Source organism: Vicia villosa, linkage group LG2 (genome assembly GCF_029867415.1).
Source record: "Vicia villosa cultivar HV-30 ecotype Madison, WI linkage group LG2, Vvil1.0, whole genome shotgun sequence".
Taxonomy (NCBI): domain Eukaryota; kingdom Viridiplantae; phylum Streptophyta; class Magnoliopsida; order Fabales; family Fabaceae; genus Vicia; species Vicia villosa.
In genome coordinates this window covers 47045693-47117781 of record NC_081181.1, presented here as the reverse complement: position 1 = coordinate 47117781, position 72089 = coordinate 47045693, and the positions used below count along the sequence as shown (strand labels likewise).

Genomic DNA, 72089 nt, shown 5'->3' with positions numbered 1-72089 from the left:
AGAGGAACCGATGGTGGCCGGCGGTGGTGGCTGGGTCGTAGTGCCGGAGGAGATCGAACCTCCTTCTATTTTGATTTTTTTTCATCTCCCTTTTTTGTTTCTAGGATAAAAACAAACTGAACATGGTAATCGTGAACTTAACATAGCATAGTATTCAATTTCAGATTTGTTAGCAATGATAATCAACTTCCCTGTTGTTGATGCTGAGCGCAAATTACCGGTTGTTGTGCAAATCGATTTGAAACTGTGCAGAACTGAACTAATGCAGGTGAGTTCGGGTTGGTGATGATGTTCAAGGCTGTCGCGTCAGAGTTGTATTCTCAAGGTGACGTTGAAGGCCGCTTCGAGTAGGTGCAATCACACATGTTATGACGCGTCGATTTCGTGTCGGTGTTGGTCGGGATTGAAGGCGGTGTGGTTCGATGGATTCTATACCTATGTCCCTGTACCTCCATGGCCAAGATGTTGGCTTCACACTTGTTCATCTTCTTTGTTTCGAAAAAACTGTGCCAGGCATAGTAAGATTGCACGGTGATATAGTTTTTTGTCTTCCTGCACAAAACAAAAAAACAACAATCAAATACTATTTTTTTTAGCTTTCATCTGCGTTGTCTGCTTGCTTTCTTGGGATGTCTTCTTCTTTATTTCTCTGCAATAAAAAAACAAATCAGTATAATTACAATGGTTATTTGTTACTAGTTTTGGTTAGTGTATGGGATATGGTTATGATTTCGAAAGGCTGAAGGTTTTGTAGTGAAACAAATATTGACGATGATAATAATATGTGAGAGGTTTTGTGGATTATGAGTTATTCATAAGGTTGACTCTCAAAAGTAAGTTTATGTACAAAAAAATGGTGGAGCAGAGTATGTATGTACTTAAGGATGTTAGAAAAAAACAAGGATTTGTTGTGGTTGGTACGTGAGAGTTTGAAAAAATAGGGTTGATTTCCTCCTCCTTTTGTTAGTAAAATAGGGTTTATTTATTATGAAAATTAGGTTAAATTAAAAAAGGGCTTTGTAAGATGGGCTTGGATCAATTTAAGCTCAATGGACCTCATCTTTATTTGCACCTAAAAAATAAAAAGAAATAGAACAAATCCAAATAACAATATAATAAAATGATTTACTAATTTCAATTAAAATTCAACTTAAATCTAAATTGAATTAAAATTAGAATTGTAAGCCTAAAAAGGATTAGTAAACCAAAAATATTGTTAAATCGTAAAAATGAACAAAATGCGCAAAGATGAACATGTAATGCATATTTTCAATTTTCTGAATAAATGCAAAATTAAGTTAATAACTTAGTGACAAGATGCAAATGATATGCAAAGCCTACGCTAAAAAAAAATTGTAGGGCAAATTTTGGGGTATGACAGCTCCCCCTGTTCAATCTTCTTAAACCTGAGGATGCAGATTGGCTTGTTAATCTGAAGATGGAAGAGGATTGAACACTAGAATACCCAGAAATTTGCCCTTGCTGATGCAGGAACTTATGTCGGAGATGGGCTTAAAGATGCCATCCAGGTGTTGATAGAATTTTATCAGGGATAGGCTTAAAGATGCCATCTGGTTTTTATAATATGAAAGTCAAAATGAGTCGTACGTTAGACTATATCTGAGCTCGAGGTATTGAGAGGTGCTTGTTAGAGATGGGCTTGTAGATGCCATCCATTTTTGGGAGTAAGATAGTGATAAGAATGAGTCGTACGCTGGACTGTATCTGAGGACATAAACCAGGATGAGTCTGTGTTGGACTGTTCCCAATAAATGTATTGAAGAACATCATATGAGTATCAGAAGGAACCGTATGTTAGATTGTATCTGAGGAAATATCATATGGTTTCCATAAGTAGTCGTACATTAGGCTACGTCTGAAGGGATATACTTAGGATGAGTCGTACGATAGAATGGATCCAGTGTATTGATGAGTATGAGAATGAATCTTTGTGTGGATTGTATCTGAGAAGAATGCTTGTCAAAATCCTGGGGGGTCATGCTTCCCAGGGTGTGCTTATGACAGAATTTCAAGATGTTTGGGGTTCAAGCTTCCAAAATGTATACCTGACGTAGAGATTCAAAATATTCGGGGTTCAAGCTTCCGAAGTACAACTAATGTAGAGATTCAGAATATCCGGGGTTCAGGCTTCCAAAATGTATATTTGATAGAGAGTGCGGAATATCTGGGGGTCATGCTTCCTGAATGTATATCCATTAGAGTATTTCAGAATATGTGGGGGTCAAGTTTCCAAAATGTATATCTGATGGAGGATTTCAGAATATCCGGGGTTTAAGCTTCCGGAATGTATATCTGATAGAGAGTTTCAGAAGTCTGGGGTCAAGCTTCCAGAATGTGCATCTGATGGGGATTTCAGAATATCCGAGGCTCATGCTTCCGGAATGTATATTTGATGTAGAGTGCGGAATATTTGGGGGTCATGTTTCCATAATGTATATCCGTTAGAGTATTTCAGAATATCTGGGGGTCAAGCTTCAAGAATGTATATCTGACGGAGGATTTCAGAATATCCTGGGTTCATGCTTCCGGAATGTATATCTAATAGTTTCAAAAGTCAGGGGGTCAAGCTTCCAGAATGTGCATCTGATGGGGATTTCAGAATATCTAGGGTTCATGCTTCCGAAATGTATATCTGATGTAGAGTGCGGAATATCTGGGGTCATGCTTCCAGAATGTATATCCGTTAGAGTATTTCAGAATATCTGGGGGTCAAGCTTCCATAATGTATATCTGATGGAGGATTTCAGAATATTCGGGGTTCATGCTTCAGGAATGTATATCTGATAGAGAGTTTCAGAAATTTTGGGGTGAAGCTTCCAGAATATGCATCTGATGGAGGATTTCAGAATATCCGGGGTTCATGCTTCTGCAATGTATATCTGATGTAGGTGTCATCAGAATGTCTGGAGGGATGTGCTTTCCAGAATGTGTATCTGATGTCGGTGTCTTCAGAATGTCTGGAGGGATATGCTTTCCAGAATGTATATATGATGTCGGTGTCCTCAGAATGTCTAGAGGGATATGCTTTCCAGAATGTGTATCTGATGTCGGTGTCTTCAGAATGTCTGGAGGGATATGCTTTCCAGAATGTATATCTGATAGAGATTGATTTGTTGATGATATTTGTCTGACCGGTTGGTCGACCTGAAAGGCAAAGTCAATTTTATGCAATGTCATGATGCATGTAATGCATGATGGTTGTTTTTAAAATGAATAACAATATTATGCATATGATATGAGGTATATGATGTATGAATGCAAAATGTTGTTAATGATGACAGTAAATTGTAGCAATGTTTTGCGGGGAAAATAAATCCCTGGCTGTTCAGCGCCTTTGAGAGATTATTTGAATCTCGACTTGACTGCCCCAGATGAATTGGACAATAACATGTCATGCCCCTTGTACATATTGGCGATTTAGCCAACTGAGTTAGTCGTAGGAGATATTTATGCTTTTCAGAGCAGTTCTGAAGCGACTCTGTCTGTCGGGAGGAACTTCTGAGTCTTGTGCTATCATAAGCAACATGCCCCAGTATCATGAGCTTAGGAGCAATGCCCTTGATTGATCAACACTTCTGAGTGAGTCTTCGAGTCTTGATCTGATTTCCCCAGATATAGGAGCGCTTACTCAACGGAGTATTTCGACCGCTTTTGTACCCCTAAGGGTAATCAAAATTTGAGATATTCTTGCTCGAATTTAACGGAGTTCTGAAGACAACTTGTCCCTTGAGAGGATTAAACTTTTCATCTGCAGCTCATGATAGAAGCTTTCCTGGTGTCCAGTACTTGTTCATATGCAAAGAATGTTTATCATGAGAAATATAATTCTAATGCAAAGTTCATGTTTGTCTTGAAGTTTAAAGAGGAAAATTTTGAAAGGATGTCGAGACATCGATTTTTTGTGAAAGGTGGCGTGATACAAACTCAAACGTTTTAGCAAAACTCCTAGGAGTCGGTTTACCGTATTCTCGTTACAGTATGCTTTCGAATTAACCCTGCTTCAATTAGGACTTTTGAGAGTTGTAACGTGGCTAGGTTCACGATGTAGCAACCTGCCCTAAAATTAACCTTTAGAGTCGCCACCTATTCTACCAAGGCGAATAGGAAACCTTTACACAATTACAGAGGTTCAGGATAAGATACTATATTCAGGTCGAGGGAAGGTGTTAGACACCCTAAACCATTTCCTAAGGTTTGCATTATAAGATTGAGGTTTATGGCAAAAAATATAAAGAAAGGTAACAGACAATTAACAGGGTTAAAGGCTAATTATTGACATGATTAGAGTTTGGAGGAGGGGGGACTCGTCTTGTAACCAAGTGCCTACGTACCTCCTTATGGAGGATCAGAGTCTACGTAGTTCGGGGAAGGGTTGTACGCCCTTAGAGTTATAATTTGATTTGATATGGTTTTTTGATATGGTTTTAGAGGCTTTTTGAATGGCCTATCGTAGTTGTGATAATTCGTAGTTTGAAAAGGTTTGGGAAATGTTTTAAGGTTTGGGCGTACAACCCTGATTTTTATTTGTTACTATTAACCGCAATGATCGATAGATTCGATCACCATAGTTAAAAGATTAATGTATATTATTACCAATTTTAATTGATGGATTCAATTATCACTAATAATAAATAAGAATATTTTTTAGGAATTTTAATTATTTAATTTGTATCATTATCCCTCGTAATCGATTGATTCGATTAAAAATAATAATGAATTAAAATGAAGAAAATAGGCTAATCATCGCAACCAATAAAAATGGTTGAAACCTTTTAGCCAAATAGAATTTATTATTTAATTAAACAAATATTTTAAGAAAATCGATTATTGCCCATCACGATTAATGGATTTAATCGGAACGAATCAATAAATTATAATTTAACATTTATAATATATATTAATTTGTTTAAGAGAATTATAAATAAATATTAAAAGAATTAGCCAAAAAAATTTAAATTAATTAAAATATATAAGTTAATTTAGGATTTGGATTCGGTGTGGTTATTACTAAGGCTCATGGTATAGGGATTACATTCTGGGTGTTAGATCTAAGTTAGTGATAGATTAAAGGTCAGATCTAAAGGGCTTATAATGCGTCCTATGATGATGCACACACTGGATCCAGAGTTAGAAATTTCTAAAAAATAATATGTGGGAGTGAGGGATCGAACCCACACCCCCATACTCACGTAAACGCTTCGCTACCACCCCAACCAAACAACGCATGCGTTTAAGACACGCACCCAACGCATTACATACGAAACAATAAAAGTAAAAAGGATTCAGCGCGCGAAATTTAAACAAACGAATCAGGGCGTGACAACTCGTCATCTTCCCCAAACATACCTGAGGATTCCTGCAAATTTCGCTACGAATTTGCCAGGTTTTTATTCGTAGCAAGCATACCTGCAAAATAGCGATTAGCTCATACACACACATAAATATTTCGCGCCACCCCAGATCTACTCGTCCTAACCATACGAACCTGACTATGCCCTCAATTTGACCTAATTTCACCTCTAACAGAAAAGCCCCAAATTTGAACCCTAAAGCTTAACTCGGACGTTAATGGCAAAGTGAGATTTAACCACGCAAACTTTAGTCTAATGATCCATAAACGTTCACATCAATCATATGAATCATAATACGCAAGCAAATTAACATGAGGATGCATAAATTATGCCAATCGATACAAAGTTCAGAGTGACTTACTTTGACTAAGTGGAGGATGTTCTGGGGGTGTTGATGCAGAGTAATGATCCAGACACCTTCAGAATGCTTCAAGGAATCTTTTGCAACCTTTAAATCTTGTTGAAACTTCTTAATTCTCGGAAACTGAATTCACGTTCTTAGTGAATTTTTTGAGTTCTTGCAAGTGTGCTTCTGCTCAGAATTTTCGTCCCCTAGTCCCTTGCCTTGCCCCCACTACTTACAGGGAATGAATTAGGTCAATAAAAATTAACCAAAACTCTCTTGAATCCAATCTTGCATCTTTTGGAAATTTGTTTTAAAAATTGAATGGAATCTTTCTATATTTGTCCAATTTTGTATCAATCTTTTTCCAATTAATATACCACGAAATTACCTTGCTAATTTGTCATAAATAAGATTAGAATTTGATCAATGTGAATCTCTTAACACAATATTTGATTTTTCCTTTAATTATATCATTTTAAATCACCTTTTAAATGAAATAAAATCATATGAAATTGATAATTTTGTGGCACATGGTTTGGATAACATAAATGGCTTGTGGACCAAGATTGAGTCATAAAAATATAGGCCCATTTGCAAAAAAATTCAATTTGAACCTCTTTTATTTCACATTTTGCCTCCAAAATTACCCAACTTTAGCAAGGCATATCTCTCTCAAGTTTTAAGCTATGAATGAGTTCTAGGACTTTTTGGAAACCTCAAGATGTCCTCTATAAGCCACTTTGGAACATATTTTTCATTTGGAGATTTTATCTTGATCATATGCTCTTTGACAAAAAACTGCTATTGACTGATGTTTGAAAAGGACCTGTAATCTTTTGTGCTATATCTTCCAAATGAAGCATTTCTGGCCTTGGCTTGTGAGAGACAGAGTTGTAGAGAATCCAATTTCCTCCCAAATAGGCTTTTGAGTGAGGAATTTTTGATATTCTATGTGAAAGTTATGGCCAGTCAAAGTTGAGTTGACTTTCTCCTAAAGAAACCCTAATTTGAACCTTTTTGCATTTGTTCATTTCTATTGATGGATCATGATCAACCTTTGATCAAATGATGGATATATTCTCATACACTTGATGTTGACCAAAATTGAGAGATTTTGATTGTGCTTTGATTATGGTTGACTTTTAGGTCAAACTAGTTGACTGTGAATCTTTTGAGCTGTTTGAACAAGTAACCTTTGGAGTTGGGTCTTGACTTTTGGCATAGAGGTATCTTGGATCATACTAGGCCATGGAGAACTTCATTAGAGGCCTTGTTTTGCTAATTCCCTCAGGAGAGTACCAAACCTTAGCTTTAGGAGACTTTTGCTCAAGAGAATGACTTGATGAATCTCTTGAGCTTTTGAACAATTATGACTGAAATATGGAAGGCAAATTTTAGGCTCAAAATTTTATTGGTGCCACCCAAATTTTTATGTTCTCCAACCTAAATTCAGCTAACTCGATGCGAGCATTCATTTTTCAAAAGGAGTTTGGGACGATTGAAGAATCGATGAGGTGGCTGTCACTCTACCTTTTGTATTTGGTGTCTGATCACACGACTTTGTTCTTTTCTTCACAATCCTTTCATTTTCCCTAACTTTTGCCTGGACAAATTCTTTTGAATTCCGAGTTTCAAATCAAGCAGGAGGCCCTAACTTTTTCCTAAGTCAATTGTTTTCAAGTTTGTTGACTTAGCGGGCTTTCTTTTCTCTAATTTTCTTTTTTGATTCATTTTTTCTTTTTTGACCAAGTCATATGACTGTTTACGGTGATTTTCGGTAAACAACCGCTAGTCTTCCAAACTATAATAAATACGATTTAGTTACTCGCAGGATCGACTAGATTGATCCTAGGACATAGTCAAAAAGGTTGTTATTCATGATAGTTCGAATCATATCTATGGTTGGTTGTCTCGAAATAAGAAATGCTTAATCAAAGAAATAAAGATTAACAATCACCTTGTTATACACGTAAATACAACATCAGCGAAAGATAAGATAAAGATAAAATATAAGACAAAACTGTAAAGTGCAAGAATCTTAAAGTGTAAAGACTTAAATGCTTCGAAACTAAATAGAACGAAAATAAAGAGTGCAGGAATGTAAATGACAGAAAGTAAACGAAATGCAATAATATCAAAAGATGCTTGAATAACGAAAGATACAAAGGTATTTAAAATGGTGTTGGTGTCATACGTACATTTCTCAGCGAAAACTCGTTCTCTTAACACTTGATACTTGAGCAATATGTGAGTGATTTGTACAAAATGAACACACGTAATCCTAATACTAAGACCCTTATTTATACTAAATTCGACCCTAACGGTCCTATACTAATCTGATGCCACGTTACTCCCGAGAATCCTTGGGATGCCATCTGTCTTTGTGCAGTTATAAAAACTACTTCGAAATTCAAATCCTCCCGCCTGAATCCTCTTTCGACACGTGGCAACGTAATCAGAATCGAGAATGCCATGAAGATACGTTAAGCTTCAGTACTTTACGTATTTTGTAAAAACGTCTAAGTCTCCAAAGACGATTCCTTTCGAATTTAACTTTAGTGCTAACTGTCTCCGCTCCAACTTAAACCATCATTCTCGAACATGGCCATCAGTAGCCATTTTTGACCTAAAAAGATGGTCATCAGTAACCATCTTCCTTCGAATTTCAAACCTTCGAAGAATATTTTTCCCAAACAAAATCTTCAGCTAACAATGACCCTGAGACGTCTTCGATTCGTTGAAAAGATTGTGACTACCTCATTTCTTTGTTGATGAGGGATAACCATTGTGGTATTAACTTTCCTCAACCTTTTGAAGGATAACCCTTGTTGTATCCTCAGGTGCGTGCTCCTGGCGAATTTTGAACGCTCAATCAGGTTAACTGAACACTACCCTGCCCCTGGGTTAAATGTGAGGGTTTTTCGTATAGAAAAGAAACTCCTACTTCAGGGCTCAAAGGGGTTGACAAGGGATTAACTTCCTTATATCTTCACTGTTTAGGAATTGAAACAATGCCTGTATATCATCAACAGGGTTTTACTCGAAAGCACGCCAATTGAGGTTATAGGTATCATGTGTTCGTCATTCTCTCTTCAGAGTTATCATGCTTTATCACCGTGAGTTTGGCATCACAAGCAAAGAAAAACATGTTAGAGCGAGAGCGAATGAATTTTTTCAAGACAAACATATCCAATGCATCATTATTATAATTCGAAAACAAACAAGTATTTCCTATAAACAGTATTGAACAAAAACAAGAAAGATTACGCATGAACATGCACGAGGAATTACGAATTGCCAATGTTGAGGAGATTTTCTCCGTATGGACTTATTGCTTCAGAAGATCCACTGAGTCGAAGGAGAACTTCAAATCTGGCTTGTAGGTGTGAACGTGATAACCTTTGCATCAATTAGGCGTTAGTGTCCCAAAGTGGAAAACAAACCAGGCGTTAGTGTCTGAGCCTGCAGGACACTTTAGATTACTTCTAGGAAGAAGATTCCGGCAAATTCACACAAGAGTTGTAAGTGTCCAGCTTCACGGATAATAAGAATGAGAAGCTTGTCCTTTGGAAACTTTGGTTGCAGCTTCGTCTGAAGGATTTTGACCTTCGTCTTCGAACGTCCTTCTATAAGAATCAAGCTCACCAAATCCAGTGGGTTATAGCCTTTGATTCGAGGTATGGTACTTTTGAGTTTAAAGGCATATGGATAAAGGAAAATAAATCCTCTTGCCCCTTGATAGGAACTGTACCTTTGAGTTTGAAGGCATCTGGCTAGAGTAAAATAAATCCTCTTGCCCCTTGACGGAAGTTTATTGTACTTTTGAGTTTGAAAAGCATCTGGCTAGAGGAAAATAAATCCTCTTACCCCTCAATAGAAGTTTAGGCTCTTGATAGTCCCTTCATAATAGTACTTGGGAATTATGCGCCATAAATCCCTAAAATCCTTGAAAAAGGTTAGTCAACATGTTATGTAAAAGCATAAAGTACTATGGACAAGCAAGTCCTACAAACAAGACCTGCAAGGAAATCAAATGGTTAGATAACAATCAAGTCACACAAAAGTCCTTAGGTTTAAAGGCTTGCATGAAGTATGACGAGGTGACTACCCTTCCCCAATAGGTACTTCTAAGGATAAGAGTGAATTTAGTAACGGGTTCTAAAAAGTAACTCAGAATGGTCAGTCCCTCTAAAGCATCATCGGACATGATATATACATACCATGAAATGATACTTTAAGAAAGAACCTATCTGAGTTGTAGTATCGGGTAGCGACTGTGTCCCTCAACATACATCAAGGATAGTCCCCCCCACTACGTTCCTAAAGGCCTAGATGGGTTAATGGGTAACTAAAGGTCCTTAAGCTCAGACTCACCCAAGGTACATACATAAACCTCTCTCATGCAAGAGAAGTACATACATAGCCATGGAGGCCTAACTTAAGCGTGAACTCTCATATTGACCAATCCCAAGCATGCACAAGGGAGGTCACCATGACTATGCCTAACTTTAAGAATAAATCAAGCAAGACAAACAAATATTAAAGTGAACTAAGCTCTAAGGTAACCCCTCTTTTAAGTTTCCCCAGCAGAGTCATCAGTTCTGTAATACGGTGGGAGAACTGACTTTTTAATGTGCAGATACCAAGATTCGCCACCCACTTTTATTTTATCCAATTAGGAATGGCAAAAAGAACAGGAAAGACCTTTTTGAAAGAGATTGAGTTTGGGGGGTAGGTTATACAAAGGGAAGGTGTAAGCACCTTTTGTATCCATGGTTATCCATGGGCTCTTAATTGCTTAGCTCACTTGTTTTTGTTTGAAATGTTTGAAAGACTGTAGTGTGTGTTTAGAAAAACAATTTACTTTTGAAAATGTCTGAAAAGACAATGTTAAAAAACAGGGTGTGAAAAGCATTTGATTTGTTGTGAGCAAGCACTTAAGAGTTACTTACCCTAAGTTCGTGAGGTCTTTCCTATTCTAAAGATTATCCTTGAGCGATAGTACTATCCATACCATATAAGGGCAGGTAGTCCTATACATTGGATGTAAAGGGACATCGAAGAGTCATCGAATGATCATAGTGGCTATCCATACCATATGTGGGTAGGAAGTCCTATGCATTTGACGTGAAGGCAACATGTAAGGATACCTTAGCAATCCGAAGGGACTATCATCATTAATCGTAGGCAACTCGAGGGACGATATCATTTTATCATAGGCAACTCGAAGGGACTATGATCTTTATTCCGAAGGGACGATGATAATTTTGAATCGAAGGAAACAGAAGAGGGGAAACCCTAAAGGTGGGTGTGTGAATAAGAGTGTGTTAATTACAGTTATGTTAAACTTGTAGTCAGCGATCTAGCAATTGTTTTTAAATCTTGCCATACAATCCTAAGCATACATTTAGCAGTTATATCAGCAGAATAAAAATGCGGAAAAATAAACCTAAGCTATTAAATGGCTTTGGGGCAGTTACATAATAGTGGAAGAAACGAGCGCGAAAATTAAAAACCTACAACTATTACAAGGCTTCGGGGATTAGGGAAGTACATAACCAAAAAAACCGGGGATGAAAAATTATTACAACACCCGAATGAAAAACGATTAAGTGTAAAAATTAAGTAATTTGTAACTATCCATGAAGATAATCGGAAAGCCTCAAGTGTAGTACCTCGCAAAACAAGAAAGTGTTATGATTGATATAAGAACATGATACATGAATAATGATAAGGAAATATTAAGATTTAATCAAGAAATGTCAAAAGATATTGAGAGAATATTAAATTCGAAAGGGAGAATTAACTAAAATATTTTTTTGGGATTTTCTCGATGAAGAAATAAAAATAATTCTAAACATACTAAAGTTACCTAAATAAATTACAAACTCAACGAACAAAAACTAAGGATAAGCCAAATCAGTAGAGAGGGTGTGCACAAGAAATAAAATGTATTGGCCCAAGGCCCATGCAAAAATCTCTAAAACCATAAACTATTTATAAATAAAATAAATAAAAAACACAATTAAAAGCAATCACTTACTGTAGGCAAAGAGGCGCCGATGTTCTTTCTAAAGAGGACTCATTTGACTTTTCAAAATTAACCATTAACCACTTGTTCAGTGACACATGGCAATATTAATTATAAGAACAAAACAAAGAAAGAACAAAGCGTGTTAAAACATCAGAATATAGAAACACAGGAATAAATCCCTTTCTTCCTTACAATCCCCTTTCTCAACTTCTCTTACTCAGCAAATCAATCAAACAAAAAATAATACTATTGGAAACAAACAACACAAAATCGGATTCGACATAGGAAGAAGAAAAAAAACAGCTACCAGATGGGAAAAAATTGATGTAGAGTGGTAAAAGGTGGAGGTGGAGTGATCGCGACTTTGCATGTCTATTAGTCGGGATAACTGCAAGTGCACAATCGTGTCGTGTAGTTTTAAAAGATATCGAATCCACAGGGACTATAAATCGACCTACCGTTATCTAAAGTTACTATGTAAAGCTAAGGCTAATGATACTTGGGTTATTTATAAATGGGGAAACTAAAATCCTAAATCTAAATAAAATATAAATGCGCGGATATCGGTATGTAGTTCGTCTAACTTAGATGATCTGAAGTTACATTGGCCAGATTCTAATTAAATCAAAAATCTTTACTAACTATGTTATTTAAAAGTCCTCCTCTCGAACTCTCGCTCTATTGATTCAGACTACGAACCTAACTCATAATGTACGCTCTCGCCATCCCACCAGATTTAGAAACGCTTTTTGAAAACATCATATTTAATAAAATGCTCGGTTCATGAAGACGTTACCTACTTAAATCTCCTAGTCTCAAACTCTCGCTCTGTTGACTCGGATCATGCTAGTATTCCCTAACGTACGCTCTCGCCATCCCGCGTCGGGTTTAAAAACACTTTTTGAAAGTAAATAAATTCTAATCAGTTTTAATACGCTTTCGCCATCCTTAAAACTAATGTCCTATGTCTACTATCCAGTTAAGAATATCAAACTCTCGCTCTGTTGACCTTAACCTTTATTAGTTCTAAAACCTCAAACTCTCGCTCTGTTGGTTTTATAACTTTATCAAATTAAATTAGACACGAAACCAGAAACGAGTGATTTTTAATAAAACGTAATTAAGCCAATTTATTTCGGATCCATACGGTTAAATTACTTTACATACCGATATCTAAATAAATTAGCCAGACATATTAATACGGTTAAACATTCATAAATCAGTTCGGTTCATAATAAAAGGCATATTAAATGGCATACAATATATCATGCAAATAAATATAAATAAAGGCGGTAAATAATAAACCTGAATAATATAAATCTGAAATAAAACTTGAATCTTGGAGTACTTGAACTTCCACCACAGGTTGGTTGGATTGTTCTTCAGAAATTATTTGGCGTAAATTAAACAAGGAAATAAAAACAAAACCTAACGTAAGGTTAGATCCGTTAAAGGTTCACAACAATTTCCGGTGTAGAAATTGTTCTGAGAAAATATGAACGAAAGTAGAAATAAAAGCTGGAATTAAAAATGCTGGAATGAAAGGAAAATAATACTGAACTAAAAACAGTGGCTGGGACTAAGCATGGTCCAACCCCCTTTCACACAAGTATTCCCCTCTTTATATAGTGCTTGGTTCCTAACTTCCATCTCCTGAATCGTGGCCTTACTCCCTAAAATATAGCAACTAAATTGACTGATCGTGCTAAGAGAATAGGTCATTGAGACGTGGGTCTCAATTTGCGCCTCAAGGATAGGAAACGGGCGTCTTGGGTGAGAAAGAAGTGGAGAAAATAGTGGAGAGGTAGAGACGAGCGTCTCCATTTGTGACGTGGCCACTTGGGTTGGGCTTTGGGCCTTTGGAGACGGGCATCTCAACTTTGGAGACGGGGGTCTCCATTTGGAGACGGGGGTCTCCATTTGGAGACGGGGGTCTCCATTTGGTCAACTTCGGAGATGGGCATCTCCCTCTATTTTCGTAGATTGGGCTTTGTTTCTTCCAATATCTTTATTTATTTTGTTCTTCTTACCTCCCATCTTGCTATTTGTATTTCTTTTTCTTTTAGAATCAATTCCTTCTCAATTTATTCTTCTTTTGCAAAATGCTTCTTGCATAAATACAATACCTGAAACAAAGGAAAATACCAGCATAATACCGTAATAAAATATAATTATAATAAAATAATAAAACAATTTATGTTATAATCGAGCCTAATATACGATATAATCACGTGTTATCATGGAGCCTTGGCTATCGTCGGAGATCGTTGGGAAACGGTTGGGGGTTGACGCTCGCGAACGTTTGCTCCGTCGGATGGCTGTCGTTGTTGACTCGGTGATGGGTTGATCGGAGTGGAGAGGGTGGTGGATCGGATCTGTCTTCGACGCGTGTGGGCGGAGTGAGGTTGCGGTCTGACCTGTGGGCAGAAGGAAGGTTGGCCGTTGAGGCTTGTCGGAGAAGGGGCGGAGGAACCGATGGTGGCCGGCGGTGGTGGCTGGGTCACAGTGCCGGAGTAGATCGAACCTCCTTCTATTTTTATTTTTTTCATCTCTCTTTTTTGTTTCTACGATAAAAAAAACTGAACATGGTAATGGTGAACTTAACATAGCATAGTATTCAATTTCAGATTTGTTAGCAATGATAATCAATTTCCCTGTTGTTGATGTTGAGCGCAAATTACCAGTTGTTGTGCAAATCGATTTAAAACCATGCGGAACCAAACTAATGCAGGTGAGTTCGGGTTGTTGATGATGTTCAAGGCTCTCGCGTCAGAGTTTTATTCTCACGGAGACGTTGAAGGCCTCTTTGAGCAGGTGCAATCACACATGTTGGACGCGTCGATTTCCTGTCGGTGCTGGTCGGGATTGAAGGCGTTGTGGCACGATGGGTTCTATACCTTTGTCCCTGTACCTCCATGGCCAAGATGTTGGCTTCACACTTATCCATCTTCTTTGTTTCGAAAAAATTGTGCCAGGCATAGTAAGATTGCACGGTGATATAGTTTTCTGTCTTCCTGCGCAAAACAAAAAAACAACAATCAAATACTATTTTTTTTATCTTTCATATGCGTTGTCTGCTTACTTTCTTGGGATGTCTTCTTATTTATTTCTCTGCAATAAAAAACAAATCAGTTACTAGTTTTGGTTAGTGTATGGGATATGGTTATGATTTCGAAAGGCTGAAGGTTTTGTAGTGAAACAAATATTAACGATGATAATAATATGTGAGAGGCTTTGTGGATTTTGAGCTTTTGTATGGGGAAAGTTGAATATTCATAAGGTTGACTCTCAAAAGGAAGTTTATGTACAAAATAAATGGTGGAGCAGAGTATGTATGTACTTGAGGATGTTAGAATAAAGCAAGGATTTGTTGTGGTTGGTACGTGAGAGTTTGAAAAAATAGGGTTGAGTTCCTCCTCCTTTTGTTAGTAAAGGAGGGTTTATTTATAATGAACATTAGGTTAAATTAAAAATGGGCTTTGCAAGATGGGCATGGATCAATTTAAGCTCAATAGACCTCATCTTTATTTGCACCTAAAAAATAAAAAGAAATAGAACAAATGCAAATAACAATATAATAAAATGATTTACTAATTTTAATTAAAATTCAACTTAAATCTAAATTGAATTAAAATTAGAATTGTAAGCCTAAAAAGGATTAGTAAACCGAAAATATTGTTAAATCGTAAAAACGAACAAAATACGCAAAGATGAACAAGTAATGCATATTTTCGATTTTCAGAATAAATGCAAAATTAAGTTAATGTCCTAATGACAAGATGCAAATGATATGCAAAGCCTACGCTAAAAAAAAATCTGGAGGGCAAATTTTGGGGTATGACAGCATGGATAAACACGAAGTAGACAAGTTGATGCATGAAATTCATGAAGGATCATTTGGTACCCATGCCAATGGATATTCGATGGCTAAGAAGATGCTTAGAGCAGGTTACTATTGGATGACAATGGAATCTTATTGCTATAAGTTTGTAAACAAGTGTCATAAGTGTCAAGTGTACGCTGACAAGATTCATTGCCTCCAACACTTCTTAATGTTATCTCTTCTCCATGGCCATTCTCTATATGGGGCATTGATATGATCGGAATGATTGAACCCAAGGCTTCGAACGAACATAGATTCATTCTTGTAGCAATTGATTACTTTACCAAGTGGGTAGAAGCTACTTCCTATGCCAATGTGACTAGGCAAGTTGTGGTCAGATTTATCAAGAATAACATTATCTACAGATATGGTTTACCAAGTAAGATCATTACTGATAATGGTTCAAATCTGAATAACAGCATGATGAGATAACTATGTGAAAGCTTCAAGATTGAACACCACAACTATTCGCCTTACAGGCTAAAGATGAATGAAGCTGCCGAAGCAGCAAATAAAAATATTAAGAAGATTGTTCAAAAGATGGTTGTCACATACAAGGACTGGCATGAGATTATCCCATTTGCTTTGCATGGGTACCGTACATCCATTCGTACTTCAACAGGGGCAACTCCCTTTTCTTTGGTTTATGGTATGGAAGCAGTGCTCCCCGTTGAGGTTAAGATTCCATCATTAAGGGTTTTAATGGAAACCAAGTTATTTGAGGATGAATGGTGTCATAGCAGGTTTGATCAATTGAATTTGATAGAAGAAAAGAGAATGACGACTTTATGCCATGGTCAGTTGTACCATAAAAGAATGAAGAAAGCTTTTGATAAAAAGGTTCGACCTCGTGTGTTCAGAGAAGGCGACCTCGTGCTCAAAAGGATCTTCTCTTTCACCTCTGATTTTAGGGGCAAGTGAACTCCTAATTTCAAAGGACCATATGTTGTTAAGAAAGCCTTCTTTGGCAGTGCATTAATTCTTGCAGCTATGAATGGAGAGGAGCTCCCGCGTCCCGTGAATGCTGATGTAGTCAAGAAATGCTTCGCCTAAAAATAATAAATGAATAGCTCACTAAGTCAAAAACCCGAAAGGGCGGCTTAGGCAAAAAAGAGCGTCTCGGTGGATTGAAAACCCGAAAGGGCGGTCCAGGCAAAAAGTTAGAGACATAAACAGAATAAATTACCCAGTGGACTGAAAAACCCGAAAGGGCGGTCCAGGCAAAAGTTAGGGATTAATGGCAAGTAACTACATCAGACAAGACTTGACCATCAACAATCATATGTTTGTCATGAGAAGTTTAACACATTTCGACGGAAGCCTTAACTCAGATGTTCGAAGTTGTGAGAGAGGATAGGGTCATTATATTTCAATGTATCTTTTCCACAAAAATTACCACTTTTCAAATTTTGTAATGATCCATGGAGTCTTGTCATTTGCAGGCTACCATTCTATTAATAAAATTTGAGCCTTTATCCAATTATTTTCAATCTTATTTCTTTATATTTCTTAAACTTAATTTATTGTTGATAGTAATTTTTGAAACAAAAAGAAAATTAAAATTTCAACAAAATCTTTTGAAAAATATAAAAGAAGGTTTATTTTGATTCATGAGTACACCACTAGGAATGGATGTGGTGATTCCTTCATGTGTAAAAAGAACATATTCCAATTTGGTATATCCCAGACATGGTTTAAGGATGGCATAGGATCCAGCTTCAGTGATCTTCCATCTAGCATGGACCCTAATGTTGGGTAGAATTATTTCCAAGTCATCAAAAGTTTGTTGTGGCAACTCTTTCCTCATGTACGTAGATGATACCTCGAGTGTTCTGAGACATGCTTGGTTATATTCAGTTTATACTGAGTCGATTCTTGTGCCAGCTTTGGTAGCATACATCATTAGCATGCATAAAAAACAGTCATACCTTCATTTTTCTGTCATGGAAAGTTTACTTTCATCAGAGTCCTCTTTCATTTAGAGAATCTCTAGGCAAAAAAGTGTGCACTTCCTTTTAGTTCCCCACTGAATTTTGTTTCTATGTGGATGATATGTGTTTCAGTTCTGCTGATCAACGTGCTTATGAACAGAAAAATCTAGTGAGTTATTCCCTCACTTGATCCAGTCTTATTTGACAGTTTCTTTCCATTTGTTCATGGATTGAATTTTGGTCGCTGGATGACTCTTATTGAGATCGTGAACTTGTGTTTGCACCCTTGATCTTTGAAAAAGCAAAGTGTTGTTGATATACCTTTGTTTACTTGTCTACCTTCTGTGAAAGACTGGTAGTTCACCCTCAGTGAAAGTCGGTGTATCCTTTGTCTACCTTCAGTGAAAGACTAGTAGTTCACCTTCAGTGAAAGTCGGTGTATCCTTTGTCTACCTTAAGTAAAGGACTGGTAGTTCACCTTCAGTGAAAGATTGGTGTATTCTTGCATCTCCAGTGGAAGTTGATGCTTTAACCTTTCTGGTGCGAAATATTTGCCACAGTGAAGTTTCTATTCCCAGCAAAGTCTCGTTTCCCAAATGAAGTCTTGTTTTCCCTAGTGGATTTCTTCCCACAAGACATTTGTTGTCCCCATTGGAGTTCTTTCTTCTCCCCAGTGGTGTTATGTCTCCCTATATTTCATAATCATGTTTGATAGCATTATATCTTAGTTCAAAAATTGTGTTTTTTATATTTAAGTCTCTTCGACCGTGTCGAAACAAAGATTTTCAATCCTCGTATCTCCGGATAGAAGAAAATTAAATAGGGGCATCTGTCATACCCCAATTTTGACCCTAAGATCATACATATTTTCACCTCAATCATTAATCAAGAGCTTCGTTTTGGAGTTCTGTTTTTGGTGTTGTGCTTACTTCATCTGTAAGGGGGATCATCAGGCACCTTTGTTTTAGCTTGTATATGATATGCTAACCAAAATATAAAAAGATTTTGCTTTGTACTTTTATTTATTTGTGTTTTGTAGGTACTAATCCAAAGCATCTGAAAATTCTAGTAACCTCACACGGGATGTCGTACTGGATGTTATGACATCTAAAATAACACAAAATAATTAAAGACAAAATAGCATAAAACAATAAAGAACACACAGAATTGTTTACCCAGTTCGGTTCAAACAACCTACTCTAGGGGCTACCAAGCCAGGGAGGGAATCTAATATAAGCAAAATTAATTCGGAGTTAAACTCCCCCGTTTACAACTCCTCACTTAAAACCTACCCAATGTAATTCCAATCTATTCCTATACCTGAGTATCTTCACTCAATCCCCCTCAATCACAGCAGTGATTATAAACAAACATTAAACAAATTGAGAGAGAAGACACACTTCAAAAACACACCTTAATCTGCTTAAAAGCTTCAATCAAGAGACACACACTTGTGCTTATAAACAACCTATTCCAATACAATCATCAAAAGACAATTGCTTGGAGTACAAGAGACAGCTACAGAACTACAGTTCTTTATAATTAAAAATTCTCTCTCTGCATTCCAAATTAGGATTGCAGTCTTCTTATATGCAGCTCTTGGGCCTTGGGCTTTTCAAGAATCAAATTAGGGTTAACCAAGTTAACCTAATTTACACGCCATCTGGTTGTTACAAAATGTGTTGTCAACGAAATCTTCTAGACAAAATATTCAGCACACAATAAAAGGTTTCCTAAATTGTAGATTGAGAGAAATCAGAAAACATAATAATAAAACATAACAGCTCCTGCTGTCAGACAAGGATGTCATGACATCGGTCATGACATTCACTAACAGAACCTGTATTAGCTTAACACATATGCAGCCTGCATAACACAATATAAATCATGTCATGACATCAGTCAAGACATTAAATACTCAGGTATGTTTTACCACAAATGCAGCCAACTTGAAAACATCTACAATCTCCCCCTTTGGCAAATTTTTGGCTAAAACAACCTGTCACACCATATCAGAGAAACACTTGCAGAACAATAACCAAACCAAATCAGGGCTAATACAGTACAACATACCACAAACAACATACACCATCAGTATGCACACAACGCCCACATAACTATACTACCACACCACAAGAGCAGCTATTAAACAGATCAACACAAAATAAGCACATCAGAATTGTTGATCACACAACCACCACATACTTGTTGCTCTAGGGTGACATTACTACTTCTCCCCCTGTTTGGCCACAAAAGTTGCCAAAGCAAACAACTGTCTTCTATTTTTTTTTTAAATATGGTTCCTCAAAAATGCAGATTCCTAACTTGCTCTGCAAGTTTTCAAACTGTGTAGCATGAAGGGATTTTGTGAAAATGTCAGCTAGCTAAAGTTCAGTGGATACATGTTCTAAGCAAATCACCTTGTCTTTTACAAGTTCTCTAATAAAGTGATGTCTGATATCAATATGTTTGTTTCTGCTATGCTGAATTAGATTTTTGGAGATGCTGATAGCACTGAGATTGTCACAGTACAAAGTCATGACATTCTGTGAAACATTATATTCAATTAGCATTTGTTTCATCCATACCAGTTAAGAACAGCTACTACCAGCTGCTATGTATTCTACTTCAGCAGTTGATAATGAGACACAGTTCTGCTTCTTGCTAATCCATGATATGATATTGTTTCCTAAGAAGAAACATCCTCTAGATGTGCTTTTTCTGTCATCAGCACTTCATCCCAGTCAGCATTACAATATCCATTCAGAACAGGGTCACACCCGTGAGTGTATAATATGCCATAGTTAGAAGTTCCATTTACATATTTGAAGATTCTCTTGCCTTAGTTTAAGTGACTTACCTTTGGCTCTGCTTAATATCTGGCATATACTCCAACTGCAAATGCAATATCTGGTCTGCTGGCTGTTAGATATAGCAAGCTTCCAATCATGCTCTTGTACAACCTCTGGTCAACACTTATGCCCCCTTCATCTTTGGATAGCTTTAGATGTGTTGGTGCAGGAGTTCTTTTGTGACTCGCATTATCCATTCCAAACTTTTAGACTATGTTCTTGGCATATTTTCTTTGAGACAAAAAGGTGAGTCTTCCATTTGCTTGATTTGAAGTCCAAGGAAGTAAGTCAATTCTCCAACCATACTCATTTCAAACTCAGTCTACATTTGACTGAAAAAGTGTTTTACCATTCCATCAGACAGTCCTCCAAACGCTATGTCATCCACATATATTTGTGCAATCCTGATTCTTCCATCTTCATTCTTTACAAAGAGGGTTTTGTCTATTCCTCCTTTCTTATATCCATTAGTGGTCAGAAATTCAGTTAACCTCTCATACCAAGCTCTGGGAGCTTGTTTCAAGCCATAGAGAGCTTTTCTTAGTTTGTAGACATGATCAGGCAGATTTGGATCAGCAAAGCCTTTAGGTTGTTCCACATACACTTCTTCATTCAAATATCCATTCATAAAGGCACTTTTTACATCCATCTGACATATCTTGAACTTTAAGATGCAGGTTACTCCTAGTAGTAGTCTGATTGACTCAAGTCTTGCTACAGGAGAAAAAGTTTCATCAAAGTCTACTCCTTCTACTTGAGTGTATTCTTGTGCTACTAGTCTGGCTTTGTTTCTGGTTATGACTCCTTGTTCATCAAACTTGTTCTTGTATATCCACTTGGTACCAATGATATTCGTTCCTTTTGGTCTAGGTACCAGTTCCCATACTTCATTTCTTTTGAACTGTGCAAGTTCATCTTGCATAGCATTGATCCAAAATTCATCTGTCAAGGCTTCCTTCACATTTTTTGGTTCAATTTGGACACAAAGCAGGATTTGGCAATGGTTCCTCTTGATTTGGTCATTATCCCACTGATGAGATCTCCTATGATAAGCTCCTTGGGGTGATCTTTCTGAATTCTGATAGATGTATCTTTTCTGATTGCTTCAGGTTCAGGTTCTGAGGGAGGCTCATTACTCACTTCAGGTTGGTCTGACTGTTCATCTTGAATTTCAAGGAATGTTTCGATATTCTCTGTGACATCGAATTCTCCATGTTGGTCATCAACAATAACATTGATGGATTCCATCAAGACTTGTGTTCTGGTGTTGAATACCCCATAAGCTCTGCTGTTTGTGGAGTATCCCAAGAATATACCTTCATCACTTTTGGAGTCCATTTTCCTTCTTTGGTCACGATCTGTCAAGATGTAGCACTTGCTACCAAACACATGAAAGTACTTGACAATTGGTTTCTTACCTCTCCAGAGTTCATAAAGAGAAGAGGAGGTTCCTTTTCTCAATGATACTCTGTTATGGACATAGCAGGCTATGTTCATAGCTTCATCCCAAAAGTACATAGGTAGCTTCTTTGCATGGATCATAGCTCTAGCTGATTCTTGTATAGTCCTATTTTTCCTTTCTACTACTCCATTTTGTTGAGGTGTGATAGGGGAAGAAAACTCATGACTGATTCCTTCAGACGAGCAAAATTCATCAAATTTGGCATTCTTAAATTCCTTTCAGTGATCACTCCTTATTCTTATTACAGCACTTTCCTTTTCTCTTTGCAGTCTGGTGCATAGATCCTTAAACACCTCAAACACATCTGATTTTTCTCTAATGAAGCTTATCCATGTGTATCTGGAGTAATTGTTCTGATCAATATTCTTAGTTTTGATGATAACATTATATATGAATTTTGTATAAGACAATGTGGTACTCTAATCCTATGCATTTTCCATTTCAGGAAATATATAAAGAGTATGCACAATTCAGCGCAAGATGCACTGACTCATAAGGTTCAAGATTGCAACAGCAGAACATGCTCTTGCAAGACATCAGAAGATGGTCAAGCAGAATCAGAACATGGTCTATGAAGTATCAGAAGAACTTGAGTTCAGAAGCAGAAGCATTGAAGTTCTTATGGTATCACGCTAGAAGCACTTCAAAGTCAGAAGACAAGAAGATGCTCTGCACCAAGCTGAATGACTCTGATATTCAAACGTTGTATCTACAAACATCAGATCAGAAGCAAGTACAAGATGATAGGCTACGCTGACTGACAAAAGGAACGTTAGAAGCTATTAAAGGCAAAGTCAGTTAAAGCAGGAAAAGCAAGGCTCGAGGTAGTTGACAAAAGAGTGAAACATTAAATGCAAAGCTGTACGGATCACGCAACGCATTAAATGCTCCCAACGGTCATCTTCTCAAAACGCCTATAAATATTGAAGTTCTGATCAAAAGCAAAGTTGTCGAAACTCTTACAACTCTTTCAATCTTACTGAAAAACTGTTGAATCATTCAATATCAAACTTCATCTTCAACCTCACTTCACTTGTAATATCTTAGTGAGATTTAAGCTTAGAACTTAAGAGAAATATCACAGTTGTGATTATAGCTTATTAAGAAGCATTTCAATACTCTTGTAAACATTTATTTTACATTGATTTGTAAAAGGTTCCTAGAGTGATCAAGTTGTGATCAGTAGACTCTAGAAGACTTAGAAGTTTCTAAGTGGTGTATTCCTAGAGTGATCAAGTTGTGATCAGAATACTCTAGAAGACTTAGCGGGTATCTAAGTAGAAAACCATTGTAATCAAGGTTGATTAGTGGATTAAATCCTCAGTTGAGGTAAATCACTCTAAGGGGGTGGACTAGAGTAGTTTCGTTAACAACGAACCAGGATAAAAATCTTTGTGCAATTGTTTTTATCTTAAGAGTTTTTAAAGTCACACTTATTCAAACCCCCCTTTCTAAGTGTTTTTCTATCCTTCAATTGGCATCAGAGCGCCGGTTTTAGGTGCAAGCACTTAACCGTGTTAGAAAAAGATTCAGGAAGAGAAAAACACGTCTTTATGGCTGCTGAAAAAGAAACATCTATATCTGGTTTTGTTGCTGAACAAAACAATGGAAACAATGGCTACACTAGACCACCAGTGTTTGATGGTGAAAACTTTGAATACTGGAAAGACAGATTAGAAAGTTACTTCCTTGGTCTAGATGGTGACTTATGGGATCTTCTTGTGGATGTTTACAGACATCCGGTAAATGCTAGAGGAGCAAAGATGTCAAGACAAGAAATGAGTGATGATCAAAAGAAACAATTCAAAAATCATCACAAGTGTAGGACTATTCTGCTGAATGCTATTTCTCATGCTGAATATGAGAAGATATCAAACAGAGAAACTGCCCATGACATCTATGAATCATTGAAAATGACTCATGAAGGAAATGCCCAAGTCAAGGAGACTAAATCCCTTGCATTAATCCAGAAGTATGAAGCCTTCAAGATGGAGGATGATGAAAACATTGAAACAATGTTCTCAAGATTTCAAACTCTAACTGCTGGATTAAGAGTGCTTGATAAGGGATATACAAAGGCTGATCATGTCAAGAAGATTATCAGAAGCTTGCCCAGAAGATGGGGCCCAATGGTGACTGCATTCAAGATAGCAAAGTGTTGAAACACTTATGAGTTTTGAGGACAACATGTTATCATCCTAACTCCTCTAACAAGTGTTCTTGCAGGTCCTCGTATTGTTAGATCTTATATATATTTTGTTTTAGCTTTAACATGATCTTATTAAACATTGGGAAAAGCATTTAGTTCAAATGACACCATATCCCATCCAATCAAAATAAACCAACGAGCATATATTCAAAAGATAATGATCATCTACTCAAAGGACTATCTTCTGAATCCTCAAAGTACACTTCCAGCTAAGACAGATTGTTCATCTACTCAAAGGACTAGCCTCTGGTCTCCTCAAAGTACACATCCAGCTATTGAAGATATTTTATTGTCTTGCAAGTACAAACGGTCATATTCTTCCAAGCTTCTATATAACTAGCACCTCTTGCAAAGAACAAAACAACTTTGACATTCAAGCTTAATCTCATTTTGAATCAAAGTTAAAAAGCTTATCATATTCACAAGAAAAAGAAGAAATCTTATCACTGCCAAATAGTGAATCATCTTCAAATCATCCATTAAATACTGTTGTATATCCTCAAGAGATATAAAATCTTGATTGTAACAAGAGAGAAAGGAAGTTTTAAAGTGATACTTTAGTGTGTGTAAAAGCCTTTTGAGGTTGTGTAAAGCATAACATTTTTATCCCTCGTTTAAAGGATAAAAGTGCAAGATATAAGAAAATCTCACTGTGTGTGAGGACTGGACTAACCCTTTTGGTGAACCAGTATAAACCTTTGTGTGTTGTTTATTACAAGTCTTATATTTCCTTATATCTTTCTCTCACACTTAAACTAAAATTTTAAGAGGTCACTATTCAAACCCCCCCCCTTTCTAGTGACATTTATTTCCAACAATTGGTATCAGAGCTCGGGCTCTGAAAAACTGCACTTAACCGTGTTAGAGTAAAACAATCACAACAACCCAAAGAATGGCTGACCAAACAAAATTCATTGCTGAAGGAGGATCATCCCACAGACCTCCACTCTTTAATGGAATTGACTACTACTACTGGAAAGGTAAAATGAGACTCTTTCTCTTATCTCAAGATATAAATATGTGGTCCATCATTGAAACAGGAAACTTCACTCCAATGACTGCTCCAACTGACGCTGCTCCTGCTGCCCCAAAACCTCAAGCATCATGGACTCCTAAAGAGAAAAGCCATGTACTCTTAAACTCAAAAGCTCAATTTATTTTATCATGTACTCTTAGCCGAGAAGAATACGATAGAATTGAAGAATGTAACACTGCCAAAGAAATTTGGGACAAACTCAAAATTCACCATGAAGGAACAAGTCATGTTAAAGAAGAAAGAATAGATATGGGAGTAAGAAAATTCGAAACATTTGAAATGAAAGAAGATGAAACCATAGATGAAATGTTCTCCAGGTTTACAATTATTATTAATGAATTAAGATCTCTTGGAAAAATTTACTCTCCTCATGAGAGAATAAGAAAATTACTTAGATGTCTTCCTAAAGTATGGAGACCAATGGTCACTGCTATAACTCAAGCTAAAGATCTGACAAATCTGCCAGTTGAGGAACTTGTTGGTTCTCTTCGTGCTCATGAATGTATCATTCTAGAAGATAAGCCACAAAAGAAAGGAAAATCAATTGCTCTCAAAACTGCTCAAAACTCAAAAGAAACTCAAATAAAAATTGAGGAGTCAAATGAATCACCCTCTGGAGATGAGGATGATTTAGCACTCATATCTAAATGCATTCAGCAAATGGTATTTCGAAGAGGACAAAACAAACGACCATTTCGAAGAGATCCTCAAAAGGCTGAGATAGATAAAAGTAAAATCACATGTTATGGATGTAACAAAGTTGGACACTTCAAAACTGAATGTCCTCAACAAAAAAGGTTCGTCAAAGGTACACCATTTAAAAAGAAATCTATGATGCCTTCATGGGATGACTCTGAGAACTCAAACTCAGACACTAACGAAGAAGAAGCAAATCTATGCCTTATGACTTCCTCTGAATCCAAAGTAAGTCCTCCTATCTCCTGTAACACTTGTCATGAAATGAATTTTATGTTTGACAATCTGCTAGAGGATTCAAACCTCTGAACTCAAAAATGTCTTTTTCAAAAAGAACAAATTTCAAACTTAATCAAAGAAAAGGAAGATTTAAAAAGAACCATTGATAAACAATCTATCACAATAACTAATCTATACAATGCTCACTCTTCTCTCTCATATAAACAAAAAGTACTAATTGAAAAAACAAATCTTCCAAAAATAGAAACTTTAGAAAACAAGATAGTAAATCTAACTCAGGATATCAAAAAATTTGTTAGGTCTACTGAAACATTTCAAAACATAATGGGTTCACAATCAGGTATTTTTGATAAAGCAGGAATAGGTTTCAAATCCTCAAAAAACAAAAAAAAAATATATGAAACGTTTTTTACACCTCACATAAAAAATTCAGACTCAGGTAACACCACTTTAATACAAATAAAAAAATGCTGCTACTGTAAGAAAACAAATCACGAGGAGTCAAAATGTTTTTTTAAAAAACCATTTAAACAAAACCATGTTAAAACCCAAAACAATATATTTCCTACATGGAAAGAGAAATCTCTCTCCAAACCCATAAAGTTTGTACCAGCTTCTAAACCCATACAGGTTGTACTTTCTAAAGAAAAATCTAACCCTAAAGGACCCACTCAGATTGGGTACCTAAGAAAATGCTAACATCTTCTACAGGAATGTCTTCTCTCAATAAAGAAAAAAGTTTGGTACCTGGACAGCGGTTGCTCTCGTCACATGACTGGAGATAAGGACTGCTTCATATCTCTAGAAAATAAGGATGGAGGATCAGTCACATTTGGCAACAATGAAAAAGCCAAAATAAAAGGTATAGGAACCATTGGTAAGAATGGTTCAGCTGTAATTAAAGATGTTCAATTTGTAGATGGATTAAAACATAATTTGTTAAGTATAAGTCAGCTATGTGATAATGGTTATGAAGTTGTATTTAAACAAAAAACTTGCATCGTGAAACATCCTCTCACAAACGAAACTCTCTTTTGTGGAACCAGACACAAGAATCTATATACTCTTTTCTTAGATGAAATTTCATCTGAAACCTAATTTGCATCTCATGAAAATGAGAAATGGATTTGGCACAAACGTTGTGGCCACACCAACATGAGAACTATCTCAAACCTGATAAAACTTGAACTAGTAAGAGGCATTCCCAAAATAAAATTTAATAAAGACGCTGTGTGTGAAGCTTGCATCAAAGGAAAGCATGCAAAAAGTAGCTTCAAATCAAAAAATATTGTGTCTTCAAATAAACCTTTGGAACTCATTCACGTGGACTTATTTGGCCCCTTCAAAACTTCAAGTCTTAGTGGAAAAAGATACGGGTTCGTAATTGTAGATGATTACTCTAGATTCACTTGGGTTCTATTCCTAAAACACAAAGATGACTCTTTTGAGGCCTTCAAAAACTTTTGTACAAAAGTCCAAAATGAAAAAACTTCTAAAATCATATCAGTTAGGAGTGATCAAGGAGGAGAATTGGAAAACTCTCTTTTTAAACAATTCTTTGAAGAAAATGGAATTTCTCACAATTTTCTTGTCCTAGGACACCTCAACAAAGTGGTGTGGTAGAAAGAAAAAATAGAAGTCTTCAAGAAATGGCTAGAACTATTATAAATGAATCAAATGTAGAAAAATATTTTTGGGATGAGGCAGTTGTTATACCCCAAAATTTGCCCGCATCTTTTTTCAAGGAGGAGACAACAGACCTCTGTCTAAAAATTTGGAGTTTCATATACTCTTGGATTTTATTTCATAAATATCCTGATTTTATGAATACTCAGTTTTTTAGAATATTTTTATACGGTATTTTGGTTCGCTGTTTAATTTATTCTTACACAAACGCCAAGTACTGTTTATCACTTCACACACGCTGTTTATTAGAGATTTATTTGCTGATAAATAGTACTGACGCAATTGGTACAGAATTAAATTTTGCAGGCGCAGAGTCTGGGGATTCAGACTGTACTGGAGAACAAGTTTTTTGAGACCTCAAATGGATTTCATGGATCTCCATATGTCTCAAAGTACCATCAGACAAATTTTCAAACTTCGATTCGCTCGGACGCACAATCAGCAGCTCAAACAGTCAACAGACGACCAGTTTGACCGAAAAGTCAACAGACAGTCAAAAATGAAATTTTTTGTCAACATCCATATTTTGTTAAAAGATTCATCATTTGATCAATGGTTGATCATAATTCATCAAGAAAAGTTCAGAAATCAACAAAACCCTAAGTTTCAAAATTAGGGTTTTCTCCTAAAAAGTCATCTGAACTTTGACCGGCCATAACTCTTTCCGCATTCATCCAAAAAATCCCAACCAAAGCTTATTTTGAAGGAAATTCAATTATCTTTCAAATGAAATTGGTCCCATGGTCATTGGATTTACAATTTGGAAAATATGAGCTCAGACATTACAGGTCATTTTCAAAGTCAACAAAAAGTGGTTTTTTGTCAAAGCCCATAACACCAAGATAACTTCTCCAAATGCAAAAAAGCTTCCAAAGTAGCTTGTAGAGGACATCTTGAGGTTTCTAAAAAGTACAAGAACTCCTTCATATGATCAAAATTGAGGGAGTTATGCCTTGTTGAAGTTGGCTATTTTTTTGGAAAATGCATGAAACCAACAATGATCAAAAGTGTTTTTTTTCCAAAAGAGGCCAAGCATTCATGATCCAAACATGTTTCTAATGATGTTAAAGGCCCCCCACGACCAACATTAGGCCCATGACATTTTTGTTTCTTTTTTAATTTAATTTTATTACATTTAAAGTTAAATTAAAAAAGAAATGGTTCAAGACAATTATCCAAAGCTTTTGTCCTTAGCTTGAGTCACCAAGTTAGCTTAACTTCTGCAGCATAGAGGCACAGAGGACCTATGGCAAGAGGGGTGAAGAAAATTAAAGCCATGGCCAAGAAATTCAAAGCTTTTATATTAAAAAATTCAAAAGTACAAAGACAATTAATGCTTGTTAGCTTAAGATTGCAGCACCTCTATTGCCTATAAAATGCTTATAACACTTCAGTAACAGGAGGGACATGAATTCTGAATCAATAGCATGCTTGTATCACACTTGTATCAACTTGAAATTTTCAAAGAAAGCTAAATTTCGAATTCTGAGTTTAAGCTAATTTCAATCCAAACTAAACACTCAAACACGATCCTTAAGCATCACTGAACCTATCCAAATCAATTTCAAGCCTTGAAACTCACTGAATCAAGCACTATAGCTCACGGTTTGCTCAAACATAAACCAACACGAATTTGATTATTCATGCATATTCAATAAGATGTAATCCCATATTTGTGTTTAGTTTGGTGCTCTGATCGTTTCTGGAGCTTTAATTGAGTTTTAATGGTTGTTTGTAGCATATACCATTTTAGGGTTCTTAAGCTAAAATTTGGGATCCTTTGATTTAGGAAAAATTAGAAGAAACCAGTGGCATATTTGAACTCAGGGGACGATTTTAAGCTTAACCATGGTCTCCTAAATAATTTATATTGCTTGTATGAAATTTTGACATGTGCAGGTCTTGTAGCTACGGACGAAAACCGTCACTAAAAGCTTTACCTACAGTTGCAGAGCCTATAGCAACGGAGAGAGGAAGAAGAGGAAGGCGTGGCAAGCTCTGGTTGGCCAGAACGCGCGCGCCAGTCCTTTTTTAAATTCTTGGTTCCCATGTGCGCTTTCCATCATCTTTCCATGCACCCTCAACATTTGAGCCACATGATCAACCTGATTGCACATCAAACGCACCAAAACACGCATCCATACCATAGACCCTCTAATCAACCACACAGGATCACAGTTTTAATTTATTTTTCTATTTCATTTAATTTTCTTTGCAAAATTATTCAAAAATATTTTTAAAAATCAGAAAAATATGCAAAAAATATTTTTAGGGTACTAAAATATTGTATTAATTTTTGACACAAAATATTTTATTTTTCTTAATAATTAAAATATTTTGTTTAATTAATCAATATATATTCATATATTTCCATTTCAATAATTTTTAACTTAACAAAAAATCAGAAAAAAATATTTTCTTTTTATTAAATTAGGTTTATATATTATAAACTAATTTTGTACATATTTAGAATATTTTTCTCTTTAAGTTTAATTTATGTGTATAATTATTTGTATAATTATATGTTAATTAGCTTAATAATCTCCAAAACAATTTCAAAAATCACAAAAAAGTTAATTTTACTTTTAAAATTAATTAACAAGCAATTTGGACATATTTTAGACTTAATTTTTTAGGTTTAAACTTTATTTCTAATTTTTTACCGTTTAATTAAATTAATTATGCCTTAATCTTAATTAAAATCAACCATCCAAAAATCCAAAAACATTTTCCCTTTATCTTATTGCCATTTAAATTCATAGATAAGTGTATAGGTTGTCAAATTCATGTAAATAGCGTAGTTTACATTTCTCGCACAATCGATGTAATAGCATAGATTTACTTTCCGCATTTTACATTCCCGCACTTTAATTTCTGTACATATAAAACTGTGTGTATGTCAAGAATAAAAATTGAAGCGCTAGATCACTAATCCCATAAAAAAAATATATCTGAAACAAAACACAATCACACTTGCACCTCTTAAGGTAATCCCTGTTACTCTTTTCAAATCAATTCTACTGTTTCAAATACAAACTCAAATTTTTGTCTATATCCGGTCAAGGAAAATTTTTAAAAGAAATGGGAAAGAACCTTATAAACTTAGGGTATACCTCCTAATTGCTTGCTCAATCAAAAATAACAAAAACTTTTACACATCACTGTTTTACAAAACAAACTTTCAAAGGATTACACTTTGTATATATCCAAACAAGGATCATTACAAAGTTAAAAATCTTTTTTTCAAACTATCAACATATCTTTCGAAAGATATATACTTTGTATACATCCGCACAAGGATCATTACAAAGTTAACTCTTTACAAAAATATTTAAAACCACATACAAGCATTTCAAAGCAAGACAAACGATTCAAACAAGTGAGCTAAGAAATTAAGAGCCCATGGATAACCATGGATACAAAGGGTGCTAACACCTTCCCTTTGTATAACCTACCCCCGAACCCAAAATCTCTTTAATGTCTTTTTCTGTTTCTTTTATAAACCTTTCCTTAATTGGATAAAATAAAAGTCGGTGGCGACTCTCTGATTTTCACAACTCAAAAATAAAAAGAAGAGTCAGTTCGCATCCCACAAAAAAACCGAGGACGACAGAACTGGCGACTCTGCTGGGGATTTCAAAAACAAAATGTTTTCAAAAGGGGTTACCTTAGAGATTAGATCACTTCGATGTTTTCAATTGTTTGTTTTGTTTGCTCTATTTTTCAAAGGTTTGTTTGGGTATTTACTTGTGTGAAAGATTCTAACCCGAATCTCGAGATACCTTAAGTATGTGACAATAGACCAAGGAAACTGTACGGCATGTACCGATATGGTTAATCTGGTAGTCACCGTTAGTGCGACACTTTGGTCTGTACTGATATCCCTTGAAAACGATCAAGGAGTATGTTAGGCTTCCGAAATGTCATTAAGCACTAATTTGTCTTAGAACCTTTAGTTGAACTTGACTTGTGGCCTATTAAGTGACTGGCTTTGAAATTGATCGAAGTTGGTTATCCTCGAGGAATGTTTTGATCGGCCGTCCGAGTGCCGTATTGAGATGTTATCTCCAAGGATCATAGAACCCGAATACCATTTTAAGACAGGTTTAAACCAACTAAACTTCAGTGGGGAGGGTATCACCTATGAACCTCATGCAAGCCTTTAAACCTAAGGCTATTGTGTGATTTGTGTGTGTTTGCCACATGTTTGACATCATAACATCATAAGCATATCATTTTTCACTAATCATTTCAAGGATCGAAGAGTTTATTTTTGTTCTGCTGATTGCAGGTAATGGCTCCCGCTACCAGAAATTATATACGGATCAACATCTCAACAGTACCATCTGAGCTTAAGGAATTAATATCAGAATTTCCCAGAAATGCTCAATTTACCGAGAGGCATGGTCACCTACTCCATTTGGTTACCTCAAAATTTGAAGAAGACATGATACGGGTCCTGTTCCAATTCTTTGATCCCGAACATCATTGTTTTACATTTCCTGATTACCAGCTAGTACCCACCTTGGAGGAATTCTCTGAACTAATTGGGTTACCTGTTCGAGATCAATTACCTTTCACTGGTTTAGAAAAGATCCCAAAGCCTGAAATCAATTCTGCTGCCTTACATTTACGAAAGTCAGAAATCGAGTCTAATTGGGAAAGAAAGAGTGGAGTCAAAAGTTTGCTTGCTAAGTTCTTAATGGGAAAGGCTCGATCACTATTAAAAGATAGGAGTTACCAAGCTTTTGAAGAAGTTGTGGCTCTTTTGATTTATGGGTTGGTTTTATTCCCTAATCCCGACCAATTCATAAGTGTGCACGCTATCAACATTTTCTTAACCCGCAATCCGGTACCTACGTTGCTGGGAGACATTCTACATTCTTTACACACTCGTACCATGAAAAAGCGAGGAACTCTTATGTGTTGTGTACCACTACTGGCTAGATGGTTTACATCACACCTTCCCCGATCAGTGTTGAGAAACGAGCAAAGGATGCAATGGTCTCGCAGAATTATGTCTTTATCTCATTCAGATATCCGGTGGAACAACTTTTTTCAAGAAGACATCACTCTCATTGACCATTGTGGGGAGTACCCTAATGTGCCACTCCTTGGCATTAGGGGAGGCATCACCTACAATCCCTCTTTAGCTTTGCGCCAATTCGGATATGCACGAAGTAATGGTCCTCACGACATGATCATCCGCGGCATTGTGTTCGACTACGATGATGATTCCCAAAGACATCGACGAAGGTTTATACATGCTTAGGGCAGTGTCTACAAAGTAGAAATCAAGATTTTAGGACAATGGAATTCTATTCCCATGGAGCCTTACCTCAAATGGGTGCGTGCTCGCGCTCAGAAGTTCATCATGCCATATCCCGCTATCCTACCTGTGACCATTGAGCTAGAAGTCGAAGGGGAGGAATCTCGAGTTATTCTACATCCGGACATGCCAACTGACTTGGAAGAACTGCAGAAATCTTGGGTTCAACTAAAAGAGGAAAGGGACACCTTTAAAGCACATTGTCAAGACTATGAGAGAAAAGTGTTTGAGCTCACCAGACAACTCCATGAAGAACAGCAGATCAACACGTTCCTGGGTGCAAAGAGAAAGCGTCCATGGGAGGCTTGAAGAGTCCTTTATTTTCTTTATTTGTTGCTTTATCTTGTAAGCCCGAAAGAGGCAAAGAAAAAAAAAAGAGAGAGAAAAGAAAAAAGAAATAAAATGTTTGACTAATAAATGTTTGTTTCTCTTTTGTTTAAACAAATTTAAATTCTAAGATCCTTGAAAACATTGCATATACATTTCATTCATAAACATTGCATAACAGGTTCACATAACAGGTTTCTCATCTCCTCGCTGTTTATTTCAGTTAGAAGGGATGGATTCCGAAACAAGCATTAAGAATCTCGAGGCACAAAACGCCCAAGTTCAGATAGCAATTCTGGAGCTAGAAAGGGGCAACAGGAACTAAAAGCCCTGATGACCAAGAAGAAGAAGAAGCCCAAGGGATCTGCAGGTTTGAGACACCTTGTGAGAAAAGTCAAAATCCCAGCCAGGAAGCCCAGAAAAGCGCCAATCCCTGAAGAAGTCGCTGAAGGTGACCAAGAAGACAATCACAGCAACCAGGGTTCTGCCAAACTCTCTCTCCTGACGAAGAAGATTATCACTCCGAAGACGAACAAGGTGATAGCAAGTACCAGCAGTTGGAAGAACGCATGAAAGCTATGGAGATACAGAAAATACCTGGTTTAGACTTCAACGATCTTGGACTTGTCTCAGATATTGTTATCCCTCCAAAGTTCAAAGTTCCTGTCTTTGCGAAGTATGATGGAGTCTCTTGCCCAAAGATGCATCTAAGGTCCTATGTAAGAAAGATATTACCTCATACGGCAGATAACAAATTGTGGATTCATTTCTTCCAGGAAAGTCTGTCAGGTACACAACTCGAATGGTACTACCAACTGGAAAGTGCAAAAGTTCAACCTGGGAAGATCTGGCTGCTGCTTTCTACAAACAGTATCAATATAACGCTGACCTTGCACCAACCCGTACTCAACTACGGGGCATGACCATGGCACCAAAAGAAAGTTTCAAAGAGTATGCACAAAAATGGAGAGATCTAGCTGGAAGGGTTCAACCTCCCTTATCTGATCACGAGCTAGTCGACATGTTCATGGGAACTTTAACTGGCCCTTCCTACAGTCATTTGCTGGGAAGCTCGTCGTCAGGTTTCACTGACCTGATATTAAATGGAGAGCGTGTCGAAAGTGGCATTCAAAGTGGAAAAATTCAAGTAGGCTCCTCCTTTGGTACTACAAAGAGGCCCATCAGTGGGAGGAATGAAGTCAATACAGTGCACAGTCAGAAAAGTCACAAAAGTGAGCATCACCAATCTGTAGGGGCTGTTCTGATCTCTGCATCTGCACCACAAAAAGATCAACCGCCGAAATATACGCGTCGACCAGATGCACCGAGAAGAAACTTCACCAAAATCAATATGCCAATCTCTCAAGCATTGCAACACTTGTTAAAAGCAAATCTGATTACATTGAAAGACCCTCCGAAGAATGTCAACACTTCCTCTCCTAGTTATCGCCCCGACGCAACATGTGCATACCATTCCAATTGTCCAGGACATGACGCAGATCACTGTTGGGCTTTGAAAAACAAGATCCAAGACATGATAGATGCTGGGGAAATTGAATTCGATCCTCCGGAGACTCCAAATGTCATCACTGCGCCTATGCCAAAACACGACAAGACCGTTAATGCTATCATAGACACTGTTTATATCTATGATGTGAGAGAGCTGTCAACTCCGTTCCTTGAAATCAAAAGAAAGCTAATACAAGCTGGTTTATTCCCAGGTTGTGACCCTGATTGCTTTTATTGTGCACACCTACCCAATGGTTGTGAAAATCTGAAAAGAGTAATTCAAAAGTGGATGGATCGTCGTATCATTATGTTTGAGAAACTTCCTTCTATAGACAATTTGTGCGAAGTTTTTTCAAATGGGATGAAGATAGAGGACGTCTCAGTGGTTTCTAACATACCATTGAAAATCCCTGCCAAGGCTCCCTTCAAGATTTCTGCTGCACCCAGAGTATCATCTGTAATCATTACCAATCCGGCTCCATTTCCATATTCCTCAGATAAAGTTGTCCCATGGAGTTATGGCACTAATGTTTATGTCCATGGAGTTAAACAAGATACCTTGACTGAAGAGGCCGTAAATTTTACTGATCCAGCTGTTGATAATATTGTGGGAACTAGTAAGATTACAAGAAGTGGAAGGATCTTTTCACCAGAAATTTCTCCAAATGTTACTACTAATCCAGTCCAGGTCCCAGTTCCTAATCAAGATGTCAATGCTCGAGGCAAAGAGCCACTAGTTGAACCAGTTCTGTAACACCCTTCTAAACCCCCAATAAATTAAATGATATTTTCAGAGTAAAAATGTAATTAAGAGTGTTACAATTATCTCATATAAAATAAAACATCTGTCATGTTGTTCTGAGGAACATAAACAATTGCAAACATGTTTAAAACACAGCGGAATACTTTATTAGTTGAATAATCAAAACCATCATCCACCACGTTCAAGGCATAAACAACATTATTCAACAACAAAACCAAAACTAGAGTTATCATCCAACTCTAAACACAAGAGCCCCCCAGTGTTACAAGACCAGAGCATGACACCGACACAACCGAACTACACGAAGTAACTCTACGAGTTATCCTCACCCAGCACAAGCCACTAATCCTTAATCTGAAAAATAATCAACTGTAAGAGTGAGTCTCATTCGCAATTAAACAATGTTATCAGTTCATAAACGATAAAACATCAACAGTATAATATTCACCCAACATCATCATATATTCAGGCTATACACACATACACCAAACACACAACATTATAACATTGGACAACTTCCATTCATGTTATAATAAATCAAACACCTAATGCAATGCAACTACATGCATGTGGTACCAATCATGGGACGAACCCATCTCACCGATCCACCATCGTCAAGGATACGGCGACACCCACTCACTAATTCCACACAATGGGAATTAGCTACCACTGATCCACCATCGTCAAGGATCAGCCACATAATGATTATGAAATGCATGTATCAACCATAACATGCTCATCATCCACATAGACCAACCAATGTCATAATCATCAACCAATATAGTAATCAATAGCCACACACACAGTTATGCTATTCCCAACCAAACAGAATACATATTTTACATCAACAATATATGTATAACAAACACCAATTACAACCACAACATCATAACAGATATAACATCCACCACCCAGTGCAACAACAATAGCACCTCTCACAATCGTGTATCAAGTACAACAAAACCACACAACAACAACAACATGAGATTTACATCACCATAATACCACATATAACACATCCATCATAATTCAACACCTTGAATTATCCACCATTGGTATAACATACATTCATCATGTAACAATCACAAAAATACATAGAACTTATCATTTATCAATTCCATGTATCACAATTAGCACATAATACACAATACCCATACATGTTATTCTTAAATAACATTAATCCACGACATACACAAACACAATTACATATCATTTTCAAACCACATAATAATTAAATTATCTAGTGATAATTAATTTATTTTAATCATAAAGAGCATTTCATTAGCTTCGTAACGCTTCGAACGGCACCCAAAACGGACTTACGGATCAAAAGTTATGAGTTTTATAAAAACAAGTATTTTTCAAAAACGTACAGCGGTAACCGATTACCCAAACACCAGTAATTGGTTACTGAAGTTCAAAACCCCAAATTTGCTGTTTTTACTATGGGCAATCGATTACACCCCTTTCGGAAACCGATTACCTCGTACCTGCAACCCAAAAACCAGTTTTCAGCACCTTGAATTCCCCCAATCGAACCAATACAATTGTATACGAAAAACAGAGGGATTTCACATGCAATATGAGTTATATCATCAACCAAACAACACTTTTAACATCAACAATCACTACCAACAAGTAATCATACAAAGTTCACAAAATTGAACCTAAATACCAAAACCCCAACCTAGAACATATTCTCTATCGAATCAATAGTATACGATTTCAATCCTAACGCCTACGACCCGATAATAGAGGTTAACCGGAAGAGTCCCCCCTTACCTTAGAGTTTGGGATCCTTGAAGCTCTCTTCCTCTTCTTCTCCTCTGTCGCACTTTCACGTTCTCCCAAATGCACTTGTATTTCTCTTCTTCCAGAACTCTTGTTTTATGAAAAACACAACATAGCTTTAGTAAAGGCCTTATTTCTTGCACCCCCTTTCTCACTAACTACAGCACTGACCCATTACTACATATTCCAATTTTATTATTTTAATCACCGCATAATTACATAAATCCAATTAATTAAATTAAAATCCAATTAATTAATAAATATAAAATATGGGGTGTTACAACTCTCCCCCACTAAAAGAGTTTTCGTCCTCGAAAACATACTTCAAGCAACCAGCTCGTATAAGAATCCTTCATATGATTCTCCAGCTCCCGATTAACATTGCCACTTGATGGTCCTCCCCAAGCTACTCTGACCAATGCTATCTATTTACCGCATAATTACTTCAACTTCCTATTTTTGATCCTCAAAAATCATCTGATATAGCCAACAGAAAGCATGTCTCATGCATTCAAATTTCAAATCTTACGTCATATTTGACCATCCAAAAATGTACCACTCGTTATACCTCCAAAATTTAACAACAATGGGACATTGAGGTACAACTCACACAATGCACCCAATGATTGAATAAAACATGAATGGTCACCCAACGTATAATCACAATTGTAAACTATTCTTCATCGTACTACCTTAGAATCAAATTCATCCTCAAAATGAAAGAGAATTCCACCCACGTCAGCAAGATGTATAACATTTCTCTAACCTCTCCATCTTAGAAGGTTATACATACGCACTAGGATCCCATCCTAGAAAGCGATATCACAACCTTATTTAGGACAAGGATCTTCCCCCAATCCTATCCGCCCTTCTCAATATCCTACTACTTAATAACACTATCATTGTGACATTAACTTATCTGCATCTATCAATAAGGTCGTCACTCAACACTAATATAGATTTCCGCTACACAAGTCTGTGTAATATCATTCTTTATCCATAGCATTATTAACCCGTTCGACACTACAGTAATGCATCCCATCTACCGAACGTACCATCCTTAAACATACCTTCCCGTCTGAGCGATAAAATTTTTCACCAACTTCTTCCTTCAAGAACTCAATAAGCATATCCTTATACCATTTAATTTCCACTATCTGACTCCTCTCGAGTCACACCAGCAATTATCTAACCCGTTATGGTTCGCTTTCGCTGCACTACTCTGGTTACTCGTTACAACCATCATTACCAATTAGATTTTTGAGTTTTTACCCAATTCTGGCCCTCTTTACTCATTCTTTCAAGAATCATTCTTTACCATACATGGTACCAATCTACCACTTAGCAAAACTTACCTGTACTCAAAAACAAATTCCTGCTTTACTTTATCTATATAAAAAAAAAATTCTAACCATCAAAACGAGTACACACAAGTAGTTATAATCACATCCATCAACCTCAATATACCATTGCTTACGAAATAGCTCAAACTGAGTCCCACTCTTCTCTAAGAATTAAATCAACTTCGTCCTTCTTAGAGTATAATTCCTCATTATATCTGGAAATCTGTGATAACTCTTTACAACCGCACAAAATTATCATAGCATCATATAGTATCAACTCATCGTATTCACTTCGCCGAATACATACTCGTTAACTACGTACAACCACAATAACATACTCATCATCTCGGAAATTATTCAAAAGAGTCATAATCTTCCGACGCGGCATCCTTACATCCACTAGATTCTAAATCCAACATATAGATCAATATATATTCCCTACGCAGGCTTCCGACATATTAATTCCTCACTGCCCACGAGTAGTACTCATAACACTACTCCACATCACACTTTAACTATGCGACTCTGATTACCCGTCCTAAGTCATTTTTCCATCATGTTGCACTCTTTCATATTCACTTCTTCATAATTCCACACAACATGGTGACCGATTATTCTCACGGTTTAATATCCATCACAACTTATACCATTAAGGTAACAAAACAAGCTTATCTTATCGATATGATTTCGTCTACTACCGACAAGAGATTAAGGGTGATCAAGTCCTCAATTTGTCAATAGATAGCCGACAACCATATTTAAGCATAAACTGTCGTTACTACATAATAGTGTCCTTCCTGAGTTTGCACTCAAACTCATTAATTTCATCATAATCCAATAATTCACTTTGAGTTTTTACAACTCGCACACTTCCTTCTCATTGGATCTTGTCGATGAGACACCAACGTCCAACCATTTTACGCAATCCGCTTCATAATCACTTAGCATCACATACTTGTTACGTACTTTCAAACTTCATAATCACTAATATACTCGAACATTACTATTCATCTCGTTCCAAATCAAATCCTCATCTTAGCAAAAGACCGCGACCACATTCATGACTCGTGGTTTTACTCTAAATTCTATGACATCTTTCGCGCATGAATGTCATTCCACTCGACATTTCAACAAAGTCTTCCTCACATCAACAGGTGTTAGAAATTCTCTACAATTCTTCTTTTATACCTATCGTTACTTTGTCATCACAAATACGACCCCAAGAGTTCTAAAGTTTATTCCATCTTTACTACTAATTCACTTCTCACTAAAATCCATCGGTACTCAAATCATCTTTATGACCGAACATTTCACCAACTTATTCATCAACAACATGTTCTACTCAATTTTGTTTCAAACAATCGCAGTGGTAGGCATTCTTATTCAACAAGTTTCACGCTTCCATAAACGAATTCAGAACCTCTCTTCATAGGATCACTATACTGTATTTATAACCCTCCCATAAGGTAGAACATACTCCCTCTTCTTCATAGGTTCAAACGTCACATAATTCCGACACTCGGAACTCAAGATATGAATTTTCCAATAGTTATCCAAAAATGCAACACCGACGCCATACAGCGACACTTTAAATGATATTTCCAAAACTCCTCAAATGGTACACTCAATTTCTAAAATTACTTCTAAACAAGCCTTTAATTATTCCTTCAATTCGTTCAACTCTGACACTGACATCCTGTGCAGTACTGCTAACAAGTCTAGTTCTAAGGACAAGTGTAACCGTAACTTCACCTCTTTCCAACGTCATCCCGTCCCAATTAAATATGTTACAGCTGCTGCAACCATTTTTATAACAAAGTTCATCTCGTTAGCTTTCCGACGCTTCAAGCGGAACTCAAATCGGATGTCCAGAACTCCAGTTATGAATTTTCGAAGTTTCATAACGATTCGGCAACTTTCCTGCGTTTTTCTTGCGGAAATTCCACTCCGAAACTCATCCTCTTCAAATCAATCACACTCTATACAGCCTCTTATCATATCTCTTCGCTCCCAAATATTCTTATAACTTGAGCAACACATGCCATCGCCGAAGTGCGATTTCTGAAACATTTACGACCGCAATCCTCTTTGCAAACTTGCAACTGAACCTCTTCCGAGACGCAAGGCTACTCAACTGACAACTTCGCAGCGCATCAGCAGAGCGGATACATTGCAACTTTCTAATTTCCCTCTCCAACCAATAATCATCAATTACATCTAATCATCCTCCTTCAAGATGCTCCAACTTAATTACCAGTCAAGTCTTAATTTCAAGTCACCTTCGATTCGGGAAATAACCAACTCCAACAACACTTGCACTGTTACCAATAACAGCCTACTGAACCATCATCTTACAACTGAAACATAACCCAGAAGCGAAGCTTCTCCCCACTTGTTTCAATCCAACACCTGCAACAAAACAAACAAGTACCGACAGTGATTCGCTCACATGTCGTGTACCAAGGGATAAAACGCCGACAGTATACAACTGTCGCGCAACTCAACTGACTCGACAATTGGTCGGACGGACTGACCTGCTCTGATACCACTATTGTAACACCCTTCTAAACCCCCAATAAATTAAATGATATTTTCAGAGTAAACATGTAATTAAGAGTGTTACAATTATCTCATATAAAATAAAACATCTGTCATGCTGTTCTGAGGAACATAAACAATTGCAAACATGTTTAAAACACAGCGGAATACTTTATTAGTTGAATAATCAAAACCATCATCCACCACGTTCAAGGCATAAACAACATTATTCAACAACAAAACCAAAACTAGAGTTATCATCCAACTCTAAACACAAGAGCCCCCCAGTGTTACAAGACCAGAGCATGACACCGACACAACTGAACTACACGAAGTAACTCTACGAGTTATCCTCACCCAGCACAAGCCACTAATCCTTAATCTGAAAAATAATCAACTGTAAGGGTGAGTCTCATTCGCAATTAAACAATGTTATCAGTTCATAAATGATAAAACATCAACAGTATAATATTCACCCAACATCATCATATATTCAGGCTATACACACATACATCAAACACACAACATTATAACATTGGACAACTTCCATTAATGTTATAATAAATCAAACACCTAATGCAATGCAACTACATGCATGTGGTACCAATCATCGGACGAACCCATCTCACCGATCCACCATCGTCAAGGATACGGCGACACCCACTCACTAATTCCACACAATGGGAATTAGCTACCACTGATCCACCATCGTCAAGGATCAGCCACATAATGATTATGAAATGTATGTATCAACCATAACATGCTCATCATCCACATAGACCATCCAATGTCATAATCATCAACTAATATAGTAATCAATAGCCACACACACAGTTATGCTATTCCCAACCAAATAGAATACATATTTTACATCAACAATATATGTATAACAAACACCAATTACAACCACAACATCATAACAGATATAACATCCACCACCCAGTGCAACAACAATAGCACCTCTCACAATCGTTTATCAAGTACAACAAATCCACACAACAACAACAACATGAGATTTACATCACCATAATACCATATATAACACATCCATCATAATTCAACACCTTGAATTATCCACCATTGGTATAACATACATTCATCATGTAACAATCACAAAAATACATAGAACTTATCATTTATCAATTCCATGTATCACAATTAGCACATAATACACAATACCTTACATGTTATTCTTAAATAACATTAATCCACGACATACACAAACACAATTACATATCATTTTCAAACCACATAATAATTAAATTATCTAGTGATAATTAATTTATTTTAATCATAAAGAGCATTTCATTAGCTTCGTAACGCTTCAAACGGCACCCAAAACGGACTTACGGATCAAAAGTTATGAGTTTTATAAAAACAAGTATTTTTCAAAAACGTACAGCGGTAACCGATTACCCAAACACCAGTAATCGGTTACTGAATTTCAAAACCCCAAATTTGCTGTTTTTACTATGGGTAATCGATTACACCCCTTTCGGTAACCGATTACCTCGTACCTGCAACCCAAAAACCAGTTTTCAGCACCTTGAATTCCCCCAATCGAACCAATACGATTGTATATGAAAAACAGAGGGATTTCACATGCAATATGAGTTATATCATCAACCAAACAACACTTTTAACATCAACAATCACTACCAACAAGTAATCATACAAAGTTCACAAAATTGAACCTAAATACCAAAACCCCAACCTAGAACATATTCTCTATCGAATCAATAGTATACGATTTCAATCCTAACGCCTACGACCCGATAATAGAGGTTAACCGGAAGAGTCCCCCCTTACCTTAGAGTTTGGGATCCTTGAAGCTCTCTTCCTCTTCTTCTCCTCTGTCGCACTTTCACGTTCTCCCAAATGCATTTGTATTTCTCTTCTTCCAGAACTCTTGTTTTATGAAAAGCACAACATAGCTTTAGTAAAGGCCTTATTTCTTGCACCCCCTTTCTCACTAACTACAGCACTGACCCATTACTACATATTCCAATTTTATTATTTTAATCACCGCATAATTACATAAATCCAATTAATTAAATTAAAATCCAATTAATTAATAAATATAAAATATGGGGTGTTACAAGTTCAAGTACCCGTTGAAGTCATTATTGAAGATCCTTCGAGGCAAGAAATGGAGGAGATATTGAAAATCATCTGGAAAAGTGATTACAATATTGTTGAACAACTGGGGCACACTGCTTCAAAGATTTCAATGCTATCTCTGCTAAGGTATTCAGAAGCTCATGCCAAGGCCCTGATGAAATTCTTGAAAGCTGCACATGTACCACAAGAGATTTTAGTCGACCAATTTGAAAATTGTGTTGCCAGTCTAACAGTGGATAACAGTCTCGGTTTCTCTGATGCTGATTTAACCCCTGCTGGGAAAAATCACAATAAAGCCCTGCACATCTCTATTGAATGTAACGGCACCACTTTGTCTCATGTGCTGGTAGACAATGGTTCCTCGTTAAATGTGTTACCAAAAGTAGTACTGGAAAAACTTGACTTCGAAGGAGTTGTGTTACAACCAAGCGATGTTGTGGTAAGAGCCTTCGATGGGTCAACAAGAATAGTATACGGAGAAGTTAAGCTCCCAATCAGAGTGGGCTCTCAGATCTTTGATTCTACCTTTTACGTGATGGAAATTCATCCAGCGTACTCATGTTTACTAGGACGCCCTTGAATACATGGGGCAAGCGCTGTAACTTCTACCCTGCATCATAAGTTAAAATATCCGGTAAAAGGCAAGGTTGTCACAGTTTATGGCGAAGAAGAATATGTGGTTAGCCACCTGAGTAACTCCAAGTATGTTGAGATGGATGGTAAATTCATCGAAACTCACTGCCAATCTTTTGAGGTGGTCCCTCCAGCTATCTCTACTGCCAAACATATTTCTGCTACTCCTGCTACAAGAATAACTCCAACAATGGCTTCTCTCAAAGATGCTAAGGCTGTGATCGAAGAGGGTGGTTGCATAGTATGGGGACAACTCCTTGATGTGCCTTACAAGTTCGATAAGCTAGGTCTGGGCTATACTAATGGAACACAGAAGAACGATCAAAATCCTCGTTCTGGAGGATTAATGTCACATTTTATCAGCCAAGGAGTGAATGCTATTGAAGACGACAAAGTTCCACCCGTTTCCAAGAAGGTTTGGGATACTTTGGGAGAACCAAGCGGCAAGTACGACTTTCTAGTGAAGTACACTGCTCCTCAGAGTTCTTTGATTGCCATTGAAGACATTATCCCAACTGGATGGGATGATCAGTTCGAAGATTACAAGAGTCTCACAAGTTCCATTACTGAGCAATACCAAAGTCCACCTAATCCAAAAGAAGTCTGGGATACACTGGGGGAACCGAGTGGCAAGTATGACTTTATGGTGAAGTATTCCGCTCCCCTGAGCTCACAAATCGCTATCGAAGACATTATCCCAACTGGATGGGATGAACATTTCGAAGACAATATGACAATCACAAGCCCTGTCACTCCTGAAGAAGTCTGGGAAACGCCAAATGGCGAGAATGATTTTCTGTTGGAATGCACTGCTCATCAGATTGCACAAGTCTCTATCAAAGATATCATCCCAACTGGATGGGACGATCTTATCAAGTATCTCTCTCAGCCAACAGAGGTATCTCAGTCTGGGCTCTCATATCCAACAGAGCATCTTGCTCATCCTGAAGGATCAACAGCTCATCTCGTCACCAAAGAAGTCAATGTTGTGGAAGACGAAGAGGACAACTGCAACTGGAGCAACTGGATATTCCCTACTCACAACAATGGATTGAATAACTGGGAAGCCGAAGATGTTATCTCCTTTGATCAGGAGTAAATGCAATTTCCTGTTTTCGTTGTTTATATGTTCAAAAATAAAAATGGTTCCTGCACTATCGAACCATGAACTTAAAAGCCAAGTGCCTTGCCCGAAGCACACTAGTCCTTTTTATAAGGGTTTGTCATACCATGATCATATGTTCATTCAATAAAATCATGGGATGTTTTCATATTCAAATTTTGCGATCCTTTTTGTTTCTTTCTTTACTTTATTCATTTTCAAATAGCTATGTGTTCTTACACACACCCACATAATAAATGCAGATTCACATTCACTCTGGATCCTGTTGATAACGATTCTGCTATTGCCAGTCATGACTTTGAAAATCCGATCTACCAAACTGAGGACGAAAGTGAGGAAGATTGTGAAGTACCTAGGGAACTTGCAAGGCTGTTAGAGCAGGAAGACAAGACCATACAGCCACATGAAGAGCCAATTGAGGTTATCAACCTGGGCAGTGATGAAGAAAAGAAAGAAGTCAAGATAGGGGCTGATTTAGAAGACAGTGTCAAGCAAAGACTGATTCAAATGTTACAAGACTATGTCAAGATATTCTCTTGGTCCTACGAAGATATGCCTGGTCTCGATACCGATATTGTGGTCCATCGCTTGCCGATCAAAGAAGGAAGCACTCCAGTTAAGCAGAAGCTGCGGAGAAGTAGGCCCGACATGTCCAAGAAGATTAAAGACGAGGTAGAGAAGCAATTCAACGCCGGTTTTCTAAAAGTTGTGAGTTATCCTCCATGGATAGCTAACATTGCTCATGTGCCTAAAAAAGATGGGAAAGTCAGAATGTATGTAGACTACAGAGATTTGAATCGGGCAAGCCCCAAAGATGATTTCCCTTTACCTCACATCGATGTACTGGTTGACAATACTGCACAATGCAAGATATTTTCCTTTATGGATGGATTCTCAGGTTACAATCAAATCAAGATGGCGCCCGAAGACATGGAAAAAACAACCTTCACAACACCCTGGGGAACCTTTTGTTACAAAGTAATGCCCTTTGGTTTAAAGAATGCAGGAGCAACATATCAGCGTGCAATGGTAGCTCTGTTCCATGATATGATTCATCAGGAAATAGAGGTTTATGTGGATGATATGATTGCAAAGTCCAACACCGAAGAAGAACATCTGGGTCATCTGCACAAGCTGTTTGACAGACTCAAGAAGTACAGGTTGCGACTGAATCCGAACAAGTGTACCTTTGGAGTAAGATCCGGTAAACTCTTAGGTTTCATCGTCAGCAGCAAGGGTATTGAAGTTGATCCTGCCAAGGTCAAAGCCATTCAAGAAATGCCCATACCCCGTACCGAGAAACAAGTTAGAGGATTCTTGGGACGTCTGAACTACATCGCCAGATTTATTGCCCATATGACTACTACTTGTGTGCCAATCTTCAAATTGTTGAAGAAAGATAAAATAGAAAGATGGAACGACAAATGCCAATTAGCCTTTGATAAGATCAAAGAATATCTTCAAAAACCACCAATATTGTTACTACCAGTGGAAGGAAGACCTCTGATAATGTACCTAACAGTGTTAGAAGATTCAATGGGGTGTGTACTGGGGCAACATGACGAGTCTGGCCGAAAAGAGCATGCAATCTACTATCTTAGCAAAAAGTTTACCGATTGTGAAACAAGATACTCACTACTCGAGAAAACTTGCTGTGCCTTGGCATGGGCGGCCCGCCGACTAAGATAGTATATGCTAAACCATACCACTTTGCTGATCTCCAAAATGGATCCTATCAAATATGTGTTCGAAAAACCTGCTCTCTCTGGAAGAATAGCAAGATGGCAAATGATCTTAACAGAGTATGACATCCAGTACACTTCGCAAAAGGCAATCAAAGGAAGTGTGGTAGCTGATCATCTGGCTCATCAAGCAGTGGATGATTATCAAGCGTTGAACTTTGACTTCCCAGTTGAAGACATTATGCTAGTTACTGACTACGAACAACCCGGACCGGAGGAAGGACCCGAGCCAGGGTCTCGATGGACTATGGTTTTTGATGGAGCCTCTAATGCGCTTGGCAATGGCATCGGAGCTATGATCATTTCTCCTGCAGGAGGACATACACCATTCACTGCCAGATTATGTTTCAACTGCACTAACAATATAGCCGAGTACGAAGCATGTATTCTGGGTCTCAAAGCTGCAATCGATCTGAGAATCAAGTTCCTGGATGTCTACGGAGACTCGGCCCTTGTAATTTATCAAGTTAAAGGAGAATGGGACACAAAGCACCCAAATCTAATTCCTTACAAAGAATATGTGCTGAGTTTGATTCCTTGCTTTGAAGAAATCACTTTTGAACATATCCCGCGAGAAGAAAATCAACTGGCTGATGCCTTAGCTACCTTGTCATCTATGTTCAAAGTCAGGTGGGATAATGAGGCGCCAATGATCACCATTTAAAGACAAGATGAACCAGCCTATTGCAATGAGATTGATACCGAAGGAGTGGAAGAAAAACCATGGTTCCATGAAGTAAAAACATATCTCGAAGCCCAGGAGTACCCTGAAGGGGCATCCATTAACGATAGAAAGTTTCTAAGAAGATTTGCTGCCAAATTCTTTTTAAGTAATGGAATCCTGTACAAGCGCAACCATGACTCGACTCTGCTTCGTTGTGTGAACAAGAAGGAAGCGGAACAGATTATGGAAGACATACACGATGGTGCCTTCGGTACTCATTCAAGTGGGCATACGATGGCTAAAAAGATTTTAAGAGCAGGATATTACTGGTCTACCATAGAGACAGACTGCCATCATCACTCCAGAACTTGTCACAAATGCCAGATATATGCCGACAAAGTACATGTACCTCCAGTCCCATTAAATGTTCTGACGGCTCCTTGGCCTTTTGCAATGTGGGGTATTGATATGATTGGAGAAATCAAGCCTACTGCCTCCAACGGGTATCGTTTTATCCTGGTCGCTATTGACTACTTCACAAAATGGGTAGAGGCAGCTTCGTTTGCTTCTGTCACCAAGAATGTTGTGGCCCCGTTTATCATGCACAATCTCATTTGTCGGTATGGCATTCCTGAAAGAATCATCACAGACAATGGCACAAATTTAAACAACAGGATGATTACCGAACTCTGCACGCAGCTCCAGATCAAACATCATAATTCATCCCCATATCGACCAAAGATGAATGGCGCCGTGGAAGCTGCCAACAAGAACATTAAGAAGATCATACAAAAGATGACAGTAACCTACAAAGACTGGCATGAGATGTTACCTTTTGCTCTTCATGGTTATCGCACCTCAGCACGTACCTCAACAAGGGCAACTCCATTCTCCTTAGTCTATGGTATGGAGGCAGTTCTTCCAATTGAAATTCAGATTCCTTCTCTAAGGATTATGAAAGAAGCCGATCTAGACGAAGACGATTGGATTCGGACTCGGTTGGACCAGATAAACTTGATTGATGAAAAGAGGCTTGCGGCTATTTGTCATGGCCAGTTGTACCAGAAACGTATGATCAAAGCCTTCAACAAGAAAGTCAGGGGTCAGACATATCAAATCGGTGATTTGGTTGTAAAACGTATCATCTTACCACAAGGCGACCCCAGGGGCAAGTGGACTCCCACTTATGAGGGACCATTTGTAATCAAGAAAGTATTCTCCGGCGGAGCCATGTTGCTTACCACTATGTATGGCGAGGATTTCCCACACCCTGTAAATGCGGACATAGTCAAAAAGTACTTCGCTTAAAGAAAAGCGCGCTAAGTTGAAAACCTGAAAGGGCGACTTAGGCAAAAAATGAGCGTCTCGGTGGATTGAAAACCTGAAAGGGCGATCCAGGCAAAAATTAGAGACTAAAAAAATAATGATTATCCCGTTAGGCTGAAAACCTGAAAAGGCAGCCTAGGCAAAAGTTAGGGAATAAAAGCGTACGACTATGTCCCGTTTGGCTACTTACCTACCTTCAAGGTTCAACACATCAAAGGTCCGAAAGGCACCAATCAGTCCAATCATTTTCTTCCAACAAGTGAGGGATGAGATACTCAAAGACAGATTGACAATAGCAGAGTTGAAACTTGACTGGATTGTTTTCACATAGCTATTTTTCTTTATAAGTACTTTTCAAAGTTTTATGACAATTTCCTACTACTAGGATTTTTGTCTCCTTGTGCTAATCAGCTTATTACGGCTCTCTTTCAAATCAATACAGTTCATGCTCAAAATCAATATTTTCACTTTTTTTTGTTTTGAACGCGTAAACGTCCCAATGATAATTTTGAATGAACATATGCATTTGAATATGATTGATGTTTATAAGAAAAACAGGAATAGCATTCAGGTAATGTCCCAATCATCTGGACATCATCCCAAAATCGGCAACATGAGAATATCCCCCACAGAGCAATCTTCAAGGAGTTATCCCCGGATAAACAAGGTCCAATTAATTCTCCGACGGAGTATTTTATCACCGACACTGAGTACGGGCATCAAAAGAAACGCTTCCCCAACAGAGATATGTTTCTCAGCAGAATCCTCAATGAGATTTTTCTCTCCAACAAAATAATTCGAGAAGCCTTATTCCCCAGTAGGGCTGTTCAAGATCACTATCCCCAGAAGGTGTGGTCCTCCACGTCAAGGCTTAATCAAATAGTGCATCGGAGGATTACGCATCTTTCTTATTCCCAGTCAGGGTGCATCAAAATCAGAACCTTCAAGTTACCTTCATCCTCAAGCGGTAATCAAAGATCCTTCAATAGAGCATCCTGGTCCGTAAGGAAGTTCCCCAGCTGAGTATACTCGAACAAGATAGCAAAGATCATCAATAGTCATAATGTCATCGTTTCCGAAATAACAAGCAGGGATTTATTTTCCCAACCAGAAGTTTGACACGCTCTAAACTGCATAAGTCATGTCCATACATCATACGCATATTCATACATAGCATATAATGTTTCACGACAAACGCATACATAACATGCACGGTTCTCATTTAGTTTGAGAATCTCAACATATACATTACATGCATCATAACATTGCATGTCACTAACTTGGTTTTTCAGGTGGACGAATATCCTCAGCAAGTTATTCTCAATCACATGCAATATTCTCTTGGGTTCTGTCCAGACAAGCATTCCTCTCAGATATAATCAAACCAAAGATTCACTCTGAAGAACTCTCTCTTTCCAAATCACTTATCAACTTTAAACAAACAAAGCAGATACGGTCTAATGGTGACTCATTCTGACGTTTCTAGACTATACCACAGTCGAATAATCAACTTCGAATCCTTCAGATCTAAGTCGATACCTTGGACGGTTCCTTAATGATCTACCCTCAGATCTAAGTCGATGCCTTGGACGGTTCCTTAATGATCTACCCTCAGATCTAAGTCGATACCTTGGACGGTTCCTTAATGATCTACCTTCAGATCTGAGTTGATACCTTGGACGGTTCCTTAATGATCTACCTTCAGATCTAAGTCGATACCTCAGACGGTTCCTTAAAGCAATCAGTCTTCAAGATTTAAAAGCAGACACCTCGGACGGTTCTGTAACGATCAACATTCAAAATCTAAAGTGGAAACTTTGGACAGTTCCATAACGATCAACCTCCAAGATTTAAAGCGGTAACCTTGGACGGTTCCGTAACGGTCAACACAGAGATTTAAATCCTTCATCAATATATAATCAATGGATTCATTCTGATGAACAAACCATCAACACATTCACTAGATGGCATCTGAAAGCCCATCTCAGGTAGTGTTTTGATCCGCCAACGATATTTCTCAAGCCACATTCAATGCAATTTCCAACATCACTTCCGGTGGAGGTAAGTGCCAATTTTCAGGGCATCTAAAATATTCAATCATCTTCTACCTTCAGATTCCAATCGGTCTCTTCAGGTTTAAGAAGATTGAATAGGAGCAACTGTTATACCCCAAAATTTGCCCGCATCTTTTTTCAAGGAGGAGACAACAGACCTCTGTCTAAAAATTTGGAGTTTCATATAATCTTGGATTTTATTTCATAAATATCCGGATTTTATGAATACTCAGTTTTTTAGAATATTTTTATACGGTATTTTGGTTCGCTCTTGAATTTATTCTTACACAAACGCCAAGTACTGTTTATCACTTCACACACGCTGTTTATTTGAGATTTATTTGCAGATAAATAGTACTGACGCAATTGGTACAAAATTAAATTTTGCAGGCGCAGAGTCCGGGGATTCAGACTGTATTGGAGAACAAGTTTTTTGAGACCTCAAATGGAATTCATGGATCTCCATATGTCTCAAAGTACCATTAGACAAATTTTCAAACTTCGATTCGCTCGGACGCACAGTCAGCAGCTCAAACAGTCAACAGACGACCAGTTTGACCGAAAAGTCAACAGACAGTCAAAAATGAAATTTTTTGTCAACATCCATATTTTGTCAAAATATTCATCATTTGATCAATGTTTGACCATAATTCATCAAGAAAAGTTCAGAAATCAACAAAAACCTAAGTTTCAAAATTAGGGTTTTCTCCTAAAAAGTCAACTGAACTTTGACCGGCCATAACTCTTTCCTCGTTCATCCAAAAAATCCCAACCAAAGCTTATTTTGAAGGAAATTCAATTATCTTTCAAATGAAATTGGTCCCATGGTCATTGGATTTACCATTTGGAAAATATGAGCTCAGACATTACAGGTCATTTTCAAAGTCAACAAAAAGTGGTTTTTTATCAAAGCCCATAACATCAAGATAACTTCTCCAAATGCAAAAAAGCTTCCAAAGTAGCTTGTAGAGGACATCTTGAGGTTTCTAAAAAGTAAAAGAACTCCTTCATATGATCAAAATTGAGGGAGTTATGCCTTGTTGAAGTCGGCTATTTTTTTGGAAAATGCATGAAACCAACAATGATCAAAAGTGTTTTTTTTCCAAAAGAGGCCAAGCATTCATGATCCAAACATGTTTCTAATGATGTTAAAGGCCTCCCACGACCAACATTAGGCCCATGACATTTTTGTTTCTTTTTTAATTTAATTTTATTACATTTAAAGTTAAATTAAGAAAGAAATGGTTCAAGACAATTATCCAAAGCTTTTGTCCTTAGCTTGAGTCACCAAGTTAGCTTAACTTCTGCAGCATAGAGGCACAGAGGACCTATGGCAAGAGGGGTGAAGAAAATTAAAGCCATGGCCAAGAAATTCAAAGCTTTTATATTAAAAAATTCAAAAGTTCAAAGACAATCAATGCTTGTTAGCTTAAGATGCAGCACCTCTATTGCCTATAAAATGCTTAGAACACTCCACCAACAGGAGGGACACGAATTCTGAATCAATAGCATGCTTGTATCACACTTGTATCAACTTGAAATTTTCAAAGAAAGCTAAATTTCGAATTCTGAGTTTAAGCTAATTTCAATCCAAACTAAACACTCAAACACGATCCTTAAGCATCAGTGAACCTATCCAAATCAATTTCAAGCCTTGAAACTCACTGAATCAAGCACTATAGCTCACGGTTTGCTCAAACATAAACCAACACGAATTTGATTATTCATGCATATTCAATAAGATGTAATCCCATATTTGTGTTTAGTTTGGTGCTCTGATCGTTTCTGGAGCTTTAATTGAGTTTTAATGGTTGTTTGTAGCATATACCATTTTAGGGTTCTTAAGCTAAAATTTGGGATCCTTTGATTTAGGCAAAATTAGAAGAAACCAGTGGCATATTTGAACTTAGGGGACGATTTTAAGCTTAACCATGGTCTCCTAAATAATTTATATTGCTTGTATGAAATTTTGACATGTGCAGGTCTTGTAGCTACGGACGAAAACCGTCACTAAAAGCTTTACCTACAGTTGCAGAGCCTATAGCAACGGAGAGAGGAAGAAGATAAAGGCGTGGCAAGCTCTGGTTGGCCAGAACGCGCGCGCCAGTCCTTTTTTAAATTCTTGGTTCCCATGTGCGCTTTCCATCATCTTTCCATGCACCCTCAACATATGAGCCACATGATCAACCTGATTGCACATCAAACGCACCAAAACACGCATCCATACCATAGACCCTCTAATCAACCACACAGGATCACAATTTTAATTTATTTTTCTATTTCATTTAATTTTCTTTGCAAAATTATTTAAAAATATTTTTAAAAATCAGAAAAATATGCAAAAAAAAATTTTAGGGTATTAAAATATTGTATTAATTTTTGACACAAAATATTTTATTTTTCTTAATAATTAAAATATTTTGTTTAATTAATCAATATATATTCATATATTTCCATTTCAATAATTTTTAACTTATCAAAAAATAAGAAAAAAATATTTTCTTTTTATTAAATTAGGTTTATATATTATAAACTAATTTTGTACATATTTAGAATATTTTTCTATTTAAGTTTAATTTATGTGTATAATTATTTGTATAATTATATGTTAATTAGCTTAATAATCTCCAAAACAATTTCAAAAATCACAAAAAAGTTAATTTTATTTTTAAAATTCAAGCAATTTGGACATATTTTAGACTTAATTTTTTAGGTTTAAACTTTATTTCTAGTTTTTGACCTTTTAATTAAATTAATTATGCCTTAATCTTAATTAAAATCAACTATCCAAAAATCCAAAAACATTTTCCCTTTATCTTATTGCCATTTAAATTCATAGATAAGTGTATAGGTTGTCAAATTCATGTAAATAGCGTAGTTTACATTTCACGCACAATCAATGTAATAGTGTAGATTTACTTTCCGCATTTTACATTCCCGCACTTTAATTTCTGTACATATAAAACTGCGTGTATGTCAAGAATAAAAATTGAAGCGCTAGATCACTAATCTCATAAAAAAAATATATCTGAAACAAAACACAATCACACTTGCACCTCTTAAGGTAATCCCTGTTACTCTTTTCAAATCAATTCTACTGTTTCAAATACAAACTCAAATTTTTGTCTATATCCGGTCAAGGAAAATTTTTAAAAGAAATGGGAAAGAACCTTATAAACTTAGGGTATACCTCCTAATTGCTTGCTCAATCAAAAATAACAAAAACTTTTACACATCACTGTTTTACAAAACAAACTTTCAAAGGATTACACTTTGTATATATCCAAACAAGGATCATTACAAAGTTAAAAATCTTTTTTTCAAACTATCAAAATATCTTTCGAAAGATATATACTTTGTATACATCTGTCATACCCCAAAATTTACCCGATATAATCCACATCTCCTAATTTATTAAGGGTGTTAAAAATTAAGAGCCATAGGGTTTAATATAGCTATTGTTAAACTCGACCTCTTATAAAATTCTCTTATAAATTGGTTGAAATAAAAATAAGGGTGTGAATAGCAAGTATTTTTTTTGGATCTAAACAGTGGGCCCAATTGTTACAAAAATTCTATGATTTTTGGAGAAATCACTTGTGTTTTACTAACACTTGTTTTATTACTATTTAAATTTTATTATTAATTTTTATTAATATTATGATTATTATTAGGGAGAATTAGGATTAATTAGGTTTTATTAATTATATGTTGTTAGGATTATTTTTAGGGTAATGATAGAATTAGTATTAATATTATAATTATTGATTAGTATTATTAATTAAATTTTAATAGAATTATCATCATTATTAGTTTAATTTTTATTATTTATCATTATCATTTTTTATTATTATTTGATTTCTTTTTAGTTAAATAAAAAATAAATATACCATATTGGTATTTTAATGCTATTATGATTTTATTGTTACTATTAATTATTATTATTATTAGGTTATTAAAAGAAAAAAAAATAAACCAAATTGGCCAAATTCTACAAGTTCACGTTTTCATGTGCAGAAGGAAAAGATTTGCAAGCTTCTCAATCTCCCTTCAAATCCGAATCGAATCTTTCCTAACCAACAACAACTCAAATCTGAAAATTAACCTAATCTAATCCTTCCTAACTGAATAACTAACCCTAACTATAAAATGGAGAAAAGATTATGAGATAAGGAGAGGGGGTCGGCTGAAAAAAGTTAACGCAAAACTTCAAGAAAGTGGAGTAAAAGTAATTTTCGGATAGAAGGATTGAGACGAATTCCAGAGCTACCAACGATCCAAACACATTCATTGGATGATTCTGGGGCTATATCAATCATCACGGCTAATCAACAGGTCCGGAAACGCGATCTTGGTGCCCACGGTTTGTGTTATCTTTGTTTGCATCGATTCCGCTAATTCTTGATTAGTTGTTACAGTTTGATTATATACATGAGTTCATGATGATGTTCTAAATCTCTTGGCATAAGTTAATTGGAGTTTGGTTGCATATATAATGTTTTGCCATTGATGGGGTTTGGAAGCTTCAAATTGGGATTTTCGGTTTGAGGAGATTGTAAGCCAAATCAAAGAACCCAATGGATTCGCAAGGTTTTATATAGTTAATCTGATTTATTTTTGTGAAATTATTGACACTAATTTGCAGTTTTGTTCATGGCTATGCTATAGCTACGCTAAAGAAAACGTAAGTGAAAGCAAGTCTGTTTCTGAAAAACTGAACGAGGAAGAAGGCACTGCAGTCCGCGCTTCCTTTTTTAATTTCAATTCATGCGTTATTTTTCATACATAATAAAATAGGATTATTCTTTTAACATCAAACGGTTGTAGCGCCTTTGGTTTGTGTGTAATCTTGGAAGCGCAGGGACCTGGGTTCGATCCCACGCGCGCGCCTCCATACCCATACCATGCATCCTCAGATCTGAGCCATTGGACAGCCAGCAAACGAGATCAAACGTCCTTGTAGCGTAGGTGCACCATGGGTAGTCAAGATCTAGCCACATACAATAAAAACCAGGTTTTCCTATATATCTATTTATTTGTTTTATTATTTAACTATATAGATTAATTATTATTTAGTTGTATTAATTTAATTAATTTTACAAAACTAGGATTAGGATAATATAATAAGGGTTAGCCTAATAATTAGGATTAGAATATTTTCCCGATTACTCGACTATGTCGATTAATTTATTTAATTATTTTTAATTACAAACATCACAAAAACCCTATAAAAGTTACTAAGTATTAGGATTCGCCCGATCCCACTGCCATTTGGCAAAACATTAATTCTTGAATAAATCTCTCCTCGACCCGACTAAAGCTATTGGTCGCATTAGACGAGAGATAAAAGAATAAAACATGAAAAATATACAAAATCGAAAACACATTTAATTTGATGCCCGCGACGATGAATCTATCGATCTGAGTAACCAGCAATGCCCCATTAATCCGTTAGCTATATTGATCAAATCTATTGATCATCGCATCTAACGGTGACATATCAAATCAGGGTTGTACGCCCAAACAAACAGTCAAAAAAACACTAAACCACGGATTTTCATCCTTTTTTCAATCAGGCAATTCAAAATGCCTTTCAAATCACAACTTCTAAAACTACGATAGGCCATTCAAAAAGCCTTCAAACACCTTCATAACCAATTCTTAGGCGTACAACCCTGTGCCCGAACTACGTTGACTCTGATTCTCCCTAAGGAGATACGTAGGCACTTGGATAACCAAGGCGAGTCCCCTTCCCTAAAATCTCAATTTTTCCCCTATTCACTTCTTTAGCTATTAAACCTTAATAAATTTAGCCATAAGACTATTACCTTAGATTCAAAGCCATAGGAAAGGGTTGAGGGTGCCTAACACCTTCCCTCAACCTGATTATAATAACTTACCCGAATCTCTTAACTGCGTAGGGTTTCCTATTCACCCTTCAGAATAGGTGGCGACTCCAAAACATTAATTTTTAGGGCAGGTTGCTACAACTGGCGACTCTGCTGGGGATAAATCATCAATGGTGAATTATTATGCTCCTAGGTTTTGGCAGGGTTTAGGTTCTTGGCAAACTTTTTTAGGTTTTTGGCGAACTTTTTTAGGGTTTAGCAAATTTGCCAAAATTAGGGTTTTGGAGTAGGATTTAGGTTTTTTTTCATTTTTATTTAAATATTTATTTATTTATTTAAAATTTCTATTTACAGTCATTATTTACAACAATTTAAATGAATATTTGTTCACTTTAATATTTGTTGTTGTGCTGCATTTTTGGAGTTATAAATAACAAGATTTGGGGATCAGGTATTTTTTTAAATATTTAATTTTATTTATTTACGGTTTTTATTTACAGTAATGTTTATAGTAATTCAAATAAATGTTTATTTAATTGTTATTTTACTGTATATTCGGGATATATAAATTGCGTTAAACCTAAGCGTGGGAATTATATTTAAGACCAGATGGGAATTACATCGCCTACGAGTCTTATTATAATTCCACTCAGAGTGGGTTGAATATCCGGAAAGGTCTGATACGAGGCTTGACCTTGTTGAGGGCTGGACTTGGTATTTGGCTGATCTCTCTAGGAACCTACCCCTAAAATTCGAACCTCATGGATAAAATGAGTTGTTCTAAAATCCAAAGAGACAAAAAGTCTCGGCGGCTACGAACGACCCCTTGAGACCATCTAGAACATACTAATGGGAAGGGTAGGCACCCTAAGCCGTTACGTCGAACCTATGAACCTAGGGCTTATGTGCTTATATGCTTATTATTTGGTTGCAATTTATACTGTGAATATCTTGCGTTTTGATTTTGCAGGTATTCCTACGCGTTCTCTGGCCTACAGGAACCCTATTTCTAAAACCATGTCCTCCCCACGAAGGACACCTCCATTTATGCACGTTGACTGGCCTCACGATGGCCATGAGACCTAGTGACTGTCATGAACGGTCACTCTGCGCCTGTATCTACGCACCCCCTAGCCTGTAGGGACTTTCCTTATATATCCTTGTATTCTTACAACTACGTGTCCTTCCCACGAAGGACATCCTCGTTTACGCACGTCAATTGGCCTCTCGATGGCCATGCGATTTAGTGACTGTCTTGAACGGTCACCCCGTGCTTACATCTTTCATCCCTATCCTATAGGGATTCTACTTCTAAAATCGCATCCTTCATTCGAAGGATATCTTCGTTTACGCACGTCGATTGGCTTCTCGATGGCCATGCGATCCAGTGACTACTTTGAACATTCACCATGTGCTTACATCTACGAGTTCCCTAGCCTGTAGGGATTATATTTCTAAAAGCGCATCCTTCATACGAAGGACATCTTTGTTAGCATACGTTAATTGGCCTCTCGATGGCCATGCGATCCAGTGACCGTCTTGAACGGTCACCCCGTGCCTGCTCCTACGTACTCCCTAGCCTATAGGGATTTTCTTTTACATCCATGTGTTTTCACAAAGACGCGTCCTTCCCCAAAGGACAACTTCATTAGCATGCGTTCGATTGGCCTCTCGATGGTTATGAGATCTAGTGACTGTCCTGAACGGTCACTCCATGCTTATTTCCGCGCACCCTCTAACTTATAGGGTTTGGAACTCCATTTATACATCTTTCGTCCCTGGCTTGTAGGGATTTCTCTTCGTCCGATATCGTCCTTAGATAGGTTGTGTTCCGCATAGAGAACCTTCCCACGAGGGACAACTTTATTGGTACATGTCGATTAGCCTCTCGATGGCCATGAGATTTGGTGACTGTCTTGAACGGTCACCAGCCGCTACCTTCTGCATACTCCCTAATTTAAGGGATTTCCCTTAGCGTGTCATAACTTTTATCCTGCAGAGATTCCACGAGGGTCTAATGTCGCCTCTAAGGCTATCCCTAGGATTACATGTCACCCGTCTGCATTGCATACACGGAGTTATAATACAAAGAGTCTCTCGCATACGCATGCATTCGCATTTTCATGCATTCATGCATTTACATTTACATTCGCATCTTCACTCGCATCCGCACCTACCGCGCTAGCCGATTTCCCGAGACTCATGGAGAAAAATCAAGGGATCACAATCTATGGAGAAAGGAGAATAAAATATGAACATGGTCTTACAAGGAGGGAAAAAGGGATGTCTTTCACCATGCCGACTACATGTCCATGCCTTGTCGTAACAGGATTATAAATACAACGGAGGTTATCGTCGAGCAAGGATTAGTTCAACAAAAGAGTTCCCCCATAGATACACACAAGGGGTATCTAGTCATAAAGGGGTTCATCTATGAACATAGCAAAATTTACGTGGACGCTCTACGATAACTTGGGGGCAAGGGTCAGTCCAACTGGGGCAATACCCTGAACAAAAATGCATCACTACGATGGAGTAAAGGAGACATATGTTAACTCCCCACCAAGGGGCAAAAGGGTCATAGGTTCTCTCTATCAATCTAAAAACTCTGGAGTTTACGAACGGTGTGACACCATCCTTAGGAAAAGCAAAAGAGGTTCAGTCAAAGGAAACTCATGAAGTTTCGATACGACGAAAACCCACCGCTAACGATTTATTCCGAACAGGTTTGACATGTCCAAGGAGAACTCGAGGTTACCTTTCACTTCTATAAGTTCATCAACTAAGGAGTAAAACAAGGTCGACAGATTTACAAAGGAGATTGTCCCTAGGATCAATAAGTGTTTATCATGTCAGAATTTCGACCCCTACGATTGCTAAGTGTTACTCAAGATAAAAAGTTGTTCTAATGGGATGACCATGCAGGTTTTGAAATCAATTCATTCGCTCACTACAACGACTTTCAATTTCAAACTTAAGGGAGAATGACGAATACAAATAACTAAGTCTCGCTAAACATATGCTTTCAAGGTAAGACCGAGCCGAGGATGTACAAGCATTGTTTCAATTCCCAAACAGTGGAGATATAAGGATGTTAATCCCTCGTTATCCCCTTGAGCCAGGAGTTGGAGTTTGTTTCTACTTTTTTAAATAAACCTTGATTTTAACCAGGGGCAGGGTAGATTTCAATTAATTCAATGGTGTATTTTGGTTGTCAAGTGAATCAGTCAATCCAAGCAAGGTCCAAGCATAAGGATAAAGCAAAGCAAAGGTTCAAGCACATCTTCTTCCTCGTATTCATCCAAGATTGAGGAAGTATCAAAGGCGAAGCTTACAAATCAAAATTCATGGCAGTCACAATATTCAAAATCCAAAGATCAAAAGGAGCATTCAAAAAAGGAGGAAAACGCCCGCTAAGTCAAAATGGAAAATTTCAGTAAAGAAAATAAAAATGACTTAGGCAAAAATTAGGGCATCCCGATGGGTCAAATTCAAAGGAATTGGCTCATGCAAAAATAAGGGATAAAAACAAAACAAAGGCGAAATACAAAGGGTAATCATATGACTGCTAAATCATCAAAGCTTCACATCAATGCTTGGATCTTCATAACATTTTCATCAATGCTTGGATCTTTACTAAGGCTTCTGCTCAACATCAAAACCGAAGCGATTCTCTTGCAAACAAAACACATTCATTGGATTGGGCGAACTTTAGGATCTGGAGAACATCAAGGAGAAAGGGGTGGGTTAAATAAAATTTTGAGCCTTATATCCATTGTTTCTTAAAACATGAACCAGGCCAAGTTACAACATTTAAAAGTCCTAATTGAGGCAAGGTTAACCACGAAAGCATATTAAGCAGGATCTTGTTATACTGACTCCTAAAGTTTGTTAAAACTATTTCTAACCACTGCGCTTCTTCAAGCATTCATTTCTAATCATCCAGTCCTAATTCATAACGGACTTCGATTTCAAAACTTGCATACGCATCACATTGAAGTTACTTCTCAAAGGGTACAACGTCGTACATGAATATACACTTAGCATCGAGGAAATCTCGAAATTGGTTTAATCAAAGGTGATCATTTCTAATAAAGACTCTAGAATAGGGAGAATCACATCTAGAGGGTTCTCCTAAACAGGGGCGAAAATTTCAAGGATTACAGGGGCATACAATCAGACATCCTATTAACTAGGGGCAATCTTCCTAAAGGTTCAATCGACTTGGGGCACACCTCGAAGCAATAACAAACAGGGGCATGTCAAACATGGGATAAATTCAAAAGGATAGAACACCATGGATAACCCTCCATATCCTAGAAATCAAGGGCTCACCCTTCAATCTAAACGTCGAAACATATGACAAGGCTATTTCCTGGGGCACTTCCCTCATAAGCATCTTTTTTTCCCCACAAAATTGGGGCAATGGATATCAAATCCATAAGACGCGCAACAAAAGGAAAAGGCGTCTTCATACTTTACAACCTCGAATCAATCTTTCTCCTAACTACGATCTTCAAAGTTCAAAAAACAATTATTTGGAAATCGCGCTAGCATCCAGCAACCTTACAACATTGGCGAACTATGTACGCTTTGGTTATCAACAACCTATTATTGGAGCATCATGCAAGTACATATAACTCATGCATTACATACAATGACTGATACATTACACAGTACCTTTTCTGGTACTCCTCTTTAAGACAATTTGTCATCCTTTGCTAAAAACCTCTTCAGGTAGTCTTATTTAAGACATTATTTTTCTAAGAACCTCTCCAGGTAATCTTTTTAAGACGTCTTTCAGCCTTTTCAGGTAGTCTTCTCTAAGACAAATCGCACGATCCTTTCTAGGAATCTTCTCAGGTGGTCTTCTTTAAGATAAATTTCACCCTTTTCAGGAACCTCTTCAGGTAGTCTTCTTTAAGACATTCTACGAACCTATTCAGGTAGTCTTCTTTAAGACATTCTAAGAACCTTTCTAGGTAGTCTTTTTCAAGACATCTTTTAGCCTTTCCAGGTGGTCTTCTTTAAGACAAATTTGTATCCTTGCTAAAAACCTTTTTAGGTAGTCCTTCTTAAAGACACCTTTCAGCCCTTTCAGGTAGTAGTCTTTAAAGACATTCCTCATTCTTTGCTAAGAACCTTTTCAGGTAGCCTTCTTCAAGGCAAATTTTCACATCCATTCCGGAAACCTTTTTTGGGGTAGTCTTATAGAAGACATTATTTAGTTCCACTCACTACATCAATCAAAACATCCGAGTCATCATAAATCATTGTCATGCATTAATCATGTTACTTCACTCCAGCATCAAACCACGCATATCATCTGGGGCATTCACATACTACATATCACAAAACCCAATTCTCGTTTGGTAGTCAGTTCCCGTCTGACTGTTACATCAAATCCAATTCTCGTTTGGTAGTCAGTTCCCGTCTGACTGTTACATTAAATCCAATTCTCGTTTGGTAGTCAGTTCCCATCTGACTGTTACATCAAATCCAGTTCCCGTCTGGTAGTCAGTTCCCGTCTGACTGTTACATCAAATCCAGTTCCCATCTGGTAGTCAGTTCCCGTATGACTGTTACATTAAATCCAGTTCCCGTCTGGTAGTCAGTTCCCGTCTGACTGTTACATCATAATCCAGTTCCCGTCTGGTAGTCAGTTCCCGGCTGCCTGTTACATCAAAATCCAAATCCCATTTCAAATCCTATTCCAATCCTATTTCAATTTCAATTTTCAATTGCAATCCAAATCGTGACCTATTGCGTTACGTCTTATCACGTTAGTCCCTTGGCAGTGATATGGCACCGAGTTCTTTGGTACGTTAGTCCCTTGGCAGTAACCAAAACTCAATCCTATTTCAATTCCAATTTCAATTTCAATTCAAAATCATCACTTATTGCATTAGTCCCCGAGCAGCAATAAGTTATGTCTTATCACGTTAGTCCCTTGGCAGTGATACAGAATTACGTCTCCTTGCAAATAGGGATTTATTTTCCTTGTTTTCAAACAGTTCTTCAATTGGGTTTATCGCGTTAGTCCCTCGGCAGTGATCTTCTTCAAGATTTCAACAATAACAAACAAGGTTCTATTTTTCTTTTCCAGAGTTTTAACTTCAACTAACATAACTAACAATCATGCATCATTCAATTAACATACCTCATTCATACATAATACATATACATACATTGCTCTCATTTATTTTGAGAAGCTCACTGCATCATACATTACATGCATCATAACATTGCATAAAATTCAGGTTTCCTTTTTAGGCCGTACTACAATCAAAGCGAGTGGTTCCTTTCGAAAGCATCTGCTTCACATCCTAAAAAGGAGGGGTATTTACCTTGGGTGGCATCTGTAAGCCCATCTCCCACAAAACTTCTTCCCAACAAGTGCAAATTTCGGGGCATTCGATATTCAATCCTCTTCTACCTTTAGATCACGATAGGCAGACGTGCCTATCTGCCTCTTCAGGTTTAAGAAGATTGAATAGGGGCAGCTGTCATACCCCAAAATTTACCCGATATAATCCACATCTTCTAATTTATTAAGGGTGTTAAAAGAAAAGAGCCATAGGGTTTAATATAGCTATTGTTAAACTCGACCTCTTATAAAATTCTCTTATAAATTGGTTGAAATAAAAATAAGGGTGTGAATAGCAAGTATTTTTTGGATCTAAACAGTGGGCCCAATTGTTACAAAAATTCTATGATTTTTGGAGAAATCACTTGTGTTTTACTAACACTTGTTTTATTACTATTTAAATTTTATTATTAATTTTTATTAATATTATGATTATTATTAGGGAGAATTAGGATTAATTAGGTTTTATTAATTATATGTTGTTAGGATTATTTTTAGGGTAATGATAGAATTAGTATTAATATTATAATTATTGATTAGTATTATTAATTAAATTTTAATAGAATTATCATCATTATTAGTTTAATTTTTATTATTTATCATTATCATTTTTTATTATTATTTGATTTCTTTTTAGTTAAATAAAAAATAAATATACCATATTGGTATTTTAATGCTATTATGATTTTATTGTTACTATTAATTATTATTATTATTATTAGGTTATTAAAAGAAAAAAAGAAATAAACCAAATTGGCCAAATTCTACAAGTTCACGTTTTCATGTGCAGGAGGAAAAGATTTGCAAGCTTTTCAATCTCCCTTCAAATCCGAATCGAATCTTTCCTAACCAACAACAAATCAAATCTGAAAATTAACCTAATCTAATTCTTCCTAACTGAATAACTAACCCTAACTATAAAATGGAGAAAAGATTATGAGATAAGGAGAGGGGGTCGGCTGAAAAAAGTTAATGCAAAACTTCAAGAAAGTGGAGTAAAAGTAATTTTCGGATAGAAGGATTGAGACGAATTCCAGAGCTACCAACTATCCAAACACATTCATTGGATGATTCTGGGGCTATATCAATCATCACGGCTAATCAACAGGTCCGGAAACGCGATCTTGGTGCCCACGGTTTGTGTTATCTTTGTTTGCATCGATTCCGCTAATTCTTGATTAGTTGTTACGGTTTGATTATATATATGAGTTCATGATGATGTTCTAAATCTCTTGGCATAAGTTAATTGGAGTTTGGTTGCATATATAATGTTTCACCATTGATGGGGTTTGGAAGCATCAAATTGGGATTTTCGGTTTGAGGAGATTGTAAGCCAAATCAAAGAACCCAATGGATTCGCAAGGTTGTATATAGTTAATCTGATTTATTTTTGTGAAATTATTGACACTAATTTGCAGTTTTGTTCATGGCTATGCTATAGCTACGCTAAAGAAAACGTAAGTGAAAGCAAGTTTGTTTCTGAAAAACTGAACGAGGAAGAAGGCACTGCAGTCCGCGCTTCATTTTTTAATTTCAATTCATGCGTTTTTTTTCATACATAATAAAATAGGATTATTCTTTTAACATCAAACTGTTGCAGCGCCTTTGGTTTGTGTGTAATCTTGGAAGCGCAGGGACTTGGGTTCGATCCCAGCGTCCCACATATATTTTCCTTATTTTCTTTGGTAAAGTTTGCTTACGGATCCCACGCGCGCGCCTCCATACCCATACCATGCATCCTCAGATTTGAGCCATTGGACAGCCAGCAAACGAGATCAAACGTCCTTGTAGCGTAGGTGCACCATGGGTAGTCAAGATCTAGCCACATACAATAAAAACCAGGTTTTCCTATATATCTATTTATTTGTTTTATTATTTAACTATATAGATTAATTATTATTTAGTTGTATTTAATTTAATTAATTTTACAAAACTAGGATTAGGATAATATAATAAGGGTTAGCCTAATAATTAGGATTAGAATATTTTCCCGATTACTCGACTATGTCGATTAATTTATTTAATTATTTTTAATTACAAACATCACAAAAACCCTATAAAAGTTACTAAGTATTAGGATTCGCCCGATCCCACTGCCATTTGGCAAAACATTAATTCCTGAATAAATCTCTCCTCGACCCGACTAAAGCTATTGGTCGCATTAGACGAGAGATAAAAGAATAAAACATGAAAAATATACAAAATCGAAAACACATTTAATTTGCTGCCCGCGACGATCAATCTATCGATCTGAGTAACCAGCAATGCCCCATTAATCCGTTAGCTATATTGATCAAATCTATTGATCATCGCATCTAACGGTGACATATCAAATCAGGGTTGTACGCCCAAACAAACAGTCAATAAAACACTAAACCACAGATTTTCATCCTTTTCAATCAGGCAATTCAAAATGCCTTTCAAATCACAACTTCTAAAACTACGATAGGCCATTCAAAAAGCCTTCAAACACCTTCATAACCAATTCTAAGGCGTACAACCCTGTGCCCGAACTACGTTGACTCTGATTCTCCCTAAGGAGATACGTAGGCACTTGGATAACCAAGGCGAGTCCCCTTCCCTAAAATCTCAATTTTTCCCCTATTCACTTCTTTAGCTATTAAACCTTAATAAATTTAGCCATAAGACTATTACCTTAGATTCAAAGCCATAGGAAAGGGTTGAGGGTGCCTAACACCTTCCCTCAACCTGATTATAATAACTTACCCGAATCTCTTAAATGCGTAGGGTTTCCTATTCACCCTTCAGAATAGGTGGCGACTCCAAAACATTAATTTTTAGGGCAGGTTGCTACAACATCCGCACAAGGATCATTACAAAGTTAACTCTTTACAAAAATATTTAAAACCACATACAAGCATTTCAAAGCAAGACAAACGATTCAAACAAGTGAGCTAAGCAATTAAGAGCCCATGGATAACCATGGATACAAAGGGTGCTAACACCTTCCCTTTGTATAACCTACCCCCGAACCCAAAATCTCTTTAAGGTCTTTTTCTGTTTCTTTTATAAACCTTTCCTTAATTGGATAAAATAAAAGTCGGTGGCGACTCTCTGATTTTCACTACTCAAAAATAAAAAGAAGAGTCAGTTCGCATCCCACAAAAAACCGAGGACGACAGCAGTTAATACATCTTGTTACATTATAAACAGAGTTACCATTAGAAAAGTTTTAAACAAAACTCCCTATGAGTTATGGAAAAATAGAACTACTAATATTTCATATTTTCGTGTTTTTGGATGTTATTGTTTCATCTTAAATAACAAAGATAATCTAGGAAAGTTTGATTGTAAATCTGACAAAGGAATATTTATTGGATACTCTCAAACTTCAAAAGGATATAGAATTTACAATCTCGAAAATCAATGTGTGGAAGAAACCATACATGTTATATTCAATGAAACTAATGAACCTTCAACCATTGAATGTCTTGATGATGAATTAGATGAACAGGAGGAAATCCTCAACAAAGAAATTCACGTAGACACCATGGAAGAATCACTTCCAACTCCTCCAAAAGGATGGAAAACTGTACCACATCATCCTCATGATGTAATTATTGGTGAAACCTCTGATCAAGTACGTACAAGACAATTCTTCAAAGACAAAAACAACAACCTAGCAATGATGTCTCAAATTGAACCCAAGCATATAAATGATGCAATATAAGATGATTCACGGATTCAAGCCATGACTGAAGAGCTTTCACAATTTGAAAAGAATCAGGTATGGAATCTCGTTCCAAATCCTCTTGATAAAACTATTATTGGAACCAGATGGATTTTTAGAAATAAGCTAGATGAAGATGGAAACATTATAAGAAATAAAGCTAGACTAGTTGCTCAAGGGTATAATCAAGAAGAAGGATTTGATTATGATGAAACATATGCTCCAGTAGCTAGACTTGAGGCTATACGTATCCTTCTTGCATATGCAGCACACAAAGGTATAAAACTCTTTCAAGTGGATGTAAAAAGTGCATTCTTAAATGGCTTTTTAAACGAATAAGTTTTTGTTAAACAACCACCTGGATTTGAGGATTCAAAATTTCCAAACCATGTTTTTAAATTAACAAAAGCTCTCTATGGCCTAAAACAAGCCCCTAGAGCTTGGTACGAAAGACTTAGTCTATTCTTACGTAAAATGACTTTTCTAGAGGAAAAATTGACACTACCCTGTTTAAAAAATCATATAAGAAAGATCTTTTAATTCTTCAAATTTATGTTGATGATATCATTTTTGGATCAACAAATGAAAAAATGTGTGATGATTTCTCAAACCTCATGAAAAGTGAATTTGAAATAAGCATGATGGGAGAATTAAGATACTTTCTAGGACTCCAAATAAAACAATCAGAAGAGGGTATCTTTATCTTTCAAGAAAAATACATCAAAGATATTCTAAAAAAATATGGTATGACAAATGCAAAAAGTATGTCTACACCTATGCATCCTTCTTCTAGTCTAGATAAAGATGAAAAAGGAATAAATACTTCTGAGAAGGAATATCGTGGTATGATTGGATCTTTACTTTATTTAACTCCAAGTCGTCCTGACATTATATTCTCAGTTGGACTTTATGCTAGATTCCAAACAGATCCCAAGGAATCTCATCTTACTGCTGTAAAGCGTATTCTCAGATATCTTATAGGTACAACTAACATTGGTCTTTGGTACAAAAGAAGTTCAGAATTTGACTTAAAAGCATATTGTGATGCTGACTATGCTGGAGACAAAGTAGAAAGAAAAAGTACTAGTGGTGCATGTCAAATCCTAGGAGATGCTCTTACAACTTGGTCATGTAAAAAAACAAAGTACTATTGCACTCTCCACAACTGAAGCTGAATATGTGTCAGCAGCTAACTGTTGCTCACAGATCATTTGGATAAAAAATCAATTGGAAGACTACTCTCTAAACTACTCCAAGGTACCAATTTATTGTGATAATACTAGTGCTATAAACTTATCAAAAAACCCTATACAACATTCCAGGTCTAAGCACATTGAAATAAAACATCATTTCATCAGAGACCATGTTCAAAAGGAAGAAGTAGAGTTAATTTTTGTACAAACTCCAAATCAACTAGCTGATATCTTTACCAAACCATTGATAGAAGATAGATTCAATTTTTTAAAACAAAAGTTAAAAAACATTGCTTGTCCCATCGAATCCTCAAAATAAAAAGGAATCTTCAAAAATCCTTTTTAAAGCCTCATTTTATTAAAAAGGGGACAAAAGAAAAGTAAATTTTTGTCTGGTTGTTAAAAGTGACACATGGGGACAAATGTCCTATCTTGCACATTAAATGATTCACTATTTGCTCCACATTTATGTCTAATCATTTTAGAAAAAAGGGAAAAAGGGATATCCTTGCATTTATTGAAAGAAATCTTTTTTCCATTTTTGTACTTCTCCAAGCATGCTACATCACCTACTTCACGATTACCAACTCATCTATGCACAGTTTTCTAAAAGAAAATAATGTGCATGCATCATTAACTTGTACTCTTCATCTTCCCCCACGCCTAAAGCTTCTCGTCTTTATCATCCATTCATCTTCTTCACTTCAAACCATTCACTTCCAACTCTTTCACTTTCAACCTCTCTTCACAGCGACAACAATGTCGTCTTCTGATATCAACCCCAATCAACCAAAAACCATGTCTCCATCTGAAACTAACCAAGACATTCTAAATGAAAAACCACCCTCCTTCATCCTTCCAGAAAATCCCAAAACACAAACAAAATCTGCTAAGGCATCTGGAATTCGCAAGTCTTCTCGTCTTCAAAAAACAAAACTTGTGAAATCCACCATTGAAATATCCGATGACTCTGATGAAGAAACTTGTCCAGAAGATGTTGAAGTCGAATCAACTCAGGATGTCATCTTCTCCACCAAGCGAGCTCTCGACCTCTTCAACTCTAAATGGAGGAACAGGAGTGTGATCTACGGAAAACCCATGGACTTTGAAAGCTTCATTGCCCGTGGTTACAACATTGAAGAGCTCATACTCGTTCAAGGTTGGAGAAAGATGTTAACCCTAGAAATCGAAACCTACCCAAAACTAGTTCGTTGCTTCTATGCAGCAATCCATCAAGACACCAACGATTTGACTCTCAAATCTACCATCAAAGGTATAACCATAACCCTAACTCCATCTCTAATATGTGAAATTCTTAACATCCTTGATTCTAGCATTCATCTCTTTGCAAAAGAATGGGTTGGATTGTACAACACCTCTATGGATAGTATTTATCGTGAACTACTTATTGATACCTCAAAACCCCTAGTGTCTTCAAATCTAAACCATTCACAATATCATCCCTCGAGCAGGAAGTTTAGAAAAACTGTCTAAGTATGACATTATGGTGATTTTTCATCTCCTAAACCGTCATCCCCTTCACCTAGGTTACCTCATCCTAAACTTTATGAAACACACATGCAAAAAGGGTAGAACTGCTCCCTACGGAAGGTTTTTGTCACTTGTGTTTAAACACTTTCAAATCCCTACTGATGATGTCACATCTTTTATGGGTGCTGGATCCATTCATGGATGTAGACTCTCCAAGATGAACCTCCATGTACTTCAAATCCATGTGCTTCAAAAACGAAAACGTTTGGTCAAAACTGCTGATGTCAAGAAAAAGGTTAAAACCTTCACCACAAAAGACCAAGCTGAACCAAAAATTGGTCATTTTGTTATGTCCAAACCAACTAATGCTGAAGCCTCTAAAACTGATTCTCCACAAATTGAAAAAACTGAATCCCCCATCAAGGAACCCGTCTCCCCTTTCCATCAACCCACTGAACCAAATATCGCACAAGAGATCAACTCACCAATTCCCTCCTTCACAACTCCTCCTGATCAATCTCTGCCCTCTAAAGACATCTTATTTACCTCACCACCTAAAATTGTGGCTGACCATACTCCTGTCCAAACATCTGAATCTCAAGCTTCCCCAATCTCCCAATCTCCAGTTTTTGATCACTCTCTCGTGCACTCACCTGAACTAGAGCTCAACATTGCATCCAACATAACTCCTCCTATGAATGATGATCTTGATGCCTTACTCTTCCAGCATCAAGTTCTCACTCAATCTCAATGCATGACTTTCTCTAGTAGCTTTGATCCAAATACTGAAACTCTATATTCCCTCATTCCACAATCCCTCAAAGCACTTATTCAACCATACCTACTATTGTACACAACAATGAGTCTGACTTCACTGAGAATCCGTTTGCTCCCACATCATCTCCTATACTCAGCAATCCACCCTTAGAGAGTAAGTTCAATGACTTCTTCAGCCAAGCTCTTATCTATGACTCTTATGACTCTCCACCTCAGTTCACACAACAAGAAACAACTACTCACGAAACCTTTGGCTCTCTAAATCTGTCGTGGTTTAATACCACCTCTGCTGATCCTGCTCCAAACTCTTTCAAAGAGGATCACATGGCTAACTCAAGCTCATCTCAGGATGACTTGTCCGCTCTTCAAAGAGCAATGGTTAGTATTGGCAGACAAAACCAAGCCTTCTTTGAATGGCACTCCAAGGTGTTTCTTCCAAAAGCGTTCCCACACATCCCTCCTCCAAACATCCCAGACTTTGAATTCCCGTTTCTTCAGGCTCTACCTCACGGCTCTGCTGATAAAATATAATTGCTAGCTTCCCGTGCAACCCCCTTCTTTTTGTGGATGTCCAAAGGGGGAGTATCTATATTTATGTTTATTTTGGATATTTATGTTTTATGCTGTGTCTGTTTAAGCTTTAACATATCAAACATCTGAAAAAATTAGTAGCAGAAACTGTTTAGCTCTACTTATTTTGAAGATGTATGCTTTATGCTTTTGTTTGGATCCACTTATTTTGAAAATGTATGACTTTGTTTGGATCTCATCACTGGTTTTAAATTTGTATGATAACTATCTTATGAATGATTATCTAGGGTAAAATGATAAAATGTATGTTTTAGATTGTGCTAAAAAGATGTATGCTATTTTTATCAAAAGAAGTATCTGTTCTTTTCTGGTTCAAACATTTGCAAAACATGTGTCACAAATATTTTTCTCAGCCAGACTACTCAAAAATCCAACATTCCCAAAAATAGACAACATATATTCAGGGGGAGCAAAAATCTAAAAACATCAGTTCCTAAAACAAAATAAGTTAATATGTTCGCAGGGGGAGCTTAAACTAAAACAAAATCTAGAGTAAGTTGGTCATCCTCATAAAGGGGGAGAATGTTGAAACACTTCTGACTTTTGAGGACAACATGTTATCATCCTAACTCCTCTAACAAGTGTTCTTGCAGGTCCTCGTATTGTTAGATCTTATATATATATATATATTTTGTTTTAGCTTTAACATGATCTTATTAAACAATGGGAAAAGCATTTAGTTCAAATGACAGCATATCCCATCCAATCAAAATAAACCAACGAGCATCTATTCAAAAGATAATGATCATCTACTCAAAGGACTATCTTCTGAATCCTCAAAGTACACTTCCAGCTAAGACAGATTGTTCATCTACTCAAAGGACTAGCCTTTGGTCTCCTCAAAGTACACATCCAGCTATGAAAGATATTTTATTGTCTTGCAAGTACAAACGGTCATATTCTTCCAAGCTTTTATATAACTAGCACCTCTTGCAAAGAACAAAACAACTTTGACATTCAAGCTTAATCTCATTTTGAATCAAAGTCAAAAAGCTTATCATATTCACAAGAAAAAGAAGAAATCTTATCACTGCCAAATAGTGAATCATCTTCAAATCATCCATTAAATACTGTTGTATATCCTCAAGAGATATAAAATCTTGATTGTAACAAGAGAGAA

At 36.8% G+C, this 72089-nt stretch overlaps 1 protein-coding gene across 1 annotated transcript; it reads left to right on the top strand.

Moving 5' to 3' along the window:
- Positions 1–24981: 24981 nt before the first annotated feature.
- Positions 24982–66917, top strand: LOC131649005 (uncharacterized). Its single transcript, XM_058918752.1, has 2 exons — positions 24982–26068; positions 66517–66917. The coding sequence occupies exons 1-2, from the start codon at positions 24982–24984 to the stop codon at positions 66915–66917; spliced, it is 1488 nt and encodes a 495-aa protein (XP_058774735.1).
- Positions 66918–72089: the final 5172 nt, after the last annotated feature.

Excerpts from the sequence above, each read along its gene's own strand:
- LOC131649005 (XM_058918752.1), top strand. The coding sequence starts at position 24,982 with ATGGCTGACCAAACAAAATTCATTGCTGAAGGAGGATCATCCCACAGA. Across the intron at positions 26,069-66,516 it reads AGTAAGTCCTCCTATCTCCT|ATAATCTAGGAAAGTTTGAT; the intron begins GTAACACTTGTC and ends TAAATAACAAAG.